Source organism: Lactuca saligna, chromosome 3, assembly GCF_052625555.1.
Source record: "Lactuca saligna cultivar CGN05327 chromosome 3, ASM5262555v1, whole genome shotgun sequence".
In the NCBI taxonomy this organism is placed as follows: domain Eukaryota; kingdom Viridiplantae; phylum Streptophyta; class Magnoliopsida; order Asterales; family Asteraceae; genus Lactuca; species Lactuca saligna.
Genome location: NC_136419.1, coordinates 27,609,621 through 27,671,387, shown reverse-complemented (window position 1 = coordinate 27,671,387; position 61,767 = coordinate 27,609,621). Strand labels below are relative to the sequence as shown.

The following is a 61,767-nucleotide window of genomic DNA, read 5'->3' as shown; positions in this document are numbered from 1 at the left end:
AAATACTATTCCAAGAGTTCAATTTTAAAATTTTGACCATGTGAGTTGTCGGGAGCATGAGGAAAGTTGTCATTACGAAAAATGACTCTTTGTAGAAGATTTAGGCATAGTCATTTTTGTTGCCATTTAAAAAAAAAATGGACTTTTTTACCGTAAGCTTTCATCTCTGCGATATAAAAACTCATCTTCGCACTTTAACAACATCCTCCAATGTTTTTTTTTCTCCTTGGTGATGTCATCATCTTTCCTAGTATATTCACAACAGTATTTATAATTTCAGAAAGATTTCAAGAACTGAAATTGGAAGTGAATTTGGACATTTGATAATAAAAAAAAAAAAAAAAGTAGTACGTCATGTTCTTGAAATAAGCCTATTGTAAAGTAAGAACCCTAGGTTTAGGCATCCGACCATTGCCAATTTTTTCCTTCTTACCCCAAATAAGACGACTTTTGGCCGGCACTTTCCACTCTTCCCCTGTAAAGCAGTTGAACATAATATATAATCTGATAGAAAGTATTCAACTAATGCTTACAAATTAAGTCCAAAATTGTACATATAGATCATGTTAAAAACAATGTAGAATTACATATTCGCCCAAACAATAAATATTAGTAATTAGATGTTGCTCCTCAAAGACAAATCCTGACACCAATATCTCAAATGCCAACCTCTGTTACTTAACACACGGTTTATGACAAAATATCATTACAATATACATTATGGAACTAAAAACTAAGGATTTATGTCATATAATGTGACCATTATACTTTTACCCATTTACCCTTTTGACCATTCTTTCAAAAGTGGCGAGTTTGCCACTTAACTTGATGAGTTTGTATTCATTTGGTCATTGTAACCTTTAATGGTCACATATGATAATTGATATGACACAAACCCAAAAGATATTTAAAAAAAAAAAAAAAAGAACTCATGCCTTGGTTATGATTGTCCCCTATGGTTTTGCACGCAAAATCATCAATATTTCCTGTCCTTGTAGCCATTTTTGTCCCTGTAAGTCTAGCTCCAGCAACTGAAACAATCACATTTACAAATTTACTTATTATTTATATTAAAGAACATTGTAATTCTTAATAAATCTTTATTCTTTATTCACCTCCACTGCAACAGAACCTGCAACACTTCCTGCAACTGTAGCAACAACAGCAAAACCACCAATTCCAATCACTGGTATAATTGTACCTAATGTTGGTGCTAAACCACTAAATCCTATAGCAATTGTTGGAGCTGCTAAATCTGTTGAAAATAAAGTCTTCCATCATACAATATACAGAAGTACATATAACATTATATTTACTAAAAGAATTGAAAAGTTTGGGATATTATAACTATAACTATACTACCAGTAATCACCATTAAAGTTCCAACAGTTAAAACAGCAACTCCAATAATACCTCCACGTCTCCACTTAACCCACATGCTTTTTGGTATTATATTAGGAAAAGGAAACATCATGAATGTTTGAAAGCACATATCATCACAAATGGCATTCACAATGTCCTACCTGAAACAATAAGAAAAGTATTAGATTGATGCCAAACAATATTTGTAATGAGAAAAAAAACTAAGTGAGATATGATTAATTAGTAACTACACTGGTGCAATCGGCTTCCATTGCATGTTTTGCAAGCATTATAGAAGAGCCTGAAAAATAGAAACAAATTGTTAATAGTATAAGTATAATACCAAAAACTTTTAAAAATTTATCGTATGAAAATAGGTTAAAAAGTAAAAACAATGACCTGGATCTTTTTCTGATGATTTTACAATGAAATTGTTGCCAGTGGTAATAGCAAGTGGAAACATCTACAAGAAAAGATTAAATAGATGATTGAAGTTAACATATTCTTGTTTATTCATAGTGAACGAAAGTAAGGGCAGATTGGGAATTATAATCATACCCACATGGAAATTTTCATTCCCATCCATTGCCTACTGATTCATAGTTTCATTGGAATACTTTTTTGATACCAAAATTCCACTTAACAAATAAAAATAGAAAAGAGCGATGGTAGTTCCCCACACAATCAGAATCTTTATTTTTTTAAATCCAAACATATACAAAACATAAAAATTAAAGCCTTTGATGCTTTGAAGTCGGTAAAAAAGTAATTAAACACTTAAACTTGTATTAGTTGTATAATTAACTGATTATCAAACGTTAAAGAAAATTTGAATCGAAGCATGAAACCGTAAGTAAGAAAGTCACAAGTTTGGGTAGAAGAAATTGAGAAACAGTGGATGAATTTCAAAATAGAAGTGGCATGAGGGTTTGATTAAACAACCCTTGAAGAATTGAAGAAATGAACTCTCTTGTGCGAATCTGTACAAAAAAAATCATAAAAAGTAAAGAGACGATAAACCCTAGAAAAGTGAATTCGTTCAACTTAAAACTTTCTACGGTAGTTTCCCTCTCCGGCGACGACAACCTTCCCCTTTTTAATGAATGTCTAGTTGCATGTGTGAAGGCAACTCAAAAGGACCATGCCACTATCAATTCAAGTGCATACCAATTATAGTTATGGACTTAGACATCTAATCCAACAGTCTCCTACTTGGATAAGTCTAATAACTATAGTTGCATGTACGACTTCAAAAATTGACAAACAATCATAGCTCTCAAAACCGCTGTTAAACTCTGACTTAGTCAGATATGTGTCCTTAGATAAGTAATCACATATTACTCCATTCTACAAGATATCGTATGAACATGATAAATGGATTATAATCATTCTTTTTGTCCAATGTTTGTTTCCCGATTTCCGATTTATGACGACTGAAACCAGACTACTAATTGAACACATCAATTCAGTCCCGGATTCGCCAAGTGCTTTAGATGTCATCATCAAATCATCGAGGGGCCCACATATACCGTTTTTCCCGTTAGAGAAAAAGGAACAGATAAAATTCGACTCATATGCTTGCACTACTCACTCATCAAATCATACACAACAATACGTTTTATAACATCAAGTTATTGATGTGTTTACGTATTATTAATGCACATCTGACTCGTAATTTGTAAACAACAACTCATATGTTTCCGTTTCAAGAATATAAGATATTATCGTCTCAAAATTACTCATGATAAAATCTATGAAGTAATTATTTGAGCGTGGATTAATCCAATACTCAAATCCCCACTTCAATAGTACTTGTGAATGTTGCAGCAAACCATTGCTATGTCTAAACCCTTAGACAATGTAACATCCATAAAATTCATGAAAAAATTAAACTTTTTAGACATTCCAAAACCATCCATTGTTTACAAATTGTTTTCAAAATAGTTTAACATCAGAGAAATTGAATAAATTGTGACATAAAATACAAGGAGGTGCATGATTAAGCCTTCGCCTTCCGCGCCGCCCTGGGTCTTTCGGCCTAGAGCACAAAGTAGGACCGCCTCAACCCACCCGTAATCACACAATAATGACATAGATATCAAACGCTAGCTAGCACATACAATAATCATACAGGCCTAGCAGATCATCAATTATAGTATCATCCTATACACTAAGATACGAATCTAACAAATCACTACACATAGCATCATAAGATAACCAGGAGAACAATCCAAAATGGCCAGCCTTGGTGCTTTCGACCCTGTTAGCATAGCGAGGAAAACTCACCTTTCAAGCAGCACTGACTGAAAAGATCCAACTCTCGAATCATGGCTTTGAACTCAACCGCCTACAACCACCATGAGACTAACTCTATCGAAATCCCGAAATACCCTCAAAAGTCAAACTTGGTCAACCGTGGTCAAAACCAAAGTCAATAGTCAATGTCAACAGTCCATATCAACAGTCTATGTATGGATTTGGAACCTCAAAACTCAAAAGTTGTAATCATGGTTTAAGATTAAAGTTAGGTTCTTTTTAAGCGATGATAATAAAACCAACAATATTAAAGAAAACAATCCATTATGTTTTATGAAAAATAACGAATAAGTCTAGAACATGTCATTCTAGATTAACAAAAAAAAAACATTTGGGACTCCACATTTTGAATTTCAGATTGAAATTACAGATTTCGGAAAAAAAAAACTCTTAGAGTTTCAAGAACAAGTATGAAATACGATGAATAATTTCAGAATTTCAAGAAAATACTTCGGTTTTTAGTAAAGTGTAAAAGAAAATGTTAAAGAAACATAGAAAAAATGAAAGCATATATGATACAAGATCCAGACCTTAAAATCACACAGACTAAAAAAAGATACTATATTAGGATTTAATGTTGATGTTAACTCAATGTAACATATATTTAAGTTTATGAGCTTACAATAAGTAATGAATATTATATACTAAGATTTTCAGACAGATCTTAATATGATTTTTCTGATTTAATCTAAAGGCTAGTTTAGTAGGTTAGAAAAGTAATGTTTAATTTAAATATTTTGTTTTGATTAAACAATTTGGAAAAAAAGAATTGCTAGAGTTTGTTAGTAGTTTTCAGTACCAACTTAGATAAAACATGTTTTAAACAAATAATTCTTTGATTAACTGCATAATTAGGAAAGTCACTACGAAATGGAAACATCTTTTAATTCTGAATTTTAAAAAAAACTTGTCTTATGTAATTTTGTTTCAAATTTTATTTAGTAATTAAAACTTATGTTTAAGTATTTGTTTGAATTAATTGTCTCTTATGTAAAAAGACATTGACTTTGTGACTGTGGTTCGATCATAGTTACTGTGTAGTGTTATTTTATACAGCAAGCAATGATTTTTATTACATATTTATGTTTGTTAGATTTGACACATTCCAAAAATATAGAAATACATTAGAAACTGATTATTTTCCCCTTATTTCTTATTTATGTTTGTCGCTAATGCTTTACCGATTATTTTATTTTCCTGTTTGCTTACACTTTTTATTTACCAGTGTATGCTCATATTTTTTGTTAGAATAAATGTTCACTTTTTACATGTTTGTCTTTTTACCAATACTATTTGTTGCTTTTCAAGTAAGTTGTTGGTATTTGTTTTTTTTTTTCTAGCCTACTACCACTGTTTATTTCCTCCTCTCTTTTTTTATGGACAAACGTTTTAATGTTTTATATGCAGTCATCCAAGATTTAATATTGTTATATAACTGAATATAATTTATTTCATATATATATATATATATATATATATATATATATATATATATATGTATATATATATATATATATATATATATATATATATATATATATATATTATTTTGTAGCTGAGATTATCTATGAAACCAGCTCGGACTTACCACCGTCTTACTTCCTTTTATCTTATTTATGTAGGATTGGGGTATTGTTATTGTTATTGGTGAAAACTCATGTGATAATAATGGAAATTGGGTAATAATATAGGGACTGTTTCTGTAGTTTACTACAAATAATAAAACAGACAGTGCCAAACAGTAGACACCACGCACACTTAGCAGCGAGTAACCAAAAACCCCGAAGCTGGCCTACAGTCCGAAGCGAGCCATGGCGGAGCTCCGCCACTCTAGCTCGATCGGCGGCAGAGCAACACCGTCTCCTAGGAAACGCGATGATGTCACATCGCCGCTTTCCTCCGACAATCATCCCCTCCACGACGATGACGACGGTGGTCGCGATCGTTACCCTAGAGATCGGTTCCGTTCACTATTCTCCAATCATTTTCAGTTATTAGATGAAAGTGCTAGGTTTTATTCCAACAACTTCAAGATCTTGCTTCTACTCATCAGTGTCCTCGTCTTTGCCGGGATCTTTTCCGTTTATTCGGTCATAAGTCGTCTGGTGAGTAATCAAATTCAATTTCATTCGGTCTTGATTCATATAGCACACAAATGATTTTTGTTCGAATACCATATAATGTGTCCTGAAAACAACTCCGACAACACATTATACTTTACTTAAAATCGCTAGTCTGATTAATTCGAAAGGATTTTTGGAATTCCTACTTATCTTGAAGTGTACCTTTCTTCAATGATCTCTAAAGCGAATGCCATATGTGAAGATCTCACATATGGATGCAATCAAGAATTTAGGATGTCGGTGATGTGGAGCAGTGTGTACATATATTCAAATCGATTCCGATATACGTCTTAGTTTAGGCATAGGTCAGAATGTGTTATTGTACATTAGATTTAGCTGTAGTTTGAGCATTTCGTAACCATAACAAGATTATTGGATCCACCACAACATAGAAAACTAAGCCCTGGTATTGACCAAGCCAATTGCATCTGCTTTGCTTTAGTCAAATCAAAGTTGACCTGTTCATAGTATTACTTAGAAGTTGTTTGTGAAACTAAATTAATTTTCTTTGATCTATTTTACCTATTTGTAGAATGCACCATACTTATGCAAGAAAGATGGCATTACACTCCATTGCCCCCGTGTAAGCTATACTGGACTTCTTGGTTGTTATACCATATGCAATGCAATCATGCCCATCAATTAACTTCAAAGCTGTATCTTTTCTTTTTTGCTGTCATTACTCATTAGGTTAAGGAGCCACCTTCTTTATGGGAGAATCCATTATCAACCACCACATCTTGGAAGCCATGTGCTGAAAGACGCATTGGTGCAATTTCAGGTAAAACTTAAACATATACAGAATTCTATGCGGATTCTTTATCATGAATATTCATGAGACCAATCATCCTTATACAATCTTTTGTTCTTGGTTGTCTGCAGATCTTCCTGAGGCAAATGAAACAAATGGATATATATTTATTCATGCAGAGGGTGGACTAAATCAGCAAAGAATTGCTGTAAGTTTCATTCTTTAACACTTTCTGATAAGGCTATTGGATAGATCTGTAATCTGTTACATTTCCTTTTTTAATGTAGATATGCAATGCTGTTGCTGTTGCCAAAATCATGAATGCCACTCTTATTCTGCCTGTGTTAAAGCAAGACCAGATCTGGAAAGATCAAACGTGAGTTACATATATTTATTATTTAGCCTTTTCTTGATTCCTATATTTGCTTATGAGTTTAATGTTTTTCTCTTTTAGGAAATTTGAGGACATATTTGATGTAGACCATTTCATTGATTACTTAAAAGACGATGTCCAAATTGTGCGCGATATTCCATCATGGTTCACTGATAAATCAGAGCTATTCACAAGCATAAGGTTGAACAAAATATCAAAAAGTTAAACCTTTAATATATTTTATGCATTTATGATATAGTTTGCTAAAAAAAATTGTATTTAAATGTATGACAGACGAACAGTGAAAAACATCCCAAAGTATGCACCAGCACAATTCTACATTGACAATGTCTTGCCCAGAATTAAAGAGAAAAAGATAATGGCCTTGAAGCCTTTTGTAGATCGACTTGGGTATGTTTTTTCTTCTATTCAATTAAATTTTTTTTTTTAATTAATTCTGAACCATGTATTTGTTTGTATACAGTTATGACAATGTTCCTCAAGAAATCAACAGACTAAGGTGCAGGGTTAACTATCATGCACTCAAGTTTCTTCCAGAGATTGATGATATGGCTGAGCAACTGGTAGCAAGGATGAGAAATCGAACAGGAAGTCCAAATCCTTTTATGTAAGTTTGAATTAGACAAAAAAATTATGTGATTTTGTTAGTTTAAAAAGGTATAAGAATGAATATGTTGTTGAACAGGGCTCTTCATCTTAGATTTGAGAAAGGGATGGTAGGGCTTTCATTTTGTGACTTTGTGGGGACAAGGGCAGAGAAAGCTTTGATGGGATTATACAGATTAAAAGAATGGCCTCGGCGATTTAAGGTTAAGATTATTATTTTTTTTATTGGTGAAAATTGAAATATGAAATTTGTTTGGTTGATTATTGTTTGTTCAGGATGGTTCCCATTTATGGCCACTTGCACTCCAAAAAAGGAAAGAAGGGCGCTGCCCGCTTGAGCCCGGGGAAGTAGCGGTCATGCTGCGGGCAATGGGCTACCCAAAAGAAACCCAAATCTACGTTGCTTCCGGGCAGGTCTATGGTGGACAGAATCGTATGGCCCCACTTAGAAACATGTTCCCAAATCTTGTATGTGCTATTTTTTCAACTTTAAACCACCGAAAAAACCTACATTTTCAATTAATGTTTTATTTATAAATTATAACTATGGCAGGTGACGAAAGAGGAACTGACAACAAAAGACGAACTGGATGGGTTCCGGAAGCATGTGACGAGTTTGGCTGCTTTAGATTTCTTGGTGTGCTTGAAATCGGATGTTTTTGTAATGACGCATGGAGGGAATTTTGCCAAGTTAATAATTGGAGCAAGAAGGTATATGGGTCATAGACAAAAATCTATAAAACCAGATAAAGGGCTGCTTTCCAAATCTTTAGGGGATCCGTACATGGGATGGGCTACTTTTGTTGAAGATGTGGTGATGACTCACCAGACACGCACTGGGCTTCCGGAAGCAACGTTTCCAAATTATGACATATGGGAGAACCCTTTGACACCTTGTATGTGCAAAGCTTGATCTTAAACTAAAAAACATAACATTTCCATGTGTTTTTCTTTTTGGTTTGGTTTGGTTTTGGTTGGTTTCTTGTAATATTTGGAGATCAAAACAGTTGTGGATTAGCTAAGATGGTGGTGTAAATTAAGATAGGGAAAATATAGTGTTTTTTTTTTTCTTGCCATTTTTTTAAAAGAACAAATAACTTTTTATTTTTTGGTAGTTTAAGAAGTCAATTTGTTGTATCTTGACAATTGTTTTTATCTAGGAATACTTGTTTATTTGATTTGGATTTGGTCATTCTATATGTGAAAAACTTCCTTCCGTTGTAGCAAACAATGTACAATGGTTAATGGTACATGTATTGTTATTGTATCTCATGAAATTCAATCAAGAGGTGAACAAATGGGCCCTGACTTGAAGCCCGAAATTAGGAGTGATGAAACTTGCATGTTCTGTCTGGACCGACCATTTATCAGTCAAAGCCCGCCCACTGGCCGAATAGTGAAGACTGCATTGTATCTTCTACTTGTATTTCATTTCACCCCTATCATTTTCACTCCTTGTTTATAATTTGCCATTCTCTTTTCTTTAATCACCAAGCCTATAATTTTTAACTTTTTGCAATTTAAGTTCTCATATTAAAATGACATTTTCAACCCTTTATTTTTAAAAATGATATATTCACTTCTGTACTTAAACTTTAAAAAATATCAATTTTACCCATTCTATTTTCTTAACTTTTGTTTTATCCATCGTAATATATATAATATGATTCACCTACGGTTACCAATCATAATTTTCTAACCTTTCGTTTACGTCAGTATAAATTAGAGGTGATCAACGTTTCCATAATTTTAGAACTTTAGTTTGTTGATTTTTAAAAAAAATTATTTGTTCTTTCATGTATATTTCGGTATAAATTTGAGTTCGTCTACGTTTCTTTGTAATTTTTTTACGTTCCAGTGCTTATTTTTATCTACGTTTCCTATGTATGAGTTGAGTCACATTTAATACATTTTTTTAATTATTTGAATCTTACTTACTTATATTCAGGGGCGGAGCCAGGATTTAAAGATAAGGGGGGCTTATATATATATTTTTTTTAAAAAAATATTCGAATAACATAATCGAGTCTGTAAAATTGAAAGAGATACTGATAAAGAAAAAAAACCCGTCTAAATATAAACTATATCAATCTTTGCAAGAACCAATCTTCAAAAGTTTTCAAACGATCATAAGCACCGATTCTCATACATTAATATGTTATTATTAAAAGAACGACTTAGAACATAGATACATATAATGTTATGTTCAATTTAGAAGAATACAATTAAAAAATTTGTAAAAGTATAAGTAATAGTACCTTTGTCACTTTAAGTTGTGCCCGTCTTTGCTTTATAGAAAAAAAATCATCTATAAGTTTATCCGAGGAAAATGTATCAACAATCTCTCTCTCTTAATGTTAATAAGCATACAAATTTTCAGAAAATCATCATTCATGGTATTCTGAAGTCGTGTTTTCATGATTTTCATTGCTGAGAATGCTCTTTCAGATGTCGCAGTAGAAACGGGAAGCATCAATATAATGCGAATCAATCTGTCAAACAAAGGATAAGTACCAACCTTTCCAGTTTCATGTAGACCCTGCACAACTCAGAAAGTGTAGAAGCTTTTTTCAATTGTGGGTGATTGCGCACATCTAACTCATAATGCTGTAACTCAAGTTTCAACAAATGAATTTCTTGCTCTGTAAAGTCTAAAGGATAATAAGTTGTTGCCAATTTACATATATCTTCAACATTCAAGGACTTTTTTTGGATCTAGGGCAATACTGAGACGGAGAATCTCTGTTATAGACTCATTAAATCTAGAATTCAACACTTGTAACTGACTGTCAATAGTAGCAATAAACAATTCAACTCGGTAGTGATGTTGTGCAGTGATACTGTCTTTATCATGCCATGTCTGAATTACATATTTGTAAGTCTCATTCATATCAGGGACCAAAATATCACTTCTTTTACAAAAACAAACCACTTGATTCAAAAGTGATTCCCAACCTTCATCTCTCATTTTTTGAAGCAATATTTTTGTTGTAGAAACCAAGGCCAACGCATTAATAATATCTATAGATTTTTGTTGTAAAGATTGGCAAAGCTTGTCAGTTATCCCCATTATATCTTTCATCATATGCAAAACAATGACAAAATCAAATGACATTGTATGTTTAAGTGCAAATATTGCATCACCTTTTTGAGAAGATGTAGAATCTTTTGTTGCAATGTCAGTCAACACTACACAAGATGGACCAAAAAGTCTCATCAAACTACATATTGATTTGAAATGAGAACTCAACCTAGTATCTACAGGTCTTTGTAGTGTTCGCATTTGATTTTTTTCCTTTTCCACTCTCAATCTCATCAACCTCAATTAAATGAGAAATTGCAGCAATCTGAGCATCTTGCAATTGGTCATGACGCTTGGAAGAAGAAGTTATGACATTAACTATAAAGTTTAATGTTTTGAAGAAGTTATGTACCTCGGTCACATCTTTAGACGCTCCAACTAGAGCCAATTGCAATTGATGAGCAAAACAATGTATGTAATAAGCATAAGGGCATTCCTTTAATAACAAAGCTTGCAACCTATTCCATTCTCCATGCATGTTACTAGCTCCATCATATCTTTGACCCTGGATATCTTGAACTCTAAGTTTATGATAAGACAATAAACACATTATCTCATTTTTCAAGGTCGATGAAGTTGTATCTTTGACATGAATCAAATCCAAAAATCTTTCTTTGACATGTCCATCTTGATCAACAAATCTCACAACAATACCCATTTGTTCTTTCTTAGATTCATCTTGAGACTCGTCAACTATCAAACAAAATTTTGCAGTCCCTATTTCATCATGAATTGCTTTTTGTACATTTGTAGCTAACACACACAATATTTCTTTTTGGATATCCGGTGATGTGTACTTCACATTTTGAGGAGCATTTTCTAATACAACATCATCAATAGTCATGTTATAAGAAGCAAGCAACTTTATAAGTTCAAGGAAATTCCCTTGATTTCTTGAGTCAGGTCTCTCATCATGACCTCTTAAAGCACATGCTTGAAATGTAATCCATTTGATAGCCTCAATAGAAACTTTAAGGCGTAATCTATTATCCATAACTTGTTGAGTCGTTTGTTTCTCTATCACATTCTCTATGTGACATAACTCGTTTTTTAAATCTTCATAGCATCTGACAGAAAAATTATGTGCTGAGGCCAGGGTCTTACCTTCATGGACGATGAAAGCACAATCTTTGCCACAATTCACTTTTTTCCATTTATTAAACCCTACGACGATAAATGTATCTGACCCGAATCGTCCAATAGGTTTCTTATTGAAAAGAAAGCAAGGGAAACAAAATGCAGCATCCTTTTTCTCAAAATATTCCAACCACCAATTTTTTTTAAACCAAGCTTGTTGAAAACTACACATAGAATCATTTGGACCACTAGGACTTGAAGGATACTTTGATTTTTGAATTTGGTATGGTCCAAGTTTAATATATAACCGTCTAATTTCATCACGTTGGTGACTTAGATAGCTTGAGATCAAAGGTCGTTCTTCGGGATCACGAATCAAAGAATTTAAGTTTACCTCTCTTGAATTTGAAACATCATTTTTTTTCAGGTTCGACATTAACTGGCTCTTCCATATTACTATTTCTTTCAGGTTGTGGGTCAATAACATCTTCTTTTCGTTTGAAAAAAGAATCAATTGTTCTTTTTTTGCTCATGGTTTACCCTATAATTATAAAAATGAACAAACAAATTAACCAATCATAATGATATCATTAATTACAAATCATACTATTCAAAATAAATATTAACCACAAGTTACAAATGTTAGATATAACTATTTTGATTCATAGTTAAGATGTAAATCGAATTAAACACATAAAGCAACCAATTACCTTAAGAGTGCCAATGAATTAAATTGTAATTGATGCTCCCCTTTAAAGTAACTATCGAATAATTAAATTGTAATTGATATTCTACCTTTGAAGTAATTGCCGGCATCGATGAATATATTGACGTCTCCTAAGTTGAAATTGTGGTAAGTGATGTATTTTGTATTTTTATTGAAGTAAGTGGGCTATAGGAGGGGCTTGGGCTTAAATTGAATTTTATTTTGGGGTTAAATAATATATATAAATTTATATTTATTAGTATATAATACAATATATATAATTTTATATTTATTAGTATATAATAGAAGTAAAGGAAGTTGGGGGGGGGGGGGGGGGGGGGGGGGGGAGCACACCTGCTAGCCGTTGTGTTGCCTCCGCCCTTGCTTATATTCATATACATTTTGCATATAATTCAGTTTTGGTTATCTCTACTTGGCATGACTTTGATCCTTCAATATTGTGGTTTGTCAACTTAAGTCTTCCTAAGTTACTGTTCAAAATATAGCAACTTACTTTCTACTACTTCTCGAATACGTTACTGCCGCCCCAACGCGCGATACATAAAATCCTAGTTATTTATATATTTATATTATTACTGTAATAATAGACTTCTGTTATCTTTTTTACAACTTCTTGTCGTTGGAGCAAAAGGGTTGTAAATAGTTTTTTAGACAAAAACTAAACATACTTTAAATTTTTACTATTTGAAAAACTGAAAAGTAAAAATACAATTGGAAAAGTTGTTTTCCTTAAAGAAGATATATTTCAACAGAAGCTTTCATTAAACTTATAATAGCATTGGAGGGTAATGACTTTTATTCATTGTACTGGTTTGAAACTTGTATACTATATAGGTTGATTAAAACAAAATGTTAAATATGAAAGGTTAAATGGGAAGTTTTTTTGAATTTGAAATTTGAAATAAGTGAAAATTATGAGGAAAAAACATACGAAATAAATAAATTAAAATTATGTGTTTAGTTGTCAGACCTATGTACTAAACGAGTTAATTATAAAAAAAATATTAAATACGAAGATTTAAACTGTAAGTTTATTTGAGATTGAAATTTGCAATTAGAAATTAATATAATCATTATGGTACATTTAGTTTATGGTAACTAAATTAACGATATATTGAAAAATGAAAAATGAAGTAAATAACAAATGAAAAATAAATATCTCAAAGTTACGGCAAAATGACATGTGACGAATTGAATTAGAAGATGACACGTGTCAGAATTGGATCCATTAGATTAGATAGAAGATAGAATAGATACATACATGTATTACCAATAATCTTTATTCAATGTACACGACTTATGAATAATATGTTAATTGTGTTAATTGAATACTTTACCTTAGTTCAATAAAAAACCACAACTTTTTTGTACATATTTGTCCGGTAAATGCTCGATCACCCCTTGACGTGGTGAAACACCTCTCGCACAGACTAGAAGTTATTAATGTAAAAATCAATCTATTTCATCCTAAAAGTTTTTTTGCAAACTAAAATCTCCGAAATTAGTGTTAAAAGTTAAACAAGTGTAAGGTTGAAATAATCATCTAAAACGACAGTTAAAGTTTCTAACTATTACATTCAAAAAAGTCTTTTTATATCTAAGTTCTTCAGCTCTTCTAGTTCTTGTTTCCTCAATTCATTAATATGATATATAGGATCCTATGTTTCACATAGAGAACTTCTAACTTTCAATCCTTTGTTAAGGATCTCTACCTTTAGAACAGAATCACCATGCCTATGAATCTTTGGCTAGCTTGCAATACATGCTAAAATATAATGTTAGATGTACAAATTGTAGTAAGTACTCACATAAATCAACTTTTAGGGAACTTAAACATTATTAAAATAAGTTTAAAAACCTTTAAACTCTTTCATTTCAACAAAGAAATCAAATTAAGTAATAATATAGATGCAAGCATTGCAACACATTAACTCTTAAAATCATAATAAATAAAACAATACAAAATACAATGTATATGCATCTATTCCCTTTCTCATTCTCTACTTTCATACCGTTCTCTTTCTCTAAAAGGACATGATGATAATCTGGGGCATATACAAGGATTTCACATCTCTCATTAAACCCACTTAGAGGCCCTGTTCTTTTCTTTTCTACTCTTATTCTAGAAAGTAGAAACATGTGATCACCACACATGAGACCGTGGAATAGGTTTCCAATGCATATCCTCTCAATCATGACCTTTCTAGAATGTCGATCACAAAATAATCATTGTTTACTTATATGATACGTTTGTCTAAATCTCTTTAGTTCAACTCTTTAGTGCTTGGGATCTCACTCAAGACCAAGGTTGTAGAACTCGTTACTCAGTACTTGTTCGGCCGATTGCCGAGTAGCAAGTACTCGGGGAATACTCAGATTCGGTAAATTCTTATGGAAATATTTTTAGGGAAATTATATATGTCAAAATCATAAGTTGATTGAAATATATAACAAAATTAGATACATGTGATACACAAAAACTAAAAAACACATAATGGTCTCACTTCGTGAATAATTATTGAAAATTTAAGATATATATATATATATATATATATATATATATATGTAGTAATAATCACATGTGTGCATGTGTTTAATAATAAATAATTAAGTATATTATACATATTAATCATCTAGTTGGTCGAGTATTGATGTTCACAATAGTACCCACTAATTTTATAATTTATAACCTAACTACCTTAACTAACTAAAATGCACCTAGCAGTGTACCTAGTCGAATTATAGCATAGTTGGGTAAGTTAGGTGTTGATCACAGGGAACGGTGTCAACTAATTTATCTATTTACTACTAAATTAACCTAATTTTAGAGCAAAGATGGGGTTTTATCTGATTTTGCTAGATCAGACTAACTTCACTCCAATTCAATCAATAACTAAAAATACTCTTATCTAGTTCGAATCCACTTCGTCCTTATGACTAGCTAATAATTATGGATTATCAAGTTGGTTGTTATTATATTAGTAATTTAAGTCTAAATTTACCAATAATTAATTAGTTTATGTAAAACTATGGATGGTTATACACAATTAAACACAAAACCAATTATGATTATGAATATGCTATGTAAGATTTATTATGCAAACACAATTATGGTCATAATCTATGTTCTCTAGCAAAGCTAAATTAGTTATTTCAATTACTAACTAAGATTTTGGTCGATCCTAGCTCTAGCAATTTAATGTTCACTAAACCACTAGGTAGACAAGTTCATGCAGTTAATGGTCACTAAACTATACAGATCATGAATTTAAGCTACTAAAGAAACAAACATAAGCATGCTAGGTAACGATAAATCAAACACAAGCAATTCACCAACTAAATAAATCCATGTAAATTAAGCTATCCATAAGTTAGAAGCTTCATCTAGCTAGACAAGAGTAGCTAAATTCAGCTGCTCATAATAGCAACTAACAAACAAACACAAATCAAAGTATATGAAAACATGTTCATAAGTATCAAATAAGTGAACTAAATTATGAACCTCTACTTTTTTGGTGTTGAAAACCTTTTTCCAAAACTTCTTCTCTTTTAAAAATCGTCTTCTGGAAACCCTCCAACCAGCCAAAAGTTCCCAAAGTCGTAATGGGGAAGAGTATTTATAATATCTGGATTTTCACATGCCACGTCGTGACCAGCGATTCACGACGTGATCCGTAAGTTATCCGTATTCGCCAAGGACTCTTTCTTCGCATGTGGAAAGATCGAGACCACGTCGTGGTCTTGTATATCACGTCGTGACTTCGGTTGAATCCGTGAATTTCTTTATCTTTTGTGTTCCAAAACTCCAATGTTCCATATATTGCCACTTCTGGTCCCTCTCTTAGAAAATGCTTTATTTTGGCTGCAAATAACATTTTATCCTTATAAGTACCATAATTCTATGCAAATAACCAAAATATTAATAAAAATGTAGATCAATATTGCTTAAATATATATATAAATATGGCAATATCAAGTATTACAACACTGTTCACTTCAGTAAGGTGTCGATCGGAGAGTACTCGGATTCTGTAACTCGCCTCGGTATGGGGCCGATTAGGGAGTACTCGGCCGAATAATCGGCCAACTCGGCTGAGTAATCGGCCAACTCAACAAGTTTTACAACACTACTCAAGACATAACCTATCCTATATAAATGTAATAGTTATGCTGAAACTCTTTAAATCAATTAAACAAACTCTTACTCTTTGAAGACTCTTTAAAACATTCAAAAACAATTTTACTCTTTTGAAACTCTTTAAGAATCTAATATAATTTTACTCTTCAAAAAGTCTTTAAGCCTCTTTATGAATCTTCCAAAAATGTGTTTACATGCATTGACACATTATTTACAGCATACTATATATATATATATATATATATATATATATATATATATATATATATATATATATATATATATATATAAAAGGATGTATTTAACAAAAGTTTTAAGGGCATGTATTATGAGAGTAACTCACCTTAACACTTATATTCACTTATAGTGTTATATGAACACTTAATAGTCATATATGTTTAACATTTATACCACGTATTAATGAATAAATCTGTTAAGACCCTCATAATCATGACTACGAATCATACTTATCTTAATTTAATCATATCATAACTTATAAAAAGTAATAAGAAATTTAATTTGATTTAAATCAGACAAGTTTGAAATTTTGGAACAACCTATTACTCGACCAAGTCATGCTTTGCCTTGGCCTTGACTCAATCGATTCGGTCTTTGGCTATAATATTTCAAGCAATTTTTTGCCGTTGCATGTTAAGGGTGTAATCAAGTGTAACTAAAAGTACCTTTACTTATATGTTTTCAACCAATTTTCCATCCTTGTTTTGTTTTGCTTTGCTTCTTAGTTTAATTTAGTTTAAATGAAATTTTCCTCATTATGTTTTGTTGTCTGTAGTTTAACTAATAATCAGATTTTTTGAACTGAATCATACGCATTCCCTAGTGTTCGACACATGTACTTACCAAAGCTACACTACTAAACATTGGGTGCGCTTGCCTTTTTTTTATAAGTCTCAGTTCCAGTGAAATTGGTTATAAACAAAAAATTGGATTTTACATATCAAGTTTTTGGCGCCCTTATCGCAAAACGGTTTCATTTAGTTTAGATTGTTTGGTTATTTGTTTCATTAAAAGACTTTGTATTTTCATTGTTTGGCTTGTTTTTATTAAAATACTTTGTATTTAGTTTAGATTGTTCGGTTTTTGGTTTTGATATACGTGATGCGTCGAACAACTATATGCGACATGCTTTTAGTGACGAAAAAGTATTACATATATGTCATTATCCCTCTACTAACATGTCCTATATGAGGATATGCTTCAAAAAAGTCAGTTTGAGTGTCCAGAAGCCGATTAGAAGGCTAGAAGACTACTATGTACTAGGAATTTAAAGGATCAAGAGAAGAATCATTAGGAAATCATTTGGTTTGTTTTATTGACTATGTTTAACATATTTTTATTAATTCTTGGTGTTCTTGTTTTTGATTTAGGGCATGAAAACCCTTTTGGTTTTTATTGGAGATAAATAAACCCTAAAATTATGGTTTGATTTCTATCTGGATTTTATAAGTTATTAAACTTATCTTGTTTGTTTGATTTTATATATATATATATATATATATATATATATATATATATATATATATATACCTTAATAAGTATTTACAAGGTTTTGCTGAATTTTAAGAGGTACAAAGCATAATGCAATTTGTACAATGAATTGATGCATCCAAATCTTTTCTGGTCAAAGAAAAGAAAAAGTCAGGCGGGCCTTTGAATTGGTATTCCAAACTTTCAGCCTAATGAATCGGTCAACACAACTACCCTTTATATAAGATCTCCTCTCTCACCACTGTTAGGTCAAAACTCAAGCGAACACCAAAAAGCAATCACCACTATGACCAGATCATTCACTCTCCGTCACCCTCCTTCTCTCCCAGAAAAGTAGAAAGCCTAACCAAAAACCCATTTGCCACTACCTCCCCCAATCACCGGTCACCACCATCACGACATCGCTTACCTGCATCGGAGGCCACCCTTCATCGCTGCTATTATGGATGTTTTCCTGTCCGCATCTCCTTCTAAACTCAAAAAATCAGAAATCGAGCAGGTAACCTGTACCTTTTCTCTACATCCATAAAACCCATATGGGACGCTCCCGCTACCACCATTTTCATCACCTTCAAATCGATCATTACAATTGGATGTGATATTCTACTTATGCTTTCTTATTTATGTTTTCTTCTCTATTTGCAGGTTTCAATTTGTATCCAATATAATTGATTGGTTATCAAACTGATGGATATAACATTGAAAGGCATGCCTATACGACTATAATTGTTTCATATTTCATCTTTGTTTTCCTAGTTTTTATTTGATTTTGACCAAGTTAACCTTTTTTGGAAAAAGAATAATTGCTGAAATTAGTTTATTTTACTTCTATATACGACTTCTATTATGAGTAAAGATGTCTAAGTACTTTACCATTTGATGCAAACATTACACACAACAAGATGGGGGTCGGAATTTTATAGCCAATAACTATGAAGTAAAGCTTATTAACATAATTTTCTCTTACAGGTGGGAGAGGAACGAGCAGTAGGAATGAAGAGAGAAAGGGATTTTGACAATTATTTTGTTGCTGTAAGGTCTCGATTTTGTAGGGTTAGTATTCTTTTACGACTGGTCTCGATTTTTGGTTGCTTCTTTTTTACCATATTTTGTTAAAATACACTTTATTATGTAATAAAAAAATGGTTCTTATGATGTAGTAAATTGAATTTTTCATTATGCTAAGTGGTTTTATGTCTATCCCTGTCGCTAGGTTGATCTAAAAGCACAACCTAGAACTCAGAGAATTGGTCAAAAGCAGGAGGTAATGGTTCTTTAGTTATAAATGGTATGTTGACTTTTCATGACTTGGGCACCTTTTAGGTTTAATATTTTCTTCAGTTATAAGCACAACCTGCATTGAAAGTTCTTTGCAGATGTCTTCATAAACTTTATGTGGATTTTCAAAATTTTGAATTGGTAATTCTGAGTTTTCTTTTGTGTCGATTGAAGGAAATTAAGGGAAAGAGGTCATCATGGAGTTCCAGTAGGAACATGATTTTGATATGTTGCTGAGTGCTATTTTCAGTTAACAAAATGAAAATGAATATGTATGTATGTGTGTATATATATATATATATATATATATATATATATATATATATATATATATATATATATATATATATATAAAACCTAGATTTTACTTTATGTATGATTTGTGTCATCATCTTTATATGTTGATAGAACTTCAAGAGCTGATCTCAAGCCATAAACAATCTTTAGGTGCCAAATGGGGTGCGAACGGACAACCACATGGATGGTCATTTCCACATTGATCTATTTAAACCGAAAAGGAGCTGATGACACTTTTTTTGTCAAGTTTATGTTATCTTGCATATAGCCAAATTAGTGACTAAATTAAACAAATAGAAACATACTTTCTATTTTTCCAAACACACACACACACACACTTTCATCATTAGACTTTTTAGTTTTTTTTCTTATAAATTAGGATGGAGAGGCAGGATCATAAAGAGAAGAAACATGCCAAGGTGTATCTCTTCCCATTATATATTATTTGTATGATAATGTGAAATTTATTTGGGAAATTATCAAATATTTGGCGGGTAAAGTAGAAAAATGTAAGGGCTTAATGGTTTACCTGATTTGGATGTAAAGATGATGCTTACCTTAAACATGTGTAAGGGTGTGCGAATAGATTTTGATTTTAAATCATATATATGACTTATGTACATAAAGGTGTATTTTGATATTCTTAAATTAAGTGAAAATGACAATGTACTTCGAAAATGTTTCATCTCAATATTTTCCAGTATTTGCTAGGCTACCCCAACTGATATTGTTGTTTTACTAGATTCACTGATGTAGGTGGTGTTTGTTCTTGAAGTCAATATTTTACGGATGTTGGTGATACATGACTTAAGGTCATAAAATCATCCATGTTCTTAGAAAAACACCTTTCATATTGTATATATTTTTTTGGTAAAAAAATATATCTAAATCTGTTTGTTTCTTTTCAGTAAACTAGATTTCCCCAATTTATGAATATGTGATGGAGTTTGTACATTTTTTGAACTAATTTGTTGCTTCTGAAGCTCTCGATAGCTTATCTTAAAACTGAAGCAATATAAAATCAAGGCAATGACAAAGATAAGTTTGCTTTAATGTACTTTCTTTTCATAAAGTTTACCCTTTTGTAGAAATATTTATGTATTTGAAGATTGCAGAAGAGTTTGACATTGTTTTTTTAATTTCTGGAAGTTGTCTTTATTCCATTGGTGTTTTGTTATTTAAGCATAAATTGCAAGTCCCTTATCTCGAATATATATACTATAGGTAATACATTATGTTATTTACCTAAAATTCCTTTTCAATAAACATAGAATAATATGATGTTATTGAGTTGATTTAGTAACAAAATATTATGAACGGTGTGTGTGAATATATCTATAATAATATGTTGATGGTAACGTCAAGATTTGTAAATATGAAATTTTAAAAAATTGTATTTGAAACAATAATTACTATCAAATTTAAAAAACGTATTTGTGATTTTTTTTATCGTTAAATCCTAGATAATTTTTTTTTACCACAAAATTAATTTATGAAAAAACTATTTGCACCCGTCACTTGGCGCGGGTAAACGACTAGTGTATGTATATATATATATATATATATATATATATATATATATATATATATATATATATATATATATATATATATATGTTAAACTTTGTATCTTAATTTCCTATTGTTGAGAAAATAAATTGTAGACGACCAATCTGACTATGTTTGCTTGAATCACAGTTGACCATGACCATTGACGATTGTAACTAAAGATGAGCCAGATCCTAACGTTAGGTTAATAAAGTAACAAACTTTAATGTGTGTGAATTGCATTATATGACCATTATGTGCACTGATTGATTATCATGACCATTGATATCAATTACCCAGTTAAATCTTACATTATCCAAACTGAATATTGGTAATAGGGATTAATTAATATGATTATATCACATTAGAATACGAGGGAATGTATATTCTATTCTGGAATTTGATTCTAAGAGACTTGACTCTAAACGTTGCTTCATACGATGAGAGGTCGTTAGAACATGACCCATCAGTATGTTACAATAGATAAAGGAAAATATTTATCCTAAGAAGAAGGAGTCCTTAATAAGGATTTATTTTGTATCTCGAAGGTTACGATAGAAAGTCCAACATATTATGAAGAACAGATGCTGGATTGAGCACTACCTGCTATCGAGAAGTCGGAGAGTTAGATACTCTTTTGAGGAAACATAGAAGTTACGGTTATTACCTAGGATGAAGAGATAACGTATGGAATCATTATACAAGTCCTATTTCGTTGATGATTCCGGGACGTAATCATCCTAAGGGGGAGATAACTTTCTGATTAAAGATTATTAAGAAGGAGTAATCTTAACTAAGTTGTAGTAGTCGTGACAAGGATTCCAAATGTATAAAGAATGCCGAAATATGAGTTATAACGAAGAAGTTATGACCTATCGAAATTTTACGATAGAACCGACACGACACAACGCGACGTAAATAGTGAATTTACGATAGAGTGATATTTGGCCTTAGCGATCTAAACGAAAGTCATAGAATACGTTAAACCAAGAGCGTGCATAAAAAGAACATCCAATCTGACTTCGTATGAGGAAGTTATTATTTTTCTAAGTTTCAGCTTAACGGTATGCAACCCAAAGTTTGAATATGAGATCGAGTGGTTTCTAGCCGAAACAATCTAAACGAGAATCGAAGATCTCGTCGATAGTAGTGCAACGGAAGAAAGACAGATGAAACGGACGTCAGATAAAGAAGTTATGAATTTCTAACAGAGTTTTCCTGTCCCGGCCTACTAAAAATAATATAATAAAAATAAAATCAAATTTGGCGACGGAGTCTAAACTAGAGTTGTAGAGCATAATCTCACCTTCGCGTGGATATAAAGAACGTCTAAAATGGAGCTCATATGCGAATGATATGAATTGCTGAAGTACAAGGCACGCTTACCAAAGGGGGAACGCCCCGCGTTCAAATAGGGAACGCTTCGCGTTCGGAGCCTAGAGCTTGTCCCATCGCATGTAAAGTCCGAAGCTCGTAAGCCATGACGCATGGCGCAACGCGCTGCGTTCGTCCAAGGAATGCGTTGCGTTCGAGAACGCTTTGCGTTCATTCAGGGAACGCGCTGCGTTCGAGACCAGATTCACCCTATAAATAGATCACAAGTACAACCGAGTTTGGTTGCCAAATTTCTTCTCTCTCACCTGTATTACTTCGTTTTACGTGCAAGCTATATCCCCGAAGCCCCGGTATCAATCCCGAAACCTGAAGCAAGTCCCAAAGCCCCAAAGATCCTGAGAAGTAAAGTTTATGAGCCGAAACTCTGCCCCCAAGAGGCCCAGTTTTCAAGGAAGCATCCTGGTTTCACCGAAGAATACTACATTTAGAGCCGTAGTGTTGTCCGATCATCGTATTCTCAAGTGAGTGTGTAGTTACTTTCTTCTAACACATAGATATGAAGTATTTGCTATGAAGTACGTGCTATGTGTTTATACATTGTTTATTTACTTGAGATGGATCTTGAAATAATGTTTTATACAGGTTTTAAAAGATTTAAACTATATATGTGTTTGCATCTACAAATATGTTGGGTCGAACATGGGTAGATGAAATAGTTGAGTGAGACGAAATAATAAGTATTTTTGAACTTAATGTATTCATTAGGTATTTTTGAACTATATGTGTTTACTTGGTGTTTTTTAACTCAGTGTGTTCATTAAATATTTTGAACTCTATGTGTTCACTTGGTGCTTGAACTCAACGTGTTCATTAAGTATATTTGAACTAAGTGTTCACTAGATGTTTTAAACTTATGTGTTCAAGAGGTATTTTCGAACTAAGTGTTTAATAGATGTTTTGAACTATGTGTTTATCAGGTGTTTTCGAACTACGTGTTCATTAGAGGATTGTGTTCAGTAAGTATTTTTAAACTAGATGTGTTCACTTGGTGTTGTTGAACTGAGTGTGTTCACTAAGTGTTTTAGAACTAAGTATTCACCAGATGTTTTGAATTAAGTGTTCACTATGAGTGTTAGAACTAGGTGTTCGTTAAGTATGTTGAACTAAGTGTTTACCGATTGTAATTTGAGGACCTGGGCAGTGGTGGACTTTGTGTCAATTCCTTAGGTCAATCCTTAGGAATTAAATGAATAAATGATAGATGATTCTTAGGGTAAATCCTTAAGAAATGAAGGAGATAATGGGGATGAGTAATTTGTATTGATTGTTTGATTTATTGATTAATGATTGAATATAATAATTATATTATTGTGGGTCTAAAACCCTATATACTCACCATGCTCCCAAGCCTAACCTACTCAATTTTCTTTGCATTACAGGTAGTGGCACAAGAGTATAAGTTGGTTGACTCGACGAGAGATTTTGAATTATAGACCAGTAGTTGTAAATAACTGCTGTAAGGTTTAATTGTACTGTTTATGCTTTTTGGTATGTATCAGAACATGACATCCCGAGGTTTTATTATTAATGAAAAATACATTCTATTTGAGAAATGTTTTGATAAAGATAAAGTTTTATCATATTTTGTTTGGTAACAAATTCCGCAACTGTTTTCTTTTAAAGATTACTCTGATTTTAAAACAAGCATAAACAAACTGTTCTTTTCTAGCCGTGAAATTGGGGATGTCACAGTGTACACCCCTATCTCTGAATCTTTCATGGTGAGATGCCAAAGTTCTTGTTCCAGTCCCTACATTTCACTCCTCGGGTAGTATTCTTCTTCCATCATGACCTTTAACTCCTCCCAATTCATGGAATTTGCAGTAGAGAGGCCATAGTCTTTACATGGCCATTCCACCATGACAGAGCAAAATCCATGAAAGTGCATGCAACAAAATTTACCTTGCACTCGTTCGCACGGGAGCTTATCTCGAATACTGATTCAGTCTTTTCGAACAAGTGTGTTAGTTCGATTACTAATCCATCACCATAGAAGTTCTTAGGTTTGCAATTGGAAAAGTCTTTGTAGGAGCAAATTCTAGAATTTCCCTGGCTATCGTTGTAGGAACTGTTGTTAACATGTCTTGATCCCTCATGCCTATCTGTATGGTAGTTGACTAAATTTTCAAACCCTACAACTTTTAGATTACTAATCCATCACCACAGAAGTTCTTATATTTGACATCACAACTTACCAATTTCAAATGTACAAGAGTAAGAAACATTTTACGCTACATTTGATGAGTGTTTTAAATCTTCCTTAAGATTATGTCACTCAAGGCACAATCTTGGAGTATGACTCTAAGACTCGATTTGGAACGAAGTATGATTCACCTTTTTTATTTAACCATTCCAACAATTCACGATTCCTCTTCTTAGCTATACAAATGCACTAAGATATCCTCAGAGGATCAATTGTGATACGGTTTTCCATAATCATTAAGATGATCATAAAACATGATACTAAGATATCGTTCTTTGATGTGGACCTAACCAGCGCATACCCAGTGTAACCGATCCCCTAGCCCTTCACTTGACTCACATATACATGTGAACAAGGAATTAGTCTTAATTTACTAAAGACGAAGGTTCCCATTCATCACACACTACAAGTTGCGTGATTCCAAGTTTCTATCCAACTGAAACTTGGGTGATGAGAATCTTTCCTTATTTGGTAAATTTTGACACTACCACAAACGAAAGAATCAAATTCATATCGCTAACATAGAAACATACAAACATTAATTTTCACAAATGCCATTGCAAGGAGATATAATAAAATAAAACTAAATTTTATTTATTTATAAAATGCATAAAATCTTTTCCTTACAACGCAATTACAAATGAAAACTATGTTATTGCAAATTTCTAAGCAATCTATCATAACTCTTAAGCAGCAGCTTAAAAATTCGATCATCGAACAATGCAATTGAAATCTATCTTCACGACCAGATTCAACATACTCTTGATGGGTTATGAGCACTACATCAATCCTATGGTGTACATGAAAACCCTAAAGCTTTGGATCTAGTTTGTCTAATGAACATGCAATAACCATCCACAGCTCATAAACCCTAGATCTAGCATATAGAAATTGATATTATCATAATAAAAGGTTTAGATATTACCTTGATTGTTATGTAGTAATAACAATCTTAATTCCTCTTGATCTTGACCTTTGAAAGCTTAGTGCCTTAATGTTGCACCTCTAATGGAGTCACAAACACCATGAGCAACAAGATGAACTTAGAAGAACAATGAAGAGCCATAAAAACGTTCTAGGGTTCTCTCAAAGAGTTGGTCACATTTTTTGGGGGTTAGGGGTTCCATATATATGTTTCCCTATAGGAAACCCTAATTTGATTGCTTAGGCCCTAAGCAGCCCTAGGACTCCCTACTTAGAAGCCTTGGACGAATTCTTATGGGTTTCCCTATAGGTTTTGTCCACTACAACTTATATGGAGTCCATTAGCCCAATATTCAACTATTACACAATTGATAATTCTAGTCCCATTTATTTAATTAATGTCTTTTAGCCATATAATTAATTCTTATTAATTCTTGACTAATATTAATTAAGTAATATGATTTCTCTTTTAATATATTATTCATATAATATATTAATAAATCATAATTAATCCTTTTTCTCCTTAGTTCATCCTATCAGTTGCTATGGTGAAGGCAACCCAAAAGGACCATGCTCACAATCGAGTCAAGTACATACCAAAATAGTTATGGGCTTAGACACCTAATCCAACAACTCTTCCTTTAAGCTTCCTTTCTTTTGCATGATCCTACAAAACATCAAAATGCAACCTTGTCACATCATGTATTAAGAATCAACAATTAGAAACTTAATAGAGTTAGATATTGGACTTACCTGAAGCAGAACCATACAATCTGACTAAAGTTCTCAGGTAGTCAGGGCAGCTTCGATTCTAATGTCCCTTTCCTTGGCAATAGAAACAAATAAGCTCATTGGGAATGACATATGGAACAATCTCACATTTGGCCTTTCCCTTATGATCAAAACTTTTTGATCATGGCCAATTCCTTTCCTTTAGGAGAAGGGATCATTTATGGGATATCCATGTCATCTTGAGAGATATCCAGTCAAATTTGCTTGACCAATGCGCCAAATCATTGTTGAATCAACAATAATCAGCAAATAAGTAAGATCAATAAGGGTCACGTCGTGATCTATCACATAGTAGTCTTTAACAAACTAACTATATGACTCGAGAAGTGATTGAAGAACCCAATCAATATCCAACTTTCTTGGGAGCACGACACCCAACATTCTCAGTCTGTCAATGTGTGACTTCATATCCAAGACATGTGCATACACAGACTTTCCATCCTTATGTTTGCTATCCAATAGGGCTTCAGAGAACGATATCCAACATTTAACACTAACTAAAATCATCAATTACCTCTTGGTCTTATGATTTGATTTAAAATCAGCGAGTCATATCTTTATGTAGTTTGTAATTCTAAATAAAACATCAAGTTTTGTGTTTTTTTAAGTGTACCAACACACGTTTATATTTGATTTTAAGTGTGATTACACACTCATGTTCAAATGATTTTTCAACCAAAGTTTCTCTATGAAGTAATTAATTGCAAATAATTACAAAATAAAATTAAAACAACATGTAACACCTATTAATAGCCATATAATATAGTCGTTCAATTAATTAATTAAATTTCATAAAGTAATTTAAAAATAAACATTTTTGAATATTAAACAATTATCACATTTTATATTAATTAAAATGATTTTCTAATATGTGCCCTAAGGATACATATAAAAAATATTAATTATGAAAAATATTGTAATAATTAAATTTAAAATACATTTATTAAGAACATTATTAATGAATTTTATATTTAAATATGATAATATTTTTTTATAAATAATATATTTTACAATTAATTATATTAATATTTATCATCAATTAATATTTCTAATTTGAATTGAAACGCAGCGATTTACAATTTCTCACGTCAAAAAAGAATATAATCAAAATAAAATAAACAAAATCGGCGACAATCAAGAGACTCAGATAACGTTTTAACGTCTATTTTTTGTTTGAATTCTTCAAATCACCAAAAACCATGTTAAATAAGGAAAATAAGGTAACTCCCCTTGTGCTGTCGTGTATCGTGTATGTATGGTAGCCCACCAAACAAATGCAGCCCAATTGATAAACAAAATCAAACCCACCAAACCATGGATCATCCGCTATCTGCGTGTATGCGTGTTGTGTCTGTATCCCCCAGCAAACAGAAATCGACTCATCTTCTTGTTCTCAAAATTCGATAACACCCAATAACAATTGCACCGAAAGAACACGAGGTTCAACTCCTTTCCCTTAAATCGAGTTGCATGCTTCACCTTCTTTCTCTCTACCTCTCCAATCGATTCAAAGAAAACAAGTATCACCCCCTTGTCTGCGTTCTTCTTTGCTGCAGATCAAGAACAGGGAAACGCTGATAGTGGCGGGGCAATATTGATGAACAGGTACTGACGGGGGTATGGTAGAGTTGTAGGGGGTGGCTGTTGTTTGGTTATGGAAGTATTGGTTTTGAGATGGTCAGAACACGGGACGGAGAAGGATAGTGGCCCGGTGGTGTTTTAATGGTGGATGTAATTTCTGGTCAAGGATGCTATATGGTGTTATACGGTGGTTCAGGTAACGTGAGGAAGGGTGATGGTGGGGTTGTGGAGGGAATAACACTATAGAAGGCTGGCATTGGCGGAGCTTTATAAGGGCAAAGGGAATAGTCCTTATAGTTTCATTTTACACATTTTAGGTCCAAAAATATAAATTTTTTGCGGTGGCCCCCTTGTTTACCAATTTTTATATATATTATATTTTCAGCCCCGGAATCGAATGTTGAAGCTCTGCTCCTGAAGGCTGGTATGGATACGGAGAAGGGTTAAGGGCAAGGTTGGAAGGTGTTGTGGGGTTAAGAAGATCATGAATTTGAGCTTGAAAAATGGCTCACAAATAAACTTCAATTGAACTAATAAAATTAAAAATTGATAATTATTAGGCCTTTAAAATTTGCTTTCATAATTAAAACATCTATGACAAAAATTTGCAATTTGTAACCCCGAAAATTAAAACATCCATGAAAAAACTTGCATACGTACGAACAATATCCGTCAATTCCATATAAACATCATTTGAACTTTATGATATGAATACCAACTCCCATCAAAGCCCGTTGAATAGGTTATGTTGAATGCATGTGAGATGGAAGGCAGTTCAATCTATCAGTGAAAAATGAGATGGGTATTTTGGTAAAATCATCGGAGAATGGCTGTAAAAATATAATCTCCGGAAAAATCATATATCACAAAAGAAGAATCACCGGAAAATCTATCTTTTGGCTAGAAATCTATAACAAGTTATAAAGACATTTGGACAAAACACACAAGTTAACTTGTATTTTGCAAAAAATAAAAATAAATAAATAATAAAAATTAGTGATTAAATGTGTACAAAACGAAAACGATGCTACATTTTAAGACATTTACCAATAAATAAAATGTGTTTTTTTATTTTATAGACAAAATTGCAAAAATGATCCCTATTGTTGTCAAAATGATGTTGTTTTGGTCCAAAAACAAGTTTGGTGGTGCATCAGTAGTCTAATTTTGGATACATTGTGTAGTTTTTGTTTTTATGGTTGACATTTTTTTATGATTTTGGTCCACATCCAACCTAAAATGACAAATATGCTCATAAAATTGTTTTTATTTTATTTTCTTAAGATTTTTTTTAATTAAATAAACCAACCCCCTCCCCACCTAAGTCATCATACCCAGTCCCTCCCACCCGTCTTCGTCTTTCGATATTCTTTCATCTTTACTCCCTTCCATCGCCACCACCAACACCGGATAAGAGCGATGATGTCGTATCAGAGATCGAAGTTAGAGTTTTCACACATTTTTGTTGGATCTGTTCGTCACAGTAGGAGTGAGCAATGACGAAGAATGAGAAGAATCTGACGACTTTAGTCGCGCGCCTGCCTTCTCTGTTGCCACTTGCATCACCTGCCTTTGACGACCTTCTTCGTTGTCACCTCCATCTGCTTTCAATTGTTATAACGTCGGGTGTTGTCCTCCGTCACCGATTCGAAAAGAAACTTCGACACATACATGCATACGACTGCAAATCCATGAAAATGAGGTGTTGGTGGAATTAAACTATAGGAGGGGGAAGGGGTGGTAGAAGGGGGTCGTATTTGTTCACCATCGCCCCGACCATGCTTGTTCATCAGCTTCCATTTTGATGGCAGAGAGGAATGGAGGATTTCGGTGAGCCAAGAACACAACACACACTTACATTGTCTTCTTGATTCAACTCTGATTTTAGCTCCAATTCTAGTGACCCAATAGAGTGAATCGATTTTAGCTCGAATGTTAGCTTCGAATTGATTTAGTGCCATCAGCTACTTCTTTGATTTCACTAACCCCTAAACCTAGAAATGATATGAAAATACACAGATAAAATCCATTTTCAGAAATCGATTTGATTTAGTGCCTCCATATCTTCACTCTCTCATTGATTGGAATTAATTATATTCCTTTTTTAATATAATAAATAATAAATGAATTAAAAGAAAAGGAAAAAGAAAGACAAGAAGGGTATAATAATCTTCTCAAGTTAAAAGGGACCAAAATCACTAAAAATATAAAAAATTAAACCATTGATGCATGATCAAAAGTTAGTGAACCACAAACACATAATTTTGACATACATAGAAACCATTTTTACAATTTTATCTATTTTTTATAACAATAAAAGCTATTTTTAACAATAACAAAATCTACTCTAATAAATTAAATTTTTTTTATCACTTGTTACACTCTTATTGAATTTACCACTTGTCATTTTATGGTTATTTTTAATTAAAATTTTTTCATATGACATTTTGTGGTTTTTTCATTTTATTAAATTTCTCATAATATTTAAATGTAATAATTACAATAAATATAATAATAAATGCATATCAATATCATTAATTGATACTTCTTCTAATTTTAAAATTTAAAAATTACGACTTATTAGTTTCCTTTATTTATCTAAATTATTAGTTTAAATTAAAAAAACATTTTAATTTTAATAATTCAATATTTTTTAATATTTTTTATAAATTTAAATTTCTCAAAATGCTAAGAATTTACTCCCTCCGTCCCAAAATTATAGCCCATCTTTTCATTTTGGTTTGTCCCAAAATAATAGTTCACTTCTAAAAATAAACAACATTTTTACCAAAATACTCTCTCATTATTATTTAACAAACTAAACATTTAATGAAACATTAAATGTAAAGTAAGGACAAAACTATCATTTTATTATATAAAGTTAGTGATAATTAATGTTTTTCTTAATCTGTGGACAATAATATTGGGACGGGGGGAGTAATATTTAGGTTTTTTTTTTTTAAATAAACTCAATAATATATCGGTTTTATAGCTAGTACTATAATATAATAAAGGGTTTAGTTCATTTTTTGTCACTTAACTTTTGGTTTTATGCTCATTTAGTCATTTAACTATTTTTAAGTTTTAAAAGGTCATCAAACTTTTGGTTTTGTGCTCATTTAGTCACTTAACTTTTGGTTTGGTCACATTTAGTCACCTAATTTTTAAAATTGTGCTCATTTAATCACTAAACTTTTAAATTTTTTCAAAAGTTTAATGACTAAATGAGCACAATTTTAAAAGTTAGTTGACTAAATGAGCACAAATCTAAAAATTAGGTGACCAAACCAAAAGTTAAGTAACTAAATGAGCACAAAATCAAAAATTTTATGACTTTTTAAAACTTAAAAATAGTTAAGTGACAAAATAAGCATTAAACCAAAAGTTAAGTGATCAAAAATGATATAAACCCTATAATAAACACCTTGGAAATATATCAAACGTAGGAGATCGACATCACAGTTAAAGAAAGTAATTAACTTGGGACTTCCAGGCTTGTTGGAATTGACGGACAATGACCCAAGGATGGTGTAGAAATCAAAGGCACGTAAGAACCATTCTATATATTCAGAAAATGACATTTTTATTTTTCCTAAAACAAGACTCTTTCTTTGCCTTGCACGTTTTCGGTAGGGAGGTTTAATGTTATACTCGATCCTTACGTGTTTTCAAAAGTTTTCTACCTTTTGGGTTTTTATTTGATTTTGAAACAAAATAATTACTATATATATATATATATATATATATATATATATATATATATATATATATATATATATATATATATATATATATATATATATATATATATATGCTTAGGTTATTTTGTTTATACTAATCATTGTGTGTTAGAATGCAATAGATGAAATTCATCAATAAATATGATTTGAGAGTGTATTATATTACAATGAGATAACATGTACCATATAATCACACAAATTTAAGCAAAATTGTATTTTGGACAATTAACTACAATTATAAAAGGAAATTTTCGGATTTTTAGGAATAACTAATTCTCCTAATTTTAAAAATCTGAATTTTTTAATTAACTCAATTTAATTCTAACGTAATTTGTAAACATAACCTATTTAATTCTGTCAAAATATTTTTTTGTTAGAATGATACTCTTTCAGAATTTTATTCTATTAGAATATTATTGAATAATAACAAAATTTTTGAATCCGAAGTTGAAAAATAGTCTAGGACAACCTTTGTAACTCGTTTTAAAAGAAATAAAGAGGAATTATGTGAATATTATGTGAATTTTGTACTTATTTACTTAATTATTATGATTTAATAAGTTAAGAATAAAAATAAATGTCAAAATAAAATGTTAGATAAACTCAATATCTGTACATAAAGAGGTAGTGGTCGTGACAAGGATTCTGAACATATAAAGAACGTCGAAATTCGAGTTATAACGAAGAAGTTATGACATGTCGAAGTTTCGCGACAAAACCGACATGACACCGGGAATCATAAAAAGTGAGTTTATGATAAAGTACTTTTTAGTCTTAATGACCTAATGAAAGTTGTATAGTACGTCTCTACCTACGCGTGGATATTAAAAACGTCGAAAACGGAGTTCGTATGCAAAAGTTATGGCCTTCCGAAGATGCAGCTGTCTGAGAGCATGACACGTGTCAGAAACCCTAATCTGACTGGATTCACGGCGTGAACATGAGTTTCATGACATGAAACTAGTCAAAGACACTAATCAAGACTAGAAAACACATGTCAAGTGTAACGCCCGTGTTTCTAGGCTTGCCATTTTTAGCAATGTAATAGTTTAGGTTAACCTTGTAACTCAACTTGAAATAATAAGAATGTATTATTTGTGAATTATTTGAATTATGTGATTTATGTGTGTATTTTCTTAATTTTTATAATTTAATGAATTAAGAATAAAATAAGCGTCAAAATTTAAGTGTGAGATAAGCCCGACATCTTTGCATAAAGTTGTAGTGGTCGAAACAAGGATTCTGGAGATATAAGGAATGCCAAAATCCGAGTTATAACGAAGAAGTTATGACCTGTCGAAGTTTCGCGACAGAACCGACACGACGCCGAGTGACGTAAGATATGAATTTAAGATAGAGCGATATTTAACCTTAGCGATCTAAACGAAAGTCGTAGATTTCGTTAAACCGAGAGCGTGCATAAAAGGAACGCCCAAATCTGACTTCGTATGAGGAAGTTATGATTTTCTGAAGTTTCGACGTGGCAGTATGCAGCCCGAATACTCGATTTGAGATCGAGCGGTTTTCAGCCGAAACAATCTAAATGAGAATCGAAGATCTTGTTGTTAGTAGCGAAGCAATGAAAAGTTAGGCGAGAACGGACGTCAGACGAAGAAGTTATGAATTTATAACGAAGTTTTTCTGTCCCGGCCTTCTAAAAATAAATAATAAAAATAAAAGTCAAAATTAGTCGACGGAGTCTAAATGAAAGTTGTAGAGTATGGTCTGACCTTCGCGTGGATATAAAGAACGTCGAAAACGGAGCTCGTATGCGAAAGTTACGCAATTTAGAAGTTTGACAAGTCAATTACGCCCCGCGTAATTTGAGTACGCCCCGCGTACTCAGTCGGATGCAACTTGTCTGACCAATACTCGAGTGCCACCAGTCGACGCACGCAGTGACGTCAAAGTACGCCCCGCGTAACCCGAGTACGCCCTGCGTACTGAGTACGCCCCGCGTAATTTGAGTACGCCCCGCGTAATCCCAGACCCAGCAGCCTATAAATAGAACTCGAATTCAGCCATTTTCTCTTGTTCAAACTCTTTTCTCTCTCTAAGTTTTGCCTTGTTTTGCGTGCCGTTTATACCCCGAAGCCCCGGTAATATTCCCGAGCCCCGAAGCAAGATCCGAAGCCCCGAGGATCCCGAGAGCGTTATTCCCGAGCCGAAACGCTGCCCGCGAGGAGCCCGGTTTTGTGAAGATCTTCCAGATCTACAGAGAAACACCTCTTCTGCAAGCCGTAGTGCTGCCCGATCATCTTTTGATCAAGTGAGTGTGTAGTTATTTTCATTCCAACGCAATATTATGAAGTATTTCCTATAAAATACGTGTTATGTGTATATATTTGGTTGTTATACGTGTGAGTGTATATTCACTCTCTTCTATCTTATAGATCTGATGTATTCTCTATGAAATACGTGTTATGTGTGTATGCCTCATCTGTTATGTGGAATATGTATTGATTAAAACATGTTATACAGGTTTTTAAACTATGTATAAAAATGTATATTTTTATCTACTAATATGTTGGGTAGAACATGGGTAGATAATTGGTGTGTAATAAACAGATGAGAGGCCTCGATGTTATTGGTGTTATTCTAGTCATTCAGCAGAGTATGGATGACGACCACGGACTATTCTAGACTGTCCTGTGGAACACTAGCAAGCTCATTGCAGTTTTAGTTGTTCCAGAACAATGGCTGGTGTACAAATGATGATTCAAATGATGTTGGATCGTCAGATGGAAGAAACAAGACGCCTACTTAGGCAGAATCGTGAAGAACCGTCAATTCAAGCGGAAGAGCCCGAGGAGAATGGAGGGCAGTCTGAAGGAGAAAACTTTAGTGGGATCATTGGTCAAGACGAACAACCAGTGGTTAGACGCAATAACCAGTATGGAGGAAATGATGGTCGTGGGTGCAAGTATAAGGATTTCATGGCATCCAAACCACCATGCCTATCCGGAAGCCCGACGCCGGTGCAAGTTATGGACTGGGTCTCTGAAATGGAGACTATGTTTGAAAGTTGCGAATGCAGCAACAGGCAGAAGACCGCTCTTGCGATCCCTCTGCTAAAATCTGGCGTGTTAAGTTGGTGGAAGCTGTTAGCTGACTCTATGCCCAAGGGAGAAGCAAGCAAAATGTCTTGGGAAGACTTTCTGGAACAACTAAAACTGCAATACTGCTCCGAGCAGGACCTTCTGGAAATCAGTAATGAGTTTTAGAATTTGAAGAAAGGGAAATTGAGCGTTACTGAATACGCTACAAGTTTCACGGAAAAGATGAAGTTTATCCCATATTTGGTGCCTACAGAACTCTCTAAGGTCAAGAAGTTTGCCCTTGGACTACCAGCGGACTATGGTCCAATGGTTAAGCAAGCAACCACATTGAAAGCCGCCATCTGGGCTGCTAGAAATGTTGAGACCCAGATCAGGGAAAAAGGTCTAGAAAGGTCAGAGGTTGGTGAGAAAAGGAAAATCGATGGATTTTCAGGGTCCAGCAAGAAAAGTAAATTCTCGAAGTCTAGTTCGAGAGGAAGGAGGAAAGGTAGAGGCGAAATGGTGCGACAAGTGCAAGAAGAAGCATCATGGGAAGTGTGGCGGGGAAACCACATGCTTCAAATGTGGAAAGCCAGGGCATTATGCCAACGAATGCACCTTCACCAAGAATGTTTGTTATGGTTATGGTGAGGAGGGGCACATCTCAAGAGATTGTCCGAAGAAGAAGGAGGCAGCAAGACCCAACATTCCGCCAAAGCCAAAGGCGAGAGCATTCCAAATGACACTGGAAGCTACTAAAGATGAAGCTGATGTCGCTTCAGGTACCTTTCTCGTTAACAATTTGCCTGCCCAAATTTTATTTGATTCTGGAGCGAACTACTCCTTTATATCGCATGAATTTGGTAGAAAACTAGCTTTGCCTATTGTGAGACTAGATAATGCTTTGTTAGTCGAAGTTGCTAGTGGCAAGATTGTACCTGTTAGCCATCGTATGAAAAACATCTTAATCGACTTGAATGAGAATAAGTTCCGCGAAGAATTATTGCCCATTGAGCTTAATGGTTTCGACATCGTGTTGGGAATGGATTGGCTTAGTGCAAATGATGCCGAAATTTTATGCAAGAAGAAAATAGTGAAGGTAAACCCGCCTGGAAAAGAATCGTTTATGGTGTATGGGGACAAACGCCGAGTAAATTCTGGAATCATTTCTCTAATGAAAGCCAGAAAGTGTTTGACTAAGGGATGTACATCATATTTAGCATTCGTGATTGATGCTAAGAAGGAAAAGAAGGTGATGCAAAATATTCCTGTTGTGTGTGATTATCCGGAAGTATTTCCCGAAGATCTTCCTGGATTACCACCCGATCGACAAGTAGAATTTCGTATTGACTTGTTGCCTGGAACAACGCCAATTGCAAAAGCACCTTATCGATTAGCACCGACGGAGATGAAGGAGCTAATGATGCAACTTCAGGAGTTATTGGACAAAGGTTTCATTAGACCTAGTTCATCGCCCTGGGGAGCTCCGGTGTTATTCGTAAAGAAGAAAGATGGAAGCATGAGGATGTGCATTGATTACCGAGAGCTGAATAAGGCAACAATAAAGAATAGATATCCGTTGCCGAGGATTGATGACCTATTCGATCAGCTACAAGGTTCAAGTTATTTCTCAAAGATCGACTTGAGGTCAGGATATCATCAGCTAAAAGTAAGAGAGCAGGATATAGAGAAGACTGCATTCAGAACCCGATATGGACACTATGAGTTTTTGGTTATGTCGTTTGGACTAACCAATGCTCCAGCAGCATTCATGGATTTAATGAACAGGGTTTGTAATCCGTTCCTTGATAAATCTGTGATAGTGTTCATTGATGACATTCTGATTTATTCAAAAAGCCAAGAGGAGCATGGCAGACACTTACGAGAAGTTTTGGAAGTCTTGAAGAAGGAGAAGCTGTATGCGAAGTTCTCCAAATGTGATTTTTGGATTCGAGAAGTCCAATTCTTGGGTCACATGGTCAACCAAGAAGGTATAATGGTTGATCCAGCAAAGATTGAAGCTGTAATGAAGTGGGAACAACCGAAAAGTCCCACGGAGATTCGAAGCTTTTTAGGATTAGCCGGATATTACCGAAGGTTTATCCAAGGCTTTTCTTCGATTGCTAATCCATTAACAGCTTTGACCCACAAAGGAGCTACTTATGCTTGGAGTGATAAGCATAAAGAAGCATTCGAGAAGCTAAAGAAGAAACTATGCGAGGCACCGATACTTTCTCTACCCGATGGAGTTGAAGACTTCGCTGTTTATAGCGATGCGTCTGGTGTTGGATTGGGTTGTGTTTTGACCCAAAGAGATAAGGTGATCGCATATGCATCTCGACAGCTGAAAGAGCATGAAAAGAACTACCCGACTCATGATTTGGAGTTGGCAGCGGTAGTTTTCGCTCTGAAAATATGGAGGCATTACCTCTATGCACGAAGTGCAAACTTTTCACTGATCATAAGAGTCTCCAATATCTCTTCAATCAGAAAGAATTGAATATGAGGCAACGACGCTGGCTGGAACTACTTAAAAACTACGACTGTGAGATACTTTACCACCCTGGTAAAGCCAATGTTGTCGCTGATGCTCTCAGTAGGAAAGTCAATCTTGAAAAGAGAAGGCCAAGAGCGTTGAGAATTGAAGTTGTCTCAACCATTTTGGAAAGTATAAAGAAAGCTCAAGAGGAAGCTTCGGAGAAGAATGACCGAAAGGATGAACGTTTGGGCAAAATGTTGGTGTTCGGTGTAAACAGTCATGGACTGAAGGTGTTCCAAGATCGGATTTGGATACCTAAGACAGGAGGAGTCAGAGATCTTCTGATGGAAGAAGCTCACAAGACCATGTACTCAATTCATCCCGGTAGCACTAAAATGTATAGGGACCTGAAACCCTATTATTGGTGGCCGACGATGAAGCTCGACATTGCGAAGTATGTGGCCGAGTGTGTGACTTGTGCAAGAGTCAAGGCACAACATCAGAAACCGTACGGGAGTTTAGAACCATTGCCTGTGCCTATGGGTAAGTAGGAAGACATTACTATGGATTTTGTCACTAAACTGCCCAGAACAAAGAATGGTCACGACATGATTTGGGTGGTCGTCGATCGATTCACTAAGAGTGCGCATTTCATAGCAGCCAATGAGAAATGGTCTATGGAAAAGCTTGCGAATTCTTACGTGAAGGAAATTGTGAGACTTCAAGGTGTTCCGCTAACAATTGTGTCGGATCATGATAGTCGTTTCACCTCAAGATTTTGGAAAAGTCTACAAGAGGAATTGGGTACCAAGTTGTGTTTAAGTACAGCTTACCATCCGCAGACTGATGGTCAGAGCGAACGGACGATACAAACACTTGAAGATATGTTGAGAGCATGTACCTTGGAATTCCTAGGTAATTGGGATGAACATTTACCTTTGGTAGAATTTTCCTATAATAATAGTTTTCACTCGAGCATAAAGATGGCACCTTATCAAGCTTTGTATGGACAGAAGTGTCGTACGCCGTCTTGTTGGCTTGAGGCTGGGGAAAAGCAGTTTATGGGGCCGGAGATAGTCCATCAAACTGCTGAAAAGTTGAAAATAATTAGGGAGAGAATGTTAGCAGCTCAGGACCGTCAAAAGAGTTATGCTGACAAAAAGCGAAGACCGATGACTTTTGAAGTTGGAGATTCGGTTTTGCTTAAAGTCTCGCCATGGAAGGGACTTATAAGATTTGGAAAAAGGGGAAAGTTAAGTCCAAGGTTTATTGGACCGTTTAAAGTTCTTCAGAGGATTGGGAACCAAGCTTACAAGCTCGAACTACCAGAAGAACTGAATGGAATTCATAACACTTTCCATGTGTGTTATTTGAGGAAGTTCACGGGAGAAGTTCCCGACATAATTCCACTTTCAGAGTTGAGAATCGATGAGAACAAAAGGTTGATTGAGGAACCGGAGGCAATTGTTGACCGAAAGACTAAGAAATTGCGACGTAAGATGGTGGAGTTAGTGCTTGTCCGATGGAAACACACGAATGGGCCAAATCTCACCTGGGAGACGGAGAGTGACATGATGAGTCGCTATCCGCATTTGTTTGCTGGTGTGTGATTCCGGGGACGGAATCATTCTAAGGTGGAGAGAATTGTAACGCCCGTGTTTCTAGGCTTGCCATTTTTAGCAATGTAATATTCTAGGTTAACCTTGTAACTCAACTTGAAATAATAAGAATGTATTATTTGTGAATTATTTGAATTATGTGATTTATGTGTGTATTTTCTTAATTTTTATAATTTAATGAATTAAGAATAAAATAAGCGTCAAAATTTAAGTGTGAGATAAGCCCGACATCTTTGCATAAAGTTGTAGTGGTCGAAACAAGGATTCCGGAGATATAAGGAATGCCAAAATCCGAGTTATAACGAAGAAGTTATGACCTGTCGAAGTTTCGCGATAGAACCGACACGACGCCGAGTGACGTAAGATATGAATTTAAGATAGAGCGATATTTAACCTTAGCGATCTAAACGAAAGTCATAGATTTCGTTAAACCGAGAGCGTGCATAAAAGGAACTCCCAAATCTGACTTCGTATGAGGAAGTTATGATTTTCTGAAGTTTCGACGTGGCAGTATGCAGCCCGAATACTCGATTTGAGATCGAGCGGTTTTTATCCGAAACAATCTAAATGAGAATCGAAGATCTTGTTGTTAGTAGCGAAGCAATGAAAAGTTAGGCGAGAACGGACGTCAGACGAAGAAGTTATGAATTTATAACGAAGTTTTTCTGTCCCGGCCTTCTAAAAATAAATAATAAAAATAAAAGTCAAAATTAGCCGACAGAGTCTAAATGAGAGTTGTAGAGTATGGTCTGACCTTCGCGTGGATATAAAGAACGTCGAAAACGGAGCTCGTATGCGAAAGTTACGCAATTTAGAAGTTTGACAAGTCAATTACGCCCCGCGTACTCAGTCGGATGCAACTTGTCTGACCAATACTCGAGTGCCACCAGTCGACGCACGCAGTGACGTCAAAGTACGCCCAGCGTAACCCGAGTACGCCCTGCGTACTGACTACGCCCCGCGTAATTTGAGTACGCCCCGCGTAATCCCAGACCCAGCAGCCTATAAATAGAACTCGAATTCAGTCATTTTCTCTTGTTCAAACTCTTCTCTCTCTTTAAGTTTTGCCTCGTTTTGCGTGCCGTTTATACCCCGAAGCCCCGGTAATATTCCCGAGCCCCGAAGCAAGATCCGAAGCCCCGAGGATCCCGAGAGCGTTATTCCCGAGCCGAAACGCTGCCCGCGAGGAGCCCGGTTTTGTGAAGATCTTCCAGATCTACGGAGAAACACCTCTTCTGCAAGCTGTAGTGCTGCCCGATCATCTTTTGATCAAGTGAGTGTGTAGTTATTTTCATTCCAACGCAATATTATGAAGTATTTCCTATAAAATACGTGTTATGTGTATATATTTGGTTGTTATACGTGTGAGTGTATATTCACTCTCTTCTATCTTATAGATCTGATGTATTCTCTATGAAATACGTGTTATGTGTGTATGCCTCATCTGTTATGTGGAATATGTATTGATTAAAACATGTTATACAGGTTTTTAAACTATGTATAAAAATGTATATTTTTATCTACTAATATGTTGGGTAGAACATGGGTAGATAATTGGTGTGTAATAAACAGATGAGAGGCCTCGGTGTTATTGGTGTTATTCTAGTCATTCAGCAGAGTATGGATGACGACCACGGACTATTCTAGACTGTCCTGTGGAACACTAGCAGGCTCATTACCTGTAGGTGTTGTGAACGACGTGTTCACCGGTGTACTCTATCCCCCACATGGTTGCCTTTAGGACACTTATTGTTGAGGAAGCCCCTCTGCAGTGATGTCCGTCCCAATGAAAAATCCTAAAATAGGTTCCTTATAATAGACGTTATTTTTAGGAACGTAAGGTGAGGATAACGGGAATGGGTAATCGGGTTTATTGTTGATTGTTGAAATTAAATATAATTATTGTGGGTTGAAAACCCTATATGCTCACCAGGCTCCCAAGCCTGACCCACTCAGTTGATTTATTTTACAGGAAGTGGCGCAAGAGCTTAAGATGGGCGAACATCAAGTTGTTTTTGTTTACAAGTCTGTATATGTATATATTTGTTGAACGACTTGTAATGTTATCGTTTATGCTTTATGACCTGTATCGGAACATGACATCCCGACTTTTGATTATGAAATGAAATCATATTTCTTTATGAAATGTTTTGATAAATATCTATTTTATCATGTTTTGTTTTTGGGAACAAATTCCGCATCTCTTTTAAAATTAAAAGGATTTACTCTGAAAATTATTTTAAAAAGCATAAATGAAATCGGTCTTTTCTGGCCGAGATTTTGGGGGTGTCACATCAAGCCTACGGGTGTGTTATGCTAAGAGTTCACAACGTAAACATTCAATTCACGACGTAAAATGTCATTCGGACACCTTTCGAAGCTAAAACGCAGATGGCAAGCCTACGAGGTGATTCAGTCATGGGTCACCATGTGAACATCAGCTTCACGACGTAAATGACGAACTTTCAGCCTATAAATAGTGAACAAGACCACCAATTTTTTGTTTACAAAATATATTCTCTCTCACTCTTTACTTCTTCTCTAGCTACTTTTAACCCCCCCCCCCCCCCCCCCCCGAGGTCCCAGTATCATCCCCGACACTCGAAGGAAGTCCCGACGCTCCGAAGTTCCCGATAAAATCATATTTACTAGTCGAAACTCTGCCTGCACAGAGCCCGCTTTTTGGGAAAACATCTCGGTTTTATCGAAAACGATCATTTTAAGAAACGAGGTGCTGCCCAATTTTCATTAAAACAAGTGAGTGTATAGTCACTTTCATCTTACACATAGATATGACGTATTTTCTATAAAATACGTACTATGCATATATTTATTGTTTGCCTATTTGAGATGGGTGTTGAATGAATGTTTTATACATGTTTTAAAATGATTTAAATTGTATATGTATTTTTATCTGGAAATATGTTGAGTAAAACACGGGAAGATGAATTAGTTGATGTGTGTTAAAATGATGAGAGACCTCGATATTGTTATTGTTTCAGTCATCTAACGGAGTATAGATGACGACCACTGACTTTTCTAGACAGTCCAGTGGAATGCTAGCAGACTCGTAACCTGTATGTGTTTGTGAACTTAGTGTTCAATGTTATACTCCATCCCTACATGGTTGCCTTATTTGACATAAATTGATGAGGAATCCCCTAAAGCAGTGTTGTCACCCCGATGAAAATCTTTAGACTAGATCCCTTGTGATATGTGTTTAGGGACGTAAAGTGATGATAACGAGAATGGGTAATCAGGGTTATTGTTGGTTGATTAAATTAATAAATTTATTTTAGATTGATAAATTTATTGTTGGGTTATGAAATTAATAAATTTATTTTCGTTGATGAAATTAATAAATTTATTTATTTGTGGGTTGAAAACCCTATATGCTCACCAGGTTCTCAAGCCTGACCTACTCAGCTTTCTGTATTACATGTAGTGGACCCCGAGCGTAGTTTGGAGGTTGAAAATGGAATTTTGTATTATTAGTCAGTAGCTGTAAATATATTTTGTTAAAATTTTATTATATTTTGTTTTGGGAACAAATTCCGCAACATCTTTTGTAAAATTACTCTGATTTTATTTTAAAAGCATAAACTAAATCGGTCTTTTCTGGCCGAGAAAAATGGGGATGTCACAGTTGGTATTAGAGCATTAGTTTAAGCGAACTACGAATTTGTAGGATTTCTAGACTTAAACTTAGAATGCTAAGTGATGATTGTGAGATGAGTGTCTACCATATTTTAGATGCGAGCACTAGTATATTTTAGGAAAGATGCCTAAAATACTTTTATGTGCTAGATGCTATATGTTTTCCATATATGCCATTATTTTCTCGGACCTATGGTCTGTTGCCGACCGGATCTGGAAACCTTATGTGTTTACAATTCTAAGTGTATAACTACAATATTAAAACTAGCATATAATATTTCGGAGGAATAAGGATCTAAATTCGCCTAATTTGGTGTATAGATCATAATGGCGAAAACCCGAAGTGTAGCCGGAAATGCAAAAAAAAATCATCAACCTCAACCCCAAGAGAGGGAGCAGATACATGTTGTAGCAGCTGCACCTGAGCCAATCACAATGGCTGGGGTACAAGCAATGATGCAGATGATGTTGGATCGCCAAATAGAGGAAACAAGGCGTTTACTTCAACAAAACCATGAGGAACTTTCAGTGCATGTTGAACAACCCGAGTTGAATGATGGACAGTCAGAAGGAGGAAACTATAATGGGGCTATTGGTCAAGCCAACCCACCAATAGTTAGACGATACCATTAGAATGAAGGAAATAACGGACGTGGATGCAAGTACAAGGATTTTATGGCATCTAAACCACCGTGCTTATCTGGAAGCCCGACACCAGTGGAAGTCATGAATTGGATCTCCGAAATGGAGACAATGTTTGAAAGTTGCAAGTGTAGTAACATGCAGAAAACCCCTCTCGCAATTACTCTATTAAAATCTGGAGTACTGATCTGGTGGAAGCTATTAGTTGATTCGATGCCTAATGGAGAAGCTAGTAAGATGTCTTGGGAGGATTTTCTGGTACAGCTGAAGATGCAATACTGCTTTGAGCAGGATCTTCTGGAAATCAATAATGAGTTCCAGAATTTGAAGAAGGAAAAAATGAGCGTCACTGATTATGCTATAAGTTTTAGGGTGAAAATGAAGCTTGTTCCATATCTAGTTCCAACCGAACTCTCTAAGGTTAACAAGTTTGCCCATGGATTACCAGCGGACTTTGGTCCAATGGTCAAGCAAGCAACCATTCTAAAAGCCGCCATCTGGGCTGCTAAGAATGTGGAGACCCAGATACGAGAAAAGGGTTTAGAGAGAGAGGAGGTTGGAGAGAAAAAGGAAATTTGATGGGTCATCAAATTCTAGCAAGAAGAGCAAGTTCTCAAAATCTGGTACAAAGAAAGCCTGGAGGAGGTGAAGCCAAATGGTGCGACAAATGCAATAAAAAGCACCATGGAAAATGTGACGGAGAAGTCACTTGTTTTAAGTGTGGAAAGCCAGGGCACTACGTCAACAACTGTACAACCAATAAAAGGGTATGCTATGGATGCCACGAAGAAGGGCACATTTTGAAGGATTACCCGAAGAAGAAAGATGTAGAAAAGCCTAATCTTCCGCCAAAGCCAAAAGCCAGAGCTTTCCAAATGCCTTTGGAAGCCGTAAAGGCTGCAACAGATGTCGCATCAGGTACCTTTCTAGTAAATGGATCGTCTGCCAATTTATTGTTTGATTCCGGAGCGAATTACTCCGTTATATCACATAAATTTGGTGAAAGACTAGCATTGCCTATAGAAAAGCTAGATGATGCCCTAATTATAGAAGTTGCTAGTGGCAAATTCATACTTGTTAGGGATTATATTAAGAATATTATCATCGATTTAAATGGAAACGAATTCCAAGAGAAGCCGTTACTCATTGAGTTAAATGGTTTCGACATCGTTCTGGGGATGGATTGGCTTAGCGCCAATGATGCCGACATATTATGTAAGAAAAATATAGTAAGGGTAAATCTGCATGGAAAAGAGACATTTATGGTGTACGGAGATAAGCGCAAAGTAAAATCTGGAATCATTTTCCTAATGAAAGCCATAAAATGTTTGTCTAAAGGATGTACATCTTACTTGGCGTTCGTGATCGATGCTAAGAAGGAAAAGAAGGAAATGCACAGCATACCGGTGGTGTGTGACTATCCATAAGTTTTTCCCAAAAATCTTCCTGGATTGCCCCCTGATAGACAAGTGAAGTTTAGAATACACTTGTTACTAGGAACAACACTGATAGCAAAAGGCCCATATCGATTAGCACCGACAGAGATGAAGGAGCTTACGACACAACTTTAGGAGTTGTTGGACAACGGTTTCATTAGACCTAGTTCATCACCATTAGGAGCTTCAATGTTATTTGTGAAGAAGAGAGATGGGAGCATAAGAATGTGTATAGATTACAGAGAGCTGAACAAGGCAAGAATAAAGAACAAATACCCATTGCCAAGAATTGATGACCTGTTCGATCAGCTGCAAGGTTCAAGTTATTTCTCAAAGATCGATATTAGGTTAGGATATCATCAGCTAAAGGTAAGAGAGCAGGATATTGAGAAGATTGCGTTCAGAACAAGATATGGACACTACGAGTTTTTGGTTATGTCGTTTGGACTAACCAATGCTCCAGCAGCATTCATGGATTTGATGAACATGGTTTGTAAACCATTCCTTGATAAATCTGTGATAGTGTTCATAGATGACATTTTGATTTACTCGAAAAGGCAAGAGGAGCATGACAGACACTTGTGAGAAATGTTAGAAGTATTAAAGAAGGAGAAGCTATATGCAAAGTTCTCCAAATGTGATTTTTGGATTCAAGAAGTCCAATTTTTAGGTAATGTGGTTAACCAAGAAAGGATTATGATTGACCCAGCTAAGATTGAAGCTAGAGTAAATTACTGAAATCGTCCCTATGATTTGGTCAAAATTGCACGTTTGGTCCCTAACTTTTTTTTTGTACTCGGATCCTCCCTGTGGTTTGATTTTGTTGCGTTTTTCGTCCTTATGGTTTGGTAAAAGAATGCATGTTTGGTCCCTAACTTTATGTATGTAAGGGACGAAAATGCAACAAAATCAAACCACAGGGACGAAAAACGCAACAAAATCAAGCCACAGGGACGATCCAAGTGCAAAAAAAAAGTTGGGGACCAAACGTGCAATTTTGACCAAGCTATAGGGACGATTTCAGTAATTTAATCTTGAAGCTATAACAAAGTGGGAACAACCAAAGAGTCCTACGGAGATCCGAAGCTTTCTAGGATTAGCTGGATATTACCGAAGTTTTATCCAAGGCTTTTCTTCGATAGCTTCTCCATTGACAACTTTGACCCACAAGGGAGCTACTTATGCTTATAGTGAAAAGCATAAGGAAGCCTTTAAGAAATTAAAGAAGAAATTAAAGAAGAAATTATGTGTAGCACCTGGTTCCTGGTTCGTATAATCTATCTAAGTGATTTAATTTTTAGCCTTGGACTTGGCGAGTTGTAGGCCCGACTCGCCGAGTAGTGATGGGACTCTGTTCACGTTTAAGTTGGCGACTCGGCGAGTCCACATTCTGGACTCGGCGAGTCCCCGCTGTCTGGATGAAACCCTAATTTCAAGGGTTTGCACCCTATTTAAACCAACCTTATGCGCCCCAAGCCCGACTCCTTCACCCTCAGAGCTCCCTATATCGTCCTAACCCCTTTTTCTTGTGAGATTGAAGTGTTTTGGTATGATTTATTGAAGATTTTGAGAGAAGAAGAAGAGTAGATCAAGAGGAGAAGAAGGAGGTCGAATATCTTGGTGATATTTCAGTGATTCATTGAGGTATAACTTAGTTCCTTCTGTTTTTTATGATTAAAGTCCCTTAGGGCACCATTAAGGTCCTTCTTGAACCATTTCCAAGCTTGGGTATGGATTAGGGTTTGTTATGAGTTGTGTAACCTCTAGATCTAGGCATGTTTGAGCTCCAGAAGCTCGGATCCAGGGCCTTTATGGGAGCATATTGCTTGAATGTTCTAGATCTATGTAACGCCTGTGTTTCTGGGCTTGCCATTTTTTTTGCAATGTAATAGTCTAGGTTAACCTTTGTAACCCGTTTTGAAATAATAGAAGTGTATTATTTGAGTATTATGTGTTTTGTGCTTAATTGCTTAATTATGTGGTTTGATTAATTAAGAATAAAAATAAGCGTCAAAATTTAAGTGTATAATAAACTTGATATCTTTAGATAATGTTGTAGTAGTTTAAACAAGGTTTCCGAAGATATAAAGAATGCCGAAATCCTAGTTATAACGAAGAAGTTATGACCTGTCGAAGTTTCGCGACAGAACCGGTAACGCTGAATGACGTAAAAAGTGAAATTTACGTTAGAGCAATAGTTAGCCTTAGTGATCTAAACGAGAATCTAAGATCTCATTGTTAGTATCAAAGCGATAAAAAGTTAGGCGAGAACGAACGTCAAACGAAGAAGTTATGAATTTATAACGAAATTTTCTGTCCCGGCCTATTAAAAATAAATAATAAAAATAAAGTCAAAATTAGCCGACGGAGTCTAAAAGAAAGTTGTAGAGCGTAGTCTCACCTTCGCGTGGATATAAAAAACATCGAAAACGGAGTTCGTATGAGGAAGATATGAATTTTCGAAGTTTATTAAATAATTAATAATTAAATTAATTATTAAACCTCGGTATTATCCGGAGGCGAGTCACCGGACTCATCCGTAGTACGCCCCGCGTACTCGAGTATGCCCCGCGTACAGCGAAGAGTGTCGACACTTTGGATGACGCATGCAGTGATGATTTCGGACGCCCATACGCCCCTCGTACAGGCGTACGCCCCGCGTAATTTAGCCTCTCAGCCTCCTATAAATAGGATGCGAGAGTAGCCGGCTTCTTTGCTATTTTTCTCCATTCTCTCTCCCGTTTTGCATCGTTTTGCGTGCCAGAAATACCCCGAAGCCCCGGTAATATTCCCGAGTCCCGAAGCAAGTCCCGAGATCCCGAAGATCCCGAGAAGTGCGGTTTCCGAGCCGAAGCTCTGCCCGCGAGAAGTTCGATTTTTGTAGAGATCTTCCAGATCTACTGAGGATTACTACTTTTGCAAGTCGTAGTGCTATCTAATCATCTTCTAATCAAGTGAGTGTATACTACCTTTCATAAACGTAATAATAATACAAGTATGGTTTGAGTGTATTAAGTATATTGTTGTTTATATGTGTGAGTGTGTTGTTACTTTCTCCTAACGTATAATTATGAAGTATTTTATACGAGATACGTGTTATGTGTATATTTTGTTGTTATGTGTGTGAATGTATATTCACTTTCTTCTATCTTACAGATCTGATTATTTCTATATGAAATACGTGTTATGTGTGTGTGCCTCATCTGTTATATGGAAAATGTATTGATCAAGCATGCTATACAGGTTTTGAAAATATGTATAAAAATGTATGTTTTTATCTACTAATATGTTGGGTAGAACATGGGTAGATAGTTGGTGTGTAATAAACAGATGAGAGGCCTCGTTGTTGTTTTGATCCAGTCATCTAGCGGAATTTAGATGACGACCACGGACTTTTCTAGACAGTCCAGTGGAACGCTAGCAGGATCATAACCTGTAGGTGTTAATGAACTTGGGTGTTCATTCGCTGTATTCCATCTCCCTCATGGTTGCCTTATTTGACATATATTGCTGAGGAACCCCCGCAGCATGTGTTGTCACCCCGATGAAAATATTCTTAGATTAGGTCCCTTGTGTTAGTTATTTTAGGGACATAAAGTGAGAATAACGGGAATGGGTAACTGGGTTATTGTTGGTTGATGATAATTAATTTAATTATTTATTGTGGGTTGAAAACCCTATATGCTCACCAGGCTCCCAAGCCTGACCCACTCAGTTTTATTTGTATTACAGGAAGTGGCGCAAGGGCGTAAGATGGATGAACCATCAAGTTATTTTGTTTACAAGTCTGTATATGTACATATTTGTTGAATGACTTGTAATGTTATCGTTTATGCTTATTGGTCTGTATCGGAACATGACACCCCGAGTTTTGATTATATAATGAAAAATACATTTCTTTTATGAAATGCTTTGGTAAACATTGTTTTATCATGTTTTGTTTTTGGGAACAAATTCCGCAACTCTTTCAAATCAAAAGGATTTACTCTGAAATTATTTTAAAACCATAAATGAAAATCGGTCTTTTCTGGCCGAGATTTTGGAGATGTCACAATCTACCATTTTAGCCCTTATTTGGCCTTAAATCCCCATTCTATGCATGTTTACATGTAAAGTTGGAAACTTTACGTGTAAAACCTACCCTAAGAACTCCGATCTATGTATGGAATGAGCTGGATTCAAGCAAAATCGAGTATATAGTAATTGCATGTGAATGACTCGACGAGTCGAGTCGTGAGTCCCCGAGTTTTCCCCCTTTTCGTGTTTGCTGAGTGGAGTTGTGAGTCATGGGTGGACTCGGTGAGTCGGAAGCCATACTCATCTATGGAGGGACTCGGCGAGTCAATGCCCTGACTCGGCGAGTCCAAGGCAATCTTCTTACCTCAAGAATAGACTCGACGGGTTGTTCATACAACTCGGCGAGTCACAGGCTAGAGTGTTCTTCGGATGAAGACAAACTCGACGAGTTGTTCATACAACTCGACGAGTCGGATGAAGGATCATTGGTCATCAGTTAGAAGGATAACTCGTCGAGTCATCGCCTAACTCGACGAGTAGAGTTGGGTATGAGGACAAATGGGAAGGATAGGGACTCAGCGAGTTGGCGAGCCAACTCGGCGAGTCAGATAGTTGACTTTGACTTTGACTTGGTCAGGGGTAAAATGGTTATTTTACCCCAAGGACAGTTAGCAATGTTTGATTGAGTGTTTTGTGGGAAATTACAGATGGAGGATTTCCGGAGCAGCCGCAGCAGCAGAAAGACAATTCCCACACAGATCAGCAGCTACTACGAGGTGAGTTACCTTCCAGTAGCGGTGGGTCTACGGCCACAATGTCGGCCCACCAGTAGGAGTTGTATGTTAGATGATTGACTCTGTGATATTCATCTAGGGTTGCTACTACCTGCACTATGTTTATGTACTAGTATGATATGATGCTATGTGCTAGTGACAGTAGGGGAGATAGTCCCCAGATTACCGGTCGATAGGGCCGAAGAGGGCAGTCATGCCCAACCACGCTAGGTAGATTATGTGATATGTGTTGTGTGGTGGTAGTAGGGGTAATAGTCCTCAGTATCCGGTCGAGATGACTGAAGGGGAGGCCAACACCCAGATATGCTAGTCAGTATCCGGTCGAGAGGACCGAAGGGGAAGCCAACACCTAGATATGCTAGTCAGTACCCAGTCGAGAGGACCAAAGGGGTAGGTCAGGCACCCAGATATGCCTGACAATATATGTATGTTATGTGGTTATATGGTATGTGGTGTAGTGGGGGAACTCACTAAGCTTTGTGCTTATGATTTTCGGTTGTTGTTTCAGGTACATCTTCTTTCAAGGGGAAGGAGCTGGCGCGGTAGCGGTGCATCACACACACGCTTTTGTTTTCCGCATCATGAGTCATTCTGGGATTTTGTACTCTAACATTATTATGTTTTACGTTTTAGTTTACAGTCACGAGACATGTTTTATTAACAGATATTATCGTATGATGTTTTGTTACAAACATTTTGCAAATCATTTAATTAATAATGAAATTTTTGGCCCGTAATTTTTGGGATGTTACATTATGTGAAGCACCAATTATTTCTTTGCCTGATGGAGTTGAAGACTTCACAGTTTATAGCAATGCATCTGGAGTTGGGTTGGGATGTGTTCTAACTTAAAGAGAAAAGGTGATAGCATATGCATCTTGACAATTGAAAGAGCATGAAAAGAACTACCCCACTCATGATCTAGAGTTGGTAGCGGTAGTATTCGCCCTAAAGATATGGAGACATTATCTTTATGCCATAAAGTGCAAAATTTTCACTGCTCATAAGAGTCTTCAGTATCTCTTTAATCATAAGGAATTGAATATGAGACAAAGACGCTGGCTAGAGTTAATCAAGGACTACGACTGTGAGATACTTTACCACCCTGGTAAAGCAAATGTTGTCGTTGATTGAGAATTAAAGTTGTTTCGACAATTGTGGAAAGTATAAAGCAAACTTAGGAGGAAACTTCAGAGAAAAATGACCGAAAGGAAGAATGTTTGGGTAAAACGTTAGTGTTTGGTACAAACAACCAAGAGTTGAAGGTATTCTAAGATATGATTTGGGTACTTAAGACAGGAGGATTAAGAGATCTTCTGATGGAAGAAGCTCACAAGAGCATGTACTTGATTCATCCCGGCAGCACGGAAATGTATATGGATCTGAAACCCTACAACTGGTGGCCGACGATGAAGCTCGATGTTGCAAAATATATGACCGAGTGTGTGACATGTGCGAGAGTTAAGGCACAACATCAGAAACCGTATGGGAGTTTAGAACCTTTACCTGTACCCATGGGTAAATGGGAAGACATCACCATGGATTTTGTAACTAAACTGCCTATAACGAAAAAGCGGTCATGACATGATTTGGGTGATTGTTGATCGATTCACAAAAAGTGCATATTTCATAGCTGCCAATGAGAAGTGGTCTATAGAAAAGCTTACAAATGCTTACGTGAAAGAGATAGTGAGACATCATGGTGTTCCTCTAACGATTGTATCAGATCGTGATAGTCGATTCACATCAAGATTTTGGAGAAGTCAACAAGAGGAATTGGATACGAAATTGTGTTTAAGTACAACTATAACACCCGGAATCTAGGAGGCCAGGTTGGGGAAGGAAAAACCCTAAGTCAATGAGTCAACTCGTCGAGTCCAACGAAGAACCCAACGAGTCGGAGCAAGTTCCATGTTGCGGATTAAGTGGCCAACTCGGTGAGTCTGGTATGGGTTGAGAGAGAGAGAGAGAGTGTGTGTGAGAGATAGTTTCGTAAAATATCAGAGAATGAGAAAGTTTGTAGGGTAATACTCTTACATGAAAATTTTCCTTGTTATGATGAAAATACTCTTAATGGAGATGGTTTTTAAATGGTTCTTAACCTTTAGTGGTTCTCATTTGATCTTTTATATATATATATATATATATATATATATATATATATATATATATATATATATATATATATTGCTAATAAATTTACTTTTTAAAATACATGTGTTTTATTTTTATAAGATAAAGTCTGCTTTTAAATGTTTTCGCAAAATATTTATGTTTTCGTATGAACTTTTCTCTCTCTCTCTCTCTCTTTGATTTTTATAAGATAAAGTCTGTTTTTTTAAAACAATTATGCAAAATATTTATGTTTTCGTATGAACCTTTGTGTATGTGTTTGATTTTTATAAGATAAAATCTGTTTTTAAATAGTTATACAAAATATTTATGTTTTCATAAGAACCCCTCTCTCTATCTCTCATAAGAACCAACAACCAAAAAATCAATAGTCGACTTGCTAGTCGTTAGCTTCTTATATTGAAAAATATAAATAAAATTTAAAAATAAATGAAAGAGCAGCCTTTATATGGAGTCTTTTGAGTGGGACAACTAAAATGTAAGCAATGACGATATATGGGTCATACCACATTCAACACATTCCATTTGCAAACCCACACAATCACACGTATATTATTATAACTATACTTTTTATAATAAGAAAATATCAAAAAAAATAAAAAATTATGAACTCTATATGGCGATAAATTTTAATATGAACAAATACATAAGTAGCAAGGAGTCAAATCTTCTTTAAAAGTGATTACCATGATTAAAATTTAGGGTTGAGAAATACATAATTAAAGTTAAAAAGATAATTATTTAAAATCACATTTATTTTCAACTTCACAATTGTTATTAAAGGGAGTGGGTGTGGTTTTTTTACCTGCAGTTCTGCCACATTATTACTTAAAACACCGCAAATCCACCATACGGTAAAAACCACATTTTTCTCTTTCTTTATCTAAATAGTCTCTCTCTCTCAAATTGTTTCTTTCTCTTTTACCTTTTTGGTATATCATACCTAGTTTGTGGTAAAAAACTACATTTTATGTGGTAAAATTAATATCACTTCAATATAATGTCTACGTGGCACAGGAATGAATGTGGTTTTTGCGGCAAGATACCCTCCAACCTAAGGGTTTCTTACTTCTTCACAATTAATTTTATTTTTAAAAATAAAACAAAATCAAAATCAAACCAATTTTATCTTATGTTATAATACAAAATATAAATATATAACGACTTTAAATCGTATAAACATGTTGGTAATCAATAAACAGATCAATTTGTCTGCAAGTAAAGTTATAAAATAATGAAAATTGAAAACCATAAGTAACATTTACATAATATTTATTTAAAGAAATTATTAAATAATCTAAAAAGTAAATATTTTAGATGATTAGCATACAGTAGTCAGAGACTCAGAGTAGAACACCAAATATTCTTCCGCCTCCTATAATTTTCTGATTATTTTAAGTTATTTAATATAACATTATACTTAATTCAAATATTTTCTATTTAAAAAACTAATTTTTATTTAATTTGTTATGCAGAATCCTATATATAATCCACTCCTCTTCTGACAGGCTCCACACTTCAAGGACCTTTCTCCCTCTCCTCCGCCGTCTCTCCTCCGTCGTACCATCACCTACCAACTGATTCCGGCCGTTATCTTCATCTAAAAAACTGTCACTAACCACCATCTGAAATGAACTCCGCCTCCACCTCCGCCGCCGTCTTCAGATCACCAACACGCTTTATTCTTCCAGCACCACCATCAAATTCATGTAATCCTAACCTTTCGCCCATCCAATACAAACGAAACAAATCAAATCTACGCTCCATTTCCACCAGATCCCTCCAAATCTCCCATCCAAAACACGTAACACCGCCTGATGCTCCAAATTTCTCGAATTCACTCACAGTCGGCGAGAAGCTCGAGATTCTGGTTTCCGAATTCAAATCCTTACCGGAGCCAATCGACAGAGTGAAACGGTTGATACACTACGCAAGTCTCCTCCCGGAGTTCGAAGAGTCAGGTAGGGTGGAATCAAACAGAGTCACCGGATGTACAGCTCAAGTGTGGCTGGAGGTGATGATGGATGTCGATGGAACAATGAGATTTAGAGTGGATAGCGATTCGGAGATTACAAAAGGTTTCTGCTACTGTTTGATTTGGTTATTGGATGGGGCGGCGGCCGGCGAAGTTATTGGAATCAGACTTGACGATTTAGGGGAAATGAATGTGGGAATATTGCCGATTAGGGCTAGTTCTAGAGTTAATACATGGCATAATGTGTTGCTCAGCATGCAGAGAAGAACCAAAGCTATAATCATGGAGACTTATGGTGATCCCTCTCTTCCTTTACTACAATAGTTAAAATAAGAAAAGTCAATTAGCATAGCATAGTTTTTCTTTTCCGTTTATTTTGATTGAATTAAAATTGTAGTATTTAAATAGCTCACTATATTATTTTTTGTATATTAAAATCATTAAGTTTTTTTGATTTTTATTATATCAATATTGTCAACATCGGAATCCTATGTATGATCGTTTATAAGTTTGTAAGATCAGGTTAGAGATTCTAAAATCACACAAAATAAAACATAATTTGAACTTATAATTGTAAAACATAAAAAATATCTCAAACATTCAGTTTTCCGTTCAAAAACTATAAAAACTTTAAAATATTAATCACAACTCATAACACAAATAATAAATGGTAAACCGGTAAAAGAAAAAAAGACATAAAATGGTGAATTCATTTTTCTTCATTTAAAAAAAAATCAAGAGGAGGTAGGATATGATCGGATCCCGATTCTACGATCCTATCTATGATCTTATGATCTTACCTACGATCATATCCCAAATATGATCTGTATACGATCCGACTTATTTTCATACTTAGGATTGTATGATCCTACGATCATTTTGACAACCTTAGATTATATTAATATTTTATAACTACATAAACCTAAAAAGCTAGTTCCATTACCGTATTGAAAAGGGCTTTTAGTTCAACGGTATTCGGTGTTGCCCTCCTTCCTTGAGGTTGATGCTTCAAGTCCTATCGTGGATATAAGTGAATTTAACCAGTAGTTTAGGAGTAAGTTGGATTTTCCGTTTAAAAAAAAAACCGTGTCGCTATGTGGAACTAAAACATTGTACAACATTAACAATTTATAGAAATTATAACTTCTATTACATTAATGGCTATCTTATCATAAGAAAAAACTTCACAATTTTATTCATACTAAATTGATAATTGATCAATACTATATTCTATTGTTGATCATCATATAAATCTCTATCTAGACATATAATCTTAGATGTTCGATTGACATATTTTCATATCATACATTCATATCTATATCTATCTATCTATATCTATATATCTTATAAAGCTAGCATTTTTCCTTGATCCTTATGAATTTGAAACTCCCAAGGCTATTCAACTTATATTTTACTTAAACCATATTCATTTGAAACCTCCTATTTAAATGAATACTACTCAAAAGTCTCATAATAATGATTAACTATTCAAAGGTTTTATAACTTATATAATATGTTTAACAAGCAATTAATGGATGGTCTACTATAAAAAAACCAATCTCTTTGAGTAGAAACACAAATATAAATCACATATAAAATTCACAAAGAAAACAAGTTTAAAGGTTTTTGTGTTGGTTTGAGTGCTTTGGACCATTTTCGAGCCATGTTATTATATTAAAGTTTTTAATTTGTAAGTTTATCATATACTAACTCTTATGTGTGTGTGTGTGTGTATATATATATATATATATATATATATATATATATATATATATAAAGTATTATTTTAAGCCAATCATTGCATGTTGTGGTTGAAATTTAAATGTAAATTAGATTAAATTCATATTATCGATCATATGTTATGGAATGTGATATAAATAATATTTAATTCGATATTGAATATATGTTTGTATATTTGTGTTGCTTGAAAGAAATAATTAATTAAAAATCATGGATGTGTCATATTATCCATATTATCCATATAAGTCTCTTTCAAAATGCAAATTATCTATCTTATCACTTTATATTTTAGTATATGTTTAACATTTTAATTATAATAGTAAGTGCTTTTTAAAAGTTTTTTTTCACTTAATAATAATAATAATAAATGGTAAATTTGAAATATCATGGATATTTTATATTATCCATGAAAGTCTCTTTTGAAATGTAAATTGTCAATCTTATCACTTTATTATTTAGTATATGTTTCATATTTGAGTAATAATATTTAGTGTTTCTTAAAAATCTTCTTTAAATTATTAATAATAATAAGTGGTTTAAATTAATGAACAATAATTTTAAATGACAATAACATCAAATTAAAAATTATGTAACGTTAGCTACAAATAAACTTTATTCTAAATGTTCATAACTTTTGAAATTAGAAAATAATCGCATAAGTAAAAAAATTTAATTAATCAATCATAATATTTTTTTATAAATATTACTAAATAGATAATTATATTTAATTCTATTAATTAGGAATGTGAGTTGATGTCATTACTAAATAGATAATTATATTTAATTCTATTAATGAGGAATGTGAGTTGATATCAATGAATAATATTATTCAAAATAGTTGAGATTTTATATATATAATTTAGTGTAAAATATTATGTCAAAGTTAATATCAATAAATAATCATTTTAAACATATACTTTTCAATATTTTAATAATCTATTTTTAACCTGCGTCGCGCAACGCATGATAATTCGTCTAGTAAATATATTAAGATGATCATTATTCCACATAAAATTTACTTAAAATCAGTTATGTCATTTGATATTTTTAACTAGACAAAAAGTATGCAACCAATTCTTTTTAGTTGTAAACTAATAATCTAATCAAAGTTAAAAAATCAATATAATAATTTAATAAACATCAAAATTAAAATAATAAATAATAATATAATACACTGTATTTTCTAAAACTTGTTCCTAAACTAAACAAATAAAATCATTTAATTGTATTTTCGAAGTTTCTTAGTGTAATATAGTGTATTTTTATAACATATTCCCTTAAAATATTATAAAATTATAAAATTTTACCAAAGGGTTTTTATTCGTAATATTAGATGTTTTTTCTCCTTAAAATTAAGGGTCCAGTTTCAAACATATATCATATTAAAATCAATTTAGTAGAAATAGATTAGATTTATATTTCCAAAAAAAACATTATAATACTTTACTCCAATTTTGGAAAGAAAACATGCCACATGGCCCTACACATTCCGTTGTATTCATATTAGCGGGTCACTAGAGATTCCCAAGGTAATCCATATTCTATAAAAGGATTTCCAAATATAGGTTAATAATAATGCAAATTGAAAAAGAAAACTTTCAAAAGCTTATTATTTTAGTTTAGGACAAAACTCTAAAAATGTATTTGTGGTATGAATTTTTTTTTTTTTTTTTTGGATTTTGATTTAAATCCCGGTTTTTTTTTGAATTGTTGTCATTTTAAACTAGTTTGTATGTGGAAATTTCACTTTTCAAATTGAAAAGACTAAAATACTAGTAATATGTTTATTTTTCATTTTTTTAAACTATTTTATAATAAATAAATACAAAATAACTCTCTCTCTCTCTCTCTCTCTCTCTCTTGGTTTGTGACCCCATCTGCAAAAAACAAACCTATATGTCTTCTTCACCATTTTCTTTTTACCATTGTTGGATCATTCAACTTCAAACAGAAAATTAGTTCCAAAAACCCTAGACCAAGAAGTTATGACAGAAGATGATCTCTATGTAAGTGTGTGTGTGTGTATCTATGGCAGAATATTGTCGCCTCGTTGGTTTATAACCAAATTTCCTTTTAGCAAAACTAATATTTGCATATGTAAAATGAACATCACCATTTCTAGGCAACTTCATCACCATTCTCTTCGCATTCACTTTCAGTAATTTCTCGAAAATGCTCATAAGATCTGATACAGGAACATGTGATGTAGTCTCGAAATTGAAAACCCTCAATTGCATATGTTCTTTCTTAATTCCTGCTGAAACATCCCAAAATTGTAGTCCAAAATTTTCATTTTTAATTTATAAATAAAACCATAGTAAACCAATCATCTCAGAAAAACATAGGTGATAGTAACTCAAAACATCATATCAAAGCACTGTATAAAAATCACATGTCTAAATATCAAAGTAAATCATCCCAGGCTAAACATTGTGGTGTGTGCAATGCAATCATCCCAAGCTCTTCCCCTTACTAGCAGAAGTACCTGAAACCAAAACTGAAAACTATAAGCACGAAGCATAGTGAGCACATAATCACATAACAGCATAACTTGGGCCTAGCCCACTACATCGGGCCTCACCCGACATCGAACCATAGTCCGGCATCGGGCCCCACCCGACATCAGACCGAAATCCGGCATCGGGCCCTGCCGGTATCGAGCAAAGCTCGGTATACATGAGCATATCAACAAATACATATAAAAACATAACAAATCATATATACATTCCTTGGGCTTGCCCCGACATCAGACCGAAGTCTGGAAACATTTAAACAGACACATGCAAGAATCGCGAAGACATCAAGCACACAAACATTCATCGGGCTTGCCCCGACATCGAACTGAAGTCCGGAAATATATAAACCTACATCGGGAACGGCCCGACATCGGATCTTAATCCGGCATATGCTAACATACATAAAGGGGCCAACATTGGTGCCTTCGACCCGTTCCTACTGGAGGAAAACTCACCTCGCAAAGTTGACTGTGAAATCTCGCGGTGAGGAATATCTAATAGTTGCTCCAATGACTCCCCGTCTATCATTAACACAATAACACTTAGTCAAAATCGAACAACCCTTCTAAGGATAAAATGTTCATTTTACCCCTGGTCAAAATCAACATTCTGGGCGATGTCAACATTTTGGGTTGACTCAGCTCGCCGAGTTCCATAAATCAGAAACCCTGAAATCACGATCCAAATCGTCGAGTCATCCCCCTGACTCGCCAAGTTCCCTTGCTACACGTAGTCGTGATAAAGTGAGTCAACTTGTCGAGTCCCTCCTTAGATTCGTCAAGTTCTATCCTATTCTGGATCGGGACAAATCGACTTAACTCGTCGAGTTCCTATATGGACTTGACGAGTTCCTTAGTTTGTTTGGGCCATCTTAATGGATTAAGCCCCTACCTTAACGCTTGATTCATGGTACGCATTTTATTATAAGTTATTCATTTTAAAGAGCTACTCGACGAGTTTGGAGCCCCGGACTCGTCAAGTAGAAACGAGATTTGATGTGGGATTTATGTCGCCTACTCGACGAGTAGAGAAGCCTCAACTCGATGAGTAGGGTTGTCAGGATGAATCCCTAATTTCAGGGTATTGCACCCTATTTAAGCATCTTAATCCCCACTTTATGTCCTCATTTCCAGCCTCTGGGTCCCAAACCCAAATCCACAAAACCCTAGAGCTAAGTGTGAGCTTGTAATCCATTTTTGAGTGATATTTGTGTGATTTGAAGCTTGTAGAAGAAGAAGAAGCTAAAGGATTTTAGGAGAAGATTATAGATCCAAAAGCAACATCTCATCCCCTTCATTTTCTGGTAAGCAAGTCTCAACCTTTCTTAATAGCTTGTTAGATCTCTTCTTTGTCACTTTATGGGGTTTTTGGTCCAAGAAGCTTAGCCCTTGGGAAATGGACGTCCCAAGTAACCTACCTTTCATATCTAGAGTCTAAAAGGGGTTTCATGGCATAAAGGTTCAAACTTTATGACGATGGAATCCCCATGCAAGTTTTAAGGTGTTATTTTGGCCATTTTAGCCCCAAAAGGCCATGCATGGAAGGAAAGTCTGAGACTTTATGTGTTCATTTGGTGTCTAGGATCTAGATCTTAGTTTTCATGCTTTGGTTTGGAGTATTATGGATTTTGGACAAAGATCTATGTCCTAAAGAACTAGGGTTTGAGCTGAACCCATTAAGAGGGATTATTAACAGGTGAAGTTGGAAACTTTACCCAAACAGACCGAAGGACTCGTCAAGTCCATAGAGGAACTCGACGATTTGAGTCGTATGTCCCGTTTCATTTTAAGATAGAACTCAATGAGTTAACTCATTTTATCGTGATTATGAGTAGCCAGGGAACTCGGCGAGTTAGGGGAGTGACTCGATGGGTTGGATCGTGATTTCAAGGTTTTGACTTATAGAAATCAGTGAGTTGATGGAGCAACTCGGTGAGTTGAGTCAACTAGAAAGTAGACTTTGACCAGAACGGTAACTTTGACCAGGGGTAAATGGTCATTTTACCCTAAGAAGGATTATCTGATTATGCTTAAGTGTTATTATGATAATGATAGCCGAGGATTCGCGGGAGTGGCCGATAGAGATTCCTTACTGAGAGATTCAGCAATCAGCTTCGAGAGGTGAGTTTTCCTCTAGTAGGAACAGGTATAAGACACCAATGCCGACCCGTTTATGTATGTTAGCATATGCGGGACGTAGGTCCGATGTCGGGGTTAGCCCGATGTAAATTATATGTTTTTGGACTTTGGTCCGATGCCCAGGAAAGCCTGAGGAATGTTTTTATGTTTGATGTCTTCGTGATTCTTGCATGTGTTTGTTATATGTTCTGGAATTCGGTCCGATGTCGGGGAAAGCCCGAGGAATATTTATATGTTTATGTTATGTGTTTATGATATATGCTTGTAGATATGTTATATGTATACCGAACTTCGATCCGATGTCGGGCGGGGCACAATGCCGGACTTCAGTCCAATGTTGGACGGGGCCCGATGTCGGATTTGTCCAATGTCGGGCGGGGCCCGATGTAGTGAGCTAGGCCCAATGTATGTTATTATGTGATTATGAGTATGGTATGTGGTAGTTTGGGGAGACTAACTAAGCTTCGTGCTTATAGTTTTCAGTTTTTGTTTCAGATACTTCCGCTAGTAAAGGGAAGAGCTCGGGATGACTGCATGACACACACCATAACTTTTAGCCTGGGAGGATTGACTCTGATGTTTTGACATATGGTTTTGATATATATATATATATATATATATATATATATATATATATATATATATATATATATATATATATATATATATATATATATATATATATATCGACGGATGTTATGAGATTTTTGAGATACATGATTTATAACTTTTGATACTTATTGTTTTATTAATGAATTAAAAATGAAATTTTTAGGCTGTATTTTTTGGATGTTTCAATTTGGTATCAGAGCCTCGGTTTGAGGGATTCGGGCACACTCTCGAGTGTGTTTGAACACAATCTAAGGAATTGGTATAAAAATATTTCAAAGAAAATCATTTTAAAAAGCATTTTGAAAAGAGAAAAGGAACTTTGAAAAGAGAAAAAGGTGTGGTGTCTGCAATCAGCCGAGCTTAAGTAAGTACTCCCAAATTACCCATAGAAGTTTATGTTATGATATGTTTATGAGAACTGCATGCTAGATTAGGACTAAGGATCCAGGAAGGATGCCTTATGTGCCTGTTGTATGTGTATCAGCTTTATGAAATGCATGCAAGTACAAATTAGTCAGTGATGGCATGAATAAGATATGCTTGATTATGTTTACTCAATGCTCGAATGCTACTTGTTTTGTGCTTTTAGGAGTTTTAGTTATCTTTTACTAACTAGTAAACGAATATGTTAAGTTACATATTGTGAGGACTAAATAATTTCAGAAGGTTAAGTCTAGCTCTATTTCGCAACTCTTGTTTGATTCCAACCGTTATAGGGCAGGATCTCTCATTTGAAGAATTATCTAGTCTTAGTGATATGTAATGGTATTCGCAAGCTAGTTAGGGGATATAGCACGGACTTCTTATGCAATTGATTGTGGGGAGTGGGTTGGTGATTACCCTAGGTCAAGCTTAGGATGAGATTAGTGTGAGAACAACAACAGTAGTAGAAGGGACTTGGTGGAGTCAAGGTAGTTCTTGAGGAAAGTACGGATAGATACGGAAGGTAGTATGGGCCCATACTACTGAAAGCAGAGAATCTGTACTCAAATCAAGGAAGGCTTAGATGAATCCAGGGAACTTGTAGTATGTGAGATCCCTCGATTTATGATGTGTATACTGATGTTTGTTATGGTGTATTTTCAGTATGGTGACGCTACACACTAGGCCACTCGCCAGTTCAGGTGC

General features: G+C 34.6%; 3 protein-coding genes across 3 annotated transcripts; 2 read left to right on the top strand and 1 right to left on the bottom strand.

Moving 5' to 3' along the window:
- Positions 1-5,410: 5,410 nt before the first annotated feature.
- Positions 5,411-8,730, top strand: LOC145034891 (O-fucosyltransferase family protein). The gene is made up of 11 exons (XM_078983450.1): positions 5,411-5,783; positions 6,334-6,384; positions 6,492-6,582; positions 6,684-6,760; positions 6,840-6,928; positions 7,007-7,126; positions 7,220-7,336; positions 7,410-7,553; positions 7,632-7,755; positions 7,829-8,020; positions 8,106-8,730. Exons 1-11 carry the CDS (start codon positions 5,490-5,492, stop codon positions 8,463-8,465), a joined length of 1,659 nt encoding a protein of 552 aa, XP_078839576.1. The 5' UTR covers positions 5,411-5,489; the 3' UTR covers positions 8,466-8,730.
- A 1,511-nt stretch (positions 8,731-10,241) lies between these two features.
- Positions 10,242-11,628, bottom strand: LOC145035296 (uncharacterized). Its single transcript, XM_078983863.1, has 2 exons — positions 10,815-11,628; positions 10,242-10,741 (listed from the first exon to the last, which is right to left on the bottom strand). Exons 1-2 carry the CDS (start codon positions 11,626-11,628, stop codon positions 10,242-10,244), a joined length of 1,314 nt encoding a protein of 437 aa, XP_078839989.1.
- Positions 11,629-53,184: 41,556 nt separating this feature from the next.
- Positions 53,185-54,113, top strand: SUFE2 (sulfur E2). The gene has a single exon (XM_078982087.1). It carries the CDS (start codon positions 53,289-53,291, stop codon positions 53,955-53,957), a length of 669 nt encoding a protein of 222 aa, XP_078838213.1. The 5' UTR covers positions 53,185-53,288; the 3' UTR covers positions 53,958-54,113.
- The last annotated feature ends 7,654 nt before the right edge of the window (positions 54,114-61,767 follow it).

What these genes read in the sequence shown, in the direction of transcription:
- LOC145035296 (XM_078983863.1), bottom strand. Translation starts at nt 11,628, where the DNA reads ATGGATAATAGATTACGCCTTAAAGTTTCTATTGAGGCTATCAAATGG. An exon ending in TGCGAACACTACAAAGACCT is followed by an intron (nt 10,742 to 10,814) that starts GTAGATACTAGG and finishes CATCTTGTGTAG; the next exon opens with TGTTGACTGACATTGCAACA.
- SUFE2 (XM_078982087.1), top strand. Translation starts at nt 53,289, where the DNA reads ATGAACTCCGCCTCCACCTCCGCCGCCGTCTTCAGATCACCAACACGC.
- LOC145034891 (XM_078983450.1), top strand. Translation starts at nt 5,490, where the DNA reads ATGGCGGAGCTCCGCCACTCTAGCTCGATCGGCGGCAGAGCAACACCG. An exon ending in ATTCGGTCATAAGTCGTCTG is followed by an intron (nt 5,784 to 6,333) that starts GTGAGTAATCAA and finishes ACCTATTTGTAG; the next exon opens with AATGCACCATACTTATGCAA. An exon ending in ACGCATTGGTGCAATTTCAG is followed by an intron (nt 6,583 to 6,683) that starts GTAAAACTTAAA and finishes GGTTGTCTGCAG; the next exon opens with ATCTTCCTGAGGCAAATGAA.